At 41.6% G+C, this 72,089-nt stretch overlaps 2 protein-coding genes, 1 long non-coding RNA gene and 2 pseudogenes across 3 annotated transcripts in view; 1 reads left to right on the top strand and 4 right to left on the bottom strand.

Moving 5' to 3' along the window:
* Slc46a2 (solute carrier family 46 member 2) overlaps window positions 1–7,982 on the bottom strand; it is a 10,261-nt gene extending 2,279 nt beyond the window's left edge. The window contains exons 1-3 of the mRNA XM_004849562.3: window positions 6,533–7,982; window positions 4,750–4,833; window positions 4,207–4,363 (exon numbers count right to left, since the gene is read on the bottom strand). Of these exons, the coding sequence (XP_004849619.2) occupies window positions 4,207–4,363; window positions 4,750–4,833; window positions 6,533–7,649 (1,358 nt within the window). The 5' untranslated portion in view covers window positions 7,650–7,982. The remainder of the gene's footprint in view (window positions 1–4,206; window positions 4,364–4,749; window positions 4,834–6,532) is intronic.
* A 6,131-nt stretch (window positions 7,983–14,113) lies between these two features.
* LOC147826119 (uncharacterized) lies at window positions 14,114–48,766 on the top strand. Its single transcript, XR_015439879.1, has 3 exons — window positions 14,114–20,222; window positions 23,211–23,363; window positions 43,053–48,766. It is a non-coding gene; the product is annotated as an uncharacterized LOC147826119 (long non-coding RNA).
* Window positions 30,553–31,057, bottom strand: LOC106009767 (large ribosomal subunit protein uL23 pseudogene; annotated as a pseudogene).
* On the bottom strand, window positions 35,909–36,289 carry LOC106009762 (programmed cell death protein 5 pseudogene; annotated as a pseudogene).
* A 2,130-nt stretch (window positions 48,767–50,896) lies between the features above and the next one.
* LOC101711533 (major urinary protein 20-like) lies at window positions 50,897–56,581 on the bottom strand. The gene is made up of 6 exons (XM_087182881.1): window positions 55,079–56,581; window positions 54,587–54,723; window positions 53,527–53,597; window positions 52,733–52,843; window positions 52,295–52,396; window positions 50,897–52,127 (listed from the first exon to the last, which is right to left on the bottom strand). Exons 1-6 carry the CDS (start codon window positions 55,403–55,405, stop codon window positions 52,096–52,098), a joined length of 780 nt encoding a protein of 259 aa, XP_087039007.1. The 5' UTR covers window positions 55,406–56,581; the 3' UTR covers window positions 50,897–52,095.
* Between the last annotated feature and the right edge of the window lie 15,508 nt (window positions 56,582–72,089).

Genomic DNA, 72,089 nt, shown 5'->3' with positions numbered 1-72,089 from the left:
TAGGACTTCGTGAGCCATGGTAAGACATTTGGGTTTTATCCTGAGAGAAATGAAAGCCAAGTGCAGAGCTTTGAGAAGAGGACATGATCGGATTTATACTTTAAAGAAATTGCTCTGGCCACCAGGTGGAGAGAGAACAGGAAGGAAACAGGAATAGATGTGCAAAGAATGGTTCCAACGCCAACTTGGTCACCAGGGGCTTTGGACTAGGAATGGTTGCAGGAGAGATAAAAAGGAAAGCATGAATTTGAGGTCCATTCTAGAGGTAGAATTAATGAGGCCTGATGGTTTGGAGGTAGGAGGAGATGAAGAGGAAGGATATTGATGACTCAGATTTCTACCAGCTCAGGGGGGTGATGGTGCCATGTAATGGGAGCAGGTTTAGGAGGGAACCCAATTTTGGAAATGTATATGGCAATTTGAAGTTTGGAAGTACTTTAAATTGCTTAGAGAAAGAATGTCAAGTGAGAAGACAGCCCAGGGCAGAAACCCCACAGGATTCCTCCATTTGGAGGTTATAGAGAAGAAGTGATCAGAAAAATGGAGGAAAAAAACAGAAGAGGGAGGGGTTAGGAAGGCCAGGGATGAATACCTCCTGAGGAAAGTGCCTGAGAGTGCTGGGGCTGCTGAGAAATCATGGGAGGTAGGTTTGCAGCGTGTCCATTAATTAAGCTGCAAAGTCATCAGTGACCTTGTGAGAGAAGCTCTGGGGGAGTTGGGGAGAAGTCAGACTGGAGAAGGTGTGGAAGTGAATGGGAGGTGAGGACAGGAGACGCAGGTGCAGACCAGCCTTTGGAGCAACTGGCTCTGAAGAGGAGGAGGAGAGGGTGGTCAGTCAATTTTCAGACAAGCAGAAGAAGGAGGAAGAGGAGGAGGAGGAGGGAGGGAGGGAGAGAGAGAGAGAGTGTTAGGTGGGAGAGGTGCCACCCAGACATTGGGTGACTTTCCTGAGAACAGTGCCATGTAGTGGATAAGAGAGAAAGAGACTGCTAGGCTCAAGTCCCTCTCTGTAACTTACTAGCTGTGTATCCTTTGGCCAGTCCTGGTGAGACACGGCTTGGCCACGGTCAGACAAACATCCGTGGTCTCTGTTCTCAGGGAGCCTACAGTCTAGCAGGCAAGAATATTGAATAGACAATCTTTAAATGTTCACCAACTATCACGCTGGGAAAGAAAACTACAGGAAACTTTGGGAACCTATAATAGAAAGATTTTTTTTTTTGAGAAAGATCTAATTTTGATTGAGAAGGGTTTGAAAAACCCTCTGAGAAAATGGCAAGTTTGAGTTTCTGTTTCCTCATCAGCAAAATGGGGATAACAGTAATTACCTCAAAGGATTGTTTAGGAAGATTAAATTAGTTTAAATATATGAAATATTTAATACAATTGTTATCATTTATAAAAGGAAGAATGGGATGGGTGTGAATGAACATGGGGTTGTAGATTGGAAAAATGAGGTCATTCTCTTCTGGTGGCTTCTAGTTTTCTCTATGCAGCACAAAACTTTGGCTAAGTGAGGGGAGAGGACTAGGGCTGGGCAGAACCATACAGCGATTTCCTCAGCATCTCCCTAGTGCAGGTGAAAAAAGAGCTAGCAGGAGAGGGCAAGTCCTCACGGTGGCAGGAAGTTGGCTCACTTAGGTGCCAGGAAGGGGCAGAGCCACAGCCCCTTGGAGTTGCAAACAGGCTGTGGGCAGTTCTGGTCCAGAGACCTCTCCTAGCATCACGGAGGAGGACTGGGATTGGGACCAGTCCAGCCTTTTGAGTCCTCTCTGTCCGCTCTGACATGGCCCCTAGGTTTTCTGCCCTTGGAAAGTAGCTTTGTTTCTATGGCTAGAAAGCTCTATGGGCCTTTCCTGTTGCTCTCACTTCATGATTCATGGTACAGATTAGCCTCCTTTAGCTGGAAGAACTTCTAGGATCCAGGAAAGATAAAGGAAGCATTCCCTTTATTCCAGAATGTTTGATTTTGTGTACTTGTACATTCAAATTACCTGGAGAGCTTTAAATATAATCCCTGTGGTCAGGCTGTGGCCTAGATCAGATGAGTCACAATTTCTAGGGCCGGAATCCTGAGAGGAGAATTTTAAAATCTTTCCTAGTCACAGCAGTGTACAAAGCACTTGGCTTTGTTTGCACATTTCTGTGCTGCTAAATGTCTATGACAGAGAAATACTCAGCAATTACTTAAATGCCTTATTCACACGAGCACCCAATTGGTTGCTTATTTGCATGTTTCCAGATTCTGTCCCTGCCTCTGTGACATATGATCATGAAGACGCTGCATGGTTAATTAAGATCCTGTGCAGGAAGAAATGACGGAGGTCAAGTGCATTGGGGTGAGGTGTCAAGAGCAGCACACTTGCCTCATGTACCCTCAAGTCTCTTAATGCAGGCAAGACATCCTACTTAGTACGGCAAAAGCATATGGAAGGGCAGGAAGGAATAAATTATTGAATTTTCTCATTGCTTTTATTTTTGTGTTTATATCTTTATGATGCACATTAACTAGTAAGACTTGTCCTCTATTGCTTTTTGGTATTTGTTTAGGTTAAAAAAACTACAATTAACTGCCAATGAAATAGGACCGGATAATTTTCAACCAGGCAAAACTACCCATCCATTACTCACTTGGCCAGGGTCCTGGAACTCCTGAGAAATTTGCATTGCATGGTAGCTCTAGCTGAGTCAGTCCAACCCATTCAGCCAGGACTTACATGAAAAGGGCTAGACAGCCTGAGGACAGAGCCTTGGGACACGAGGCCTGATTATGGGCCTATGTTTGTACAAACCCTCTCAGGTATCTGAACTTTGTATCTTATTTTTCTCCACTTTTTTTTGATGGTACTAGGGATCAAACCTAAGGTCTACTGTATGCCACGTTTATTTTTCTCAACTAAGAAAGAAAGCCAGGAACCTTAATGATTGATGGCTTCTATTCCAGGAGACCTATATTATGATGTAATGTGAAAAAAAAAATTAAAGGACTTTATTACTGTCCTCTTTTAATTTACCTTCAATTATTTTCTGCTCTGCTGCTTATAATAATGTCATTGCCAATACATAGAGCTTTCATGTGCTACTAGGCATTTTCTTTAAAATGCAGATGTATATATAATCACTTGTATCTATTGTGGGCATATATATTTTCTCTTTCTTTCTTTCTTTCTTTCTTTCTTTCTTTCTTTCTTTCTTTCTCTCTTCTGTCTAGGCAGCACTGATACATGTGAGAACCTCACTTCAGAGGAGGGGTACAGGGCTCAACAGTCTAAAGGAGGACTGTCCATTAGCCACAAGTGGCAACTGAACTCAGAATGTAATTAGTCCAGGTCAAAATGTACTGTAAGTATAAACCACATAACCAGATCACAAAGTCTTAGTTTTAAAATAAGTAAAATATCTCCTCGATTAATTTTTTAAGTTGATTACATGTTGAAATGATATTTTGGATACCACCTACATTATTACAATTAGTTTCACCTGTCACTCCTTTACAGCGCAGCTCTGTAGCAAATGTAAAGCACACATGTGGCCAGGCTTTGTGACTCACACTCTGATTTCTTTTGGGAAGAGCTGGTTGAAGGCAGAACTATACTGCACTCTCTTTTGCTTCTGTTGATGATCTTGACTAGTGTTCTCACTAAGCTCCACGGACCAGCCATGCCTCTCCTTTGCTTCTCAGCCCTCTTCCTGCCTGTTACCTCCCAGAACTAAAGAGGGAATTGCCTAGGGCCCTACAGGGAAGTGCACATAGCCTAGTGGCCAGGAGATTTTGTACACTGAGCACAGGGCCCTTTCCGAATGCAGAGAAGAAATAGCTCTCAGAAAGGAGGCAGGATCACTCTCACCCAAAGGGAGCCAAACAAAAGAGGTCTGAATGGCTTGAGAGTTTCTAATTCCAGCCTCCAATTCTAAGGAAGTGTATGACATGCCTATAAATAAATTGTCGCTACAAAACTGCCAGGAAGCAAGCCAGCACATTTGGGTTCTGTTCATTATTTGTGTTTTGGGGTAATTTCCAGATGGCCAGATTATTGGCTTGAGGGAACAGGAGGGCTTTTTTTGGTGAGAGAACCTATTCTCCAGAAGTGGCTGCATAAATACTGAGAATAAATAATCCTGCGATGGTGGACTAGACATGGTCCTACAGCCCTTAACCTAAACACCAGGCCCTAGCCCATGTAGCAGATGCTGCTCCCATCTTACCCAATTGGGACAATGGCCAAGAAGGATATGAAGGAGGAGAGAGCAAAACTGGTGCCAATAAACTTGTCCATGGTGAGCTGATAGATCTTGTTATACATGGTGGATGTCACCACCCCAGTCAGAGCCAAGGACAGCTGCAGTATGACGAACACCTTTCCTGTGAAGGGGACAGAGGTTAATAGGAAATGTCCTGTTGTTTCTCTCCTTATTCTTCACAAGGGAGTCTCTGGAGAGCCCTGGGGGACCCTGTCCCTCTTCCAAGGACTCCTTGTCAGTCTTCATGGCTCAATTCGCCAGGAACCCTGCCTCCATCAACTGCATCTTCCTGAAGCCTGTGGATGATAAGTATCTTTCTGTGGCTTTTCAGTGACTGACTGTCTGAGTCTTTTTCGCTCTCCTATCTGCCCTGAATGGAAACCACTATGTTCCTAATGTACTTAAGGATGCTTCTGGAACTTTCTGTGTGTCTTCTGCAAATCTGTGCCCCAAGTTCAGCAGCTCTGAAACAGCCCAGGCAGAAGATCTTAGATTCCGTTCACTTACCGTAAGAGGAGTCCTTTATGAGTTTAGACATGGCTGACCGGATGGTTGTGATGGGGATGAGAGCGAACATCATGACAGCTCGTGCTGTAAAAGATCACACAAGAACATGCATCATTGTGGTCCAGCCTTGAAAGGAAATCAGAATAAAGCAAAAGCCTGGCTCACTTCTTCCAGCCTTTCTCCCCACGATCCCTAGATGTTTGACCTGGAAGAACTAACTTCTCTGCTGGCAGACAAGTGCCCTCCTCAACCAGACTCTGACTCTCTGAGGTCAGCCAGAGCTGTTCATGTTGGGTTCCACTCTGCAAGGTGGTGGGGCACAGCTGACAAGGAGACTGACAGAGCTAAGTGGTTCCTAGGGAAAGAGACGTGGTGCCACCAAAGTGACACAAGGTTCCTCTCCCAGCCTCTGAAGGAGAGAAGTACCTGTCCTCACTATTCATGAACACTCATGGGAGACAGTCCCAGTGCTTTGGTAACCCACTTCCAGAAGTGTGTCCCCCAGGACAGCTGCCACACATCCCTCAAGCCCTATCAGTTAGCCAAATGCAGTATTGTGGGGAGCAGAGGAGGGTTGAGGGGAGAAAGGGGGAGGAGGGAGGGAGAGGAGTGGCGGGAAGGGAAGGGGAGAGGGGTACTCTGTCCTTAGCACATAGCTAGTTCTTCCTACCAAGAACTGGCCAGAGGTTATTGTGCATTTTGTTAGGTGTTTTTCTGAGCTGTATAACAGCAGCCTCTGGTAACCTTTTAGAGTTGATCTTTCCAATATGTTAGCTGTTAGCCATGTGTGACCATTGAAATTAATTAAAATGAAATGAACTTTAAAATTCTATTCTTAGTTCCACTACCACACTTGATAACACATATGGCAAGTGGCTGCTGTATGAGATAAACTGAGTTCTGGTACAGGCCATTTCCACTGTTGTAGAAAGTTCTGTGGAGCATTCGTCTAGAGTTCTCTGCTTGTGGTTGTGATCCTGGTCCCCACATGGGAACTTCATTCAGCTTCCTTGAGGGGATTTATTCTATTGGTCATAGAAGTCATTTGTTGGGAATTTTAATGCATTGTTAAAAAGCCCATAGTTGGTTCCAAATGATTTTAGTTGAAGGACCCTTTCAGCTGGATTGCTTAATGTTTTATCCCTTTAGAATTGGGAGCTCAATGTGGTAGTGAATGCCTGTCAGCTAAGCACTCAGGAGGCTGAGGCAGGAGGACTACAATGAGTTCAAGGCCAGCAAGGGCCACATAATGAGTTCAGGCCCAAACTACATAGTGGGACTCATCTTTAAAAAAAAAATAGGGGAGAAGCTGCCACATGCCTGTAATCCCAGCAACTCAGGAGGCTGAGGCAGGGGGATTTACAAGTTTGTAGCCAGCCTGGGCAATTTAGCAAGACCTTGGCTCAAAATAAAAATTAAAAGGGCTGAGGGTATAGCTCAGTGCTCCTGGGTTGAATCCTCAGTACTGAAAAAAACTGAGGAGAAGAAATTCAACCCCATCCATCCTGAAGCCTCCCCTGCTGACTCCAGGTACCACTGACCACACCTCCAGGCCCCCTAGAACCATGGGCAACCTCCTGGTAGCACTGCAATCTGCAATACAGATAATACACAGTGTAAGAGCTAAATGCAAGTGCACACAGTCCTGTATCCCTTGGGCCTCCAGGCTGGCAGGTTCAATCCCTGGTACTGAGCTAGGACACCAGGACCACAGTACTCCTGGTGTCAGCCCCATGAGCAGAGGGCCAGCAATGTTCTGCTTCCCCAAGAACTCCACACTCACCAATATAGAACATGTATGTCTCTTTCACAAAGGCCAAGAGGAGGGCTCCTGATGCAAAGGAGACCATGCCAATCATGATCATGGTGGTGTCCTGGAAGTAGCGGGAGAAGACCAGGACACCCAGGAAGCTGGTGATGAAGATGGTGTACCCGGAAGCCATACCATAGCCCACCTGCACTTGGTTCCAACTCAGAGGCTCCCTCAGCACAAAAAGGGCCATCACGTCCACTGTTCCCACCACTGCCAGGTCATACATGATGGCACCCACAAAGAGCAGGGCAATGGTGGTTTTTGGGGGCTTTGCTTTTCTGGGAGATGAAAGGTGCCCCACTACACGCTGCTTGTCCAGCTGGTCAGGATCCAGGGTGCGATACGTGCCCACTGTGCCAGATACAGTATCCACGCTGGGGAACTCCTTGCTGGCCTTAGGGACCTTCAGCACCAAGAGGGCATAGAAAAAAGCGAAAGAGGCAAAGGATACACTGCAGCCCGTCAGCACCAGGCCCTGCCCAGAGTGCCCAGCCATCTTCTTGAAGAGATATCCGGAGGCCATGCTGCCGCAGAACCCTGCCAAGCCCATGATCAGGTCAATAAGGATGAGGCGCAAGGAGCGGCAGCCCTCGGAGGAGCCCAGGGATCCCAGCGCCATGACTCCGGACCAGTAGGCTGAGAAGCCGCCGCCCAGCCCGTTCAGCGCCGCAGCCCCGTACAGCACCTCCACCGGCCAATCCAGCAGCACTTTGAGGAGCAGTCCGAAGCGGGACAGCAGGAAGCCCAGCAGCGACATGGCGATGGAGATCTTGCGGTGGTACCTGTCGCTGAGCCAGCCCAGCCCATAGGCGGACAGCAAAGGCGTCAGGCCCACCACGAGGTTGTAGATGATGTAGAAATTGGAGATGGCCTTCTGCTCTTGGTCCTCTTCGGCTCCCCGGAGAGACAGGGTGGTGCTGTGGTTGGAGGAGTTCCTGGCCCGGAAGGATGCCTTCACCACCAGGAGTAGCCCCGTGTCATAGAGGGAGGCGGCCAGCTGGGTCGAGGCCACCACAGGCTCGATCCAAGTCCTCACCTGGAGGGGAAGCAGGTGGCCCCTCCACGGGCAGGTGACCTCGTGGCCCATGTGACCTCTCTGATGGGGGACAGAGGGCTTGCTGGCGGCAGCGACACGGAGATGTTGCCCCAAATTCGGCTGCTACAGAGAGGGTCGGGGCGGGCTCGAGTGCGCGATCGAGCACCGCGTCCAGGTGAGCTCGGCGCGCACAGCCCAGCCTGGTCTCAGAGCGCGTGTGACACCCGCCAAGCCAGCTATCAAAGACCTTCCCGCCTCAGCCACGCCTTCCCAGGCTGCGAAAGACTGTGCTCCGCCCCCGCTCCCGCCCCTTCGGCGAAATAGGCCTGGGGACCGCCCATGGAAGCCAACCGCGGGGAGCGGGAGCGGGAGCGCCGCGAATCTGGCTCCCAGGGCCCTCATCCGCTGGGCCCCGCGTCACGCGGCTCCTGGGAGCGCGGCCGCCTGACGAGAGCCGAGCTTCCCCCTCAGCCAGGCGTGCCCAGGCCTCGCGGTTCGCTGCGGGATTTCCCCACGGCGCAGGGCCTGAGTGGGAACTGACAGGGACCCCTGGGAGCGTTTCAGAGGTCCACTGTTCTGGGAAGGGAGGTTTGGGCCAGGGTGGAAGGTCTAGGGTTCTGCTCGGGATAAGTGCTGGGGTGAAGTCCTGTGTGTAGAGTTTAAGAGCAACAAGTACCCTGTGCTGTAGGGAGATAGTCGCACAGCCATGAGAGAAGTAAAAGCTCCCCAGGGCCTCCTCCAAGAGAAAGGACTCTTAGAAGAGCGTACTTGATGATCTGTGTTGATCTGTGGTGGTGGAGCCAGCATGGATCTTCCATCTATGAGGCTCCCGCCTCAAATCCCAGCCCTAGATGTCCCTCCAGATGATACAGTTGGTTTCTTTGGCAGAGTTGAGCACCATGGAGAGAGCAGGGTCACCTCCCCTGGAATTTAAGCCCTGGGACCCTTTCTGCTTCTTAGTGGTTGTTCTCTCTGTCTCATGGGCTTGTTCTCTGGCACTGGGCTGAAATCTCTGCTTCCTCTTTTTAGTACACACTTCTGCAAAGAAAGCCAGGGTGGTACCGGGGTCAAGTACACCAAGGACCAAGTCCTTTGTTGGTCCACCACAGGGACGAAGAGTCAAAACAAAACCCAAACTCTCTTCCTGTCCCTCCAGCTTCAAGCCTGACAGCTATGGCAGCATGGGTGTGCAGGAACCCAAAGTCGCAAGTGGGAGACTGAAGTCTGCAGGGAGAGTTAAACAAGCTAAATGGATAATGTACTCGGGTAGGGAGTAGGAGTTGGAGTCCAAATGAATTTTATGTAGATACGTGCCTTTGAGATAGTTTTTAGGTGTGCTGTGATCTCCTGTCCACCCCTCCCTGACACTGCCCAGCCCAGAGAGCTGTGCCTTCTGCAAAGAGAAAGACGCACCTAGGCTCCCCCTTCAAGATTGGCTTGTGGATCTGGTTCAGCAGCACCCTTCCTCTTTCTCCCTCTCTCCTTGGCCTGGTTTCACCCACTCTCCTACTCTGTTCCTGAGCTGTTTTTCCGGAGATTGCAGCAAACAGCCTAACCACTTACTCGCTTGAGCCACAGAGGCTCCAGAGGTGGGTGGATTATGGGTGAGGGTGGTATTCTGCAATCAAATATGGTCACAAGATCAACCTGTGGTTAAGCTTCGATGGTGGCCCCACCACGGGCCAGCATGGACCCTCCATCAGTGGGGCTCCTGCCCCAAATCCTGCCCTAGATGGACCAAAAGGACCATTTTAGCCACCTGATCAAGGAGCCTATGTGAGGAGCTTCAGACAGTACGGGGCAACCCTGCTGCTTCCTGGGAAGGCCTATGGTGTCTCTGTTCTTCTCATTTTGTGAAATTTCCAGGGCCTCTGAGAGATTCACATAAAGCCTAGGACAGACCTAGTGGGTACTAGGTCATCAGGGTTCTAGCCAGCCTGGGACCCTCCAGGCTTGAGACCTGAATCCTGTTAACCTGAAGTGAACTAGACTCAGGGCAGTTGTCTCTCCGTTTTAGCTACTCTGGGTTAGATTATTCTTGTTATGTTCCTACTCCCCCTCCATCTCTAATTGCAGGCCCCACCTGAGCTAGTCCTTGGCCATCCTCTGTGGCCCAGGCTACCAGCAAGACAGCGTAGGATCTGGTCCCTAGCTCAAGGCTTGCTTCATTAAAGTTAGAAGGTAAAATAAAGTTAGAAGGCAGAATCCTTAGGCCGAGTTTCAGCAGCAGAGTTCCAGAGAAGGGCGGAAACTCTGTGCATAAGGAACTTGTCTGACACCTTAGGGAGGGAAGGGGCAGCAAGAGAACAGAAGAGAGAGAAGGGAAGGAAGAGCAACAGAAGTGTGAGGAGGAAATGAGACTACTAAGAAGCAGCCCCTGGGCTCAGGATGGTCAGTAGGGAGGTTAGAACAACAGGAGTGTTTAGAGGAGACTGTTTACTTATTGCCCGTCTGAATTTCTTTTTAAATATTTTTACTAGTTTATGTTTGCACTGTATCATGATTACATTCAGTTTGGGTTACTGAAATGTGTCTATATCTCATCTTGATCTGTTTTACTCCCTCATCTCCCTACCATTCCCCTTTCCCTCTTTCCCCAGATCCTTCCACCTCTACAAAGATTACTTGCCTGTTTCTTAACCTGTCTCATTTTTCTCTTAAGATTATTTATATTTTGAATCTCTCATATTAAAGAAATCATGAAATATTTAACCTTCCATAACTGACTTATTTCATTTAGTGTTATGGTCTCAAGATCCATTCATTTCCCTACAAATGACTCAGATTTATCCTTCTTTATGTATATGCCACTCTTTCTTAATGAATAGGCACTTCTCAGAAGAAGTAAAAATAGCTAATAAATACATGAAAAAATGTTTAGCATCATTGGTTCTTAAAGAAATGCAGATCAAAACAACATTGAGATTCTACCCAACCCCACCAAGAATAGCTATTATAAAGGGCTCAAAAAATGATAAATGCTGGTGAGGTTGTGGGGGAAAAGGAATCCTTGTACATTACTGGTTAGAAGGCAAACTAGCACAACTTAGTGGAGACTTTGGACAGGCCACTCTCTCAGCTGCATGGGAATCCTTCCTGTAACCTTCCTTCTTCTTAGTTCTCTAGAAAAGTCTGCTCATCCATGCTTAGTGTGAGTGAGATTCTTTGTTTTCATTGTGGTGGAAACTGGTGAACAAGCTGTGATGCATATCTGGACTGACATAATGCTGAGCAGAGGTCACGGGGAAGCAAGAAGAGGCTGTGAGTACACAAATGTCCCAAGAGTCTGCTGAAGTCTGGGACAGGCTTCGGACTGTCACAGGCTTGGAGACTGGGGGGCAAGGCACCATCTGATCTAGATCCTGAGGGAAGAGACACCACTGATGTGCAGATGACACCAATGAGGACAGTGTTGTTCTCTTTGTTACTAGTATTTTAGGAGCTGAGGCAAGACTACCCCCCAAAAAACTCCTTCTCTCTCTCTCTCTCTCTCTCTCTCTCTCTCTCTCTCTCTGTCTCTCTCTCTCTCAGACAGGGTCTTGCTATGTAGTCCTGGCTGGCTTCCTCACAGCTGATACTTCTGCCTCAGCCTCTTGAGTGCTTGGATTACAGACCTGTGCCACCATACCCAAGAATCTGTTTCTTTCAAGTGTTTCCCAGTAGCTGGGCCATTGCTATTTGCAGGATGCAGCCCAAATCCCCTGACCTGATTACAAGAAATCATCTAATTCTGACTTTATTTCCCAAGTGTAGTTACAGCCAGGAAGATATCTCAAATGATTTCTCAAATGATTTGATATCTCAAATGATTTCTCCTGGTTAATCAACAAATTAACATTCTGGGGTATCTATCTGGTTTTCTAATTTGGTTAACGTGGTCTCTTATCTGGGAAATGACTTCCCTTTCTATGTGCTGATGAAATAAGGTTTTTTATTGTCAGGCTGAGAACTATAGCAAAGTCATTACTATAATGAATGTAGTTCATGGACCTTCATGGGAAATTATTTCACTGGCCTTCTAGTATATGTGCTGCCAAAGCAAGCACTATTTCACTGACCTTTTCCCAGAGGTGGCACCCTAATGTTGCCCAGTGTTATAGATGAAGAAAGTGAGACTAAATTGGTTGCATGAGGTCACACAGGTTCCTAGATTTGTGTGGCTTCAAAGTCTATGCCTATTTTCACAGTGCTCCATTTATGAAGTCTTAATAAAAGAGCTACATTTGGTTGTTGTATATTTTTTTTTGGTCAAATACAGTGAGCCTATTTCTAGCTAAGGTATTTTCAAAATCATTGGTTTATTTGTTCATTCAGATATCATCCATCCACCCATGCATCCATCCATTTGTCCATCTATGCATCCATCCATCTATCCATTTACAAGAATTTATTGAGTATCAGGCCCACCACTAGGTAGAAGGGATAAAAAATCCTTTGCTCTTAAGGATCCTTCAGTCTGAAGAGTTAACAAAAGATACTCATAGTTCAACACTACAAGTTTGGTTTTACATATGACATCATGCTATGCCGCCTCTTTCATCAAAGACTGGTGTATGGGATTCCTCTCCACTCCAAGGTCTGTTACCAACCAGATGACCTCATACACAGCCTTCCAACACAGTAAAAGAAGAAAAGTCTTGGTTGTTTCTATTGTTTGGCATACATTGATTCTGCTGGTAGCTACACCCCATGTTTTCTCTGATGAAAATCTTCAAACTCTCTCAGTTCATGTTTCCAGATAGGTCTGACTTTACCCTACCCCCCATGTATCACAAGCAGATGCAAGACTCAGATCTGCCCAAGCACAGGATCAAGTTTTGTTACCACTGAAGAGAAGCTTGCCTGAGATTGGAGCCAATATAGAGGAGAGAGGACAGAAGTGAAAAGTGGAGAGACCCTATAAGCTCATGGATTCAGACTGGACTCAGATCATGGATTCAGATTTTTTAATAACAAAAGCTACTATATTTCCTTTTTGTAATTCCAGTTTGATTTGAATTTTCTATAAATTGTAACTGCAAGAGACCTGATGGAGTCAAATCCATGGCCTCTCATCTCTAGTGAGCTTTGCTCCTCTTCAGCTACAAACTTCCTTGGATGTGATCATACACTGTAGCTATCCCATGTCCAACATCATTAACTCAAACCTCCCACTCTAACTACAGCCTCCTCCCCTTCTATGCTTATTCAGGAACTTCCACTTCAGTGATTCTTTTGATTTTATCAGGATCCTATGAACCCCTAGATTAATATATAATTTTCCAAACTAGTAACTTTTTCTGTCCTTTGCTTCCTTTATGATTTAACTTCACAGCACATCATGTTAACAATCCCCTTTTCATAGATCATACTCTCTGTTTCTAGCTTTTTAAAATGTGCTGGTCTTGGAGGAATCCAGTTTTCTGCAGAAATTCAAGTAGCTGGGAGCTGTTATGAGAAGTCTCCCAACAGAGCAGATTGCTATCACGATAAATTTACAGGCATGATCTCAAATAAGCCCTCAAAACTACCCCACAATTCTGCCAGATCTCTCCAGCCAACTTTTGCTCTCTCAGCCTCCAAAATTATTAGTTTAGAACTCAGAACTCTGCCATTCCCTTCAATCACTCAAACTCCTCTACCCTTGCCTTTCCCCCTCCTGACACTCGTGACTCATGAATACTTCTCAGTCTTTTTATTCCAAAGGAAACTTGGAAATAACTTTTAGGTCTCAGGTAACTTCTGCATAAAAATTTATTTAATCTATAGCCTGTGTTATTTTGGCATGATAATTAAATTGTAGATATTATAACTGTCAAATCATCAGTTCTCTTCTGAGAAGAGAATGATATTTGTCTTTGGAACTGTTTATTTTGTCCTGCAGTTGAGCCTATCCTGGTTCTCTGTACCTCTAATAGAAATGATAGAATAGGAATGGGACAGATGAAACTTCAGTTTTCTTTTCTTTTTGAATTTCCTACTTCAAAACAAATTATCTAAGTGGGCTTAGCTGTTATCAACATTTATACTCAAGGGAGTATGATATATGGTATCTGTAAGAGTAGTTTTCCTATTTTATCTGTGGGAGATTTGTCCAGATTTCACAGTTTAAAACAATTCTCAGGCAGGGCATGGTGGCACATGGCTGTAATCCTGGCATTCAGGAGGCTGAAGCAGGAGGATCCCTGAAAAGTTGAGGCTAGCCTAGGCTACACAGTGAGTTCAAGGCCTGAACTACATAACGAGACCCTCTCTCAGAAAACTAAGATAATAAAATAAAAATTCTCCAATGAACTGTAAAATTTAACTATTTTTTGTGGCACCATCTAAAATTTTAAAATTTTTATCTCCAAAAGTCTTGATTGCAGCCTCTCTCTCTCTCTCTTTTGGTACCGGGGATCAAACTTGGGTCATGGCGCTTGCGCAGCAGGCAGCGAACCCACTGAGCTAAATCCCCGGCTCCAAAATGTTTAAAAAGGAAAAAATAAAGTTTCTGAGTGCTTGAAACTTTGTCTCAAAAATTACCTTGAGTAATAGGCAGAGCACAGACGATGTTTAGGGCAGTGAAACTACTCTGAACGATGCTATAATGGTGGATATGGGTCCTGTGTTGTTACGCATTTGTCTAAACCCTTATTACGTACAACGCCGAGAGCTGACTCATTGTTTGCTTGTCTGAATTTTAATGTTATCTGTCAAAATTTGCTTTGGGAAACCAAAGCTATAGATCTGGGAGAGATGTGGCTGCCATATGCCTGGAAACACCTCTGTAGTAAGCTAAATAGAATGAGTAATATAATCACTATCTGATTTCAGAGGACGAAAGGATCGGGGGAAACACAAACCAGATCAAAAAGGCCGAAACTAGTCTAAAGGAATAAAGAAAACAGTGGGGCATTTCTCACATATAGATGTTGCCCAACTTGTAGAACTCCAGGGCAGAAGAGAAAGTCCAACACATTTGCTTCCCCTCTAGAGTCCAAGTTAATGTTTTGGAGGTATAAGCTGAATCATCATCTGCCAGGGCTGGTGTTGATACCACAAGGCTTCCGCATGAAACAGGAGCAGACGGGCCATCTCCTCTGCCAGCTTGTTCGGGATTCTCTGTTCCATGGGGTCTGCCTTCAGTCTGATTTTATCTTCTAGCGTCTTCTAGAAGTCACTGAGGGTCTTGGTCCATGATGGCATCTGCCTCATTTATCTTTGACTTGACGGTGTTGATCTTATTCATGCTTCCTTATATTGCCTCAGTATTAAACAATTTCTTAAGAGGAAGAAGAAGCAGTGTATACATCTGCCCATCATCTTGAGACAAAAACCATAGTCTATCCTGAGCATCTATAGACTCTTGTATTATAAAGACAGTTTGGGGCTTATGTGACATAATCTGAATTTGTGATTATAATAATCAACTTCTCTGTCCAGAAATTAATTTTTTTTTTTTGTACCGCTGATAGAACTTGGGTCCTTGCACTTTTGAGGCAGGTGGCGGAAACACTGAGCTAAATCCCTGGCCCAGTCAGAAATTAAATTTAAAAAACAGGAAATTAATGTAGTCTATTGCATTGATACTTAGTACACATTGTATTCTTCTGGCTCACTACTTAAAAAATATAAATATGTTCTGTTGGTTACAGGGTAAGAAATCTTGTGATGATTATATGTAATTTGGTAATTACATGATAAAACTATACATAAATGGAAGACATTTTTCATACTAAATTTTTTTCTAATAATAAATATTTGTGAATGCCTTTTCCCAGGTAGAAATCTGTTCTAAGTAAATGAGTCTCAGTAACACCACCAAGAAAGTAAAAAAACAATCCACAGAATGAAAGAAAATATTTGGAAGTAACATGTCTGATTAGGGCTTTTTATTTAGAATGCATAAAAGCTCAGCATTTTTGCAGAGGACAAACACAAATGGCCAGTTATGAAAAGATGCTCAATATCATTAGCTATTAGAGAAGCACAACACAAAACTGCCTCATACCTACTAGGGTGACTATAATAAAAAAGAAATGTATGTGCAAGCGCAGGGACCCGAGTTCCATCCCTGGTACCAAAAAAAAAGAAATGTAATGAGGAAAAACCTACAACCACCTTCTAGTGCCACTTGCTTTCATTGATTTTAAAAGTCACTAATACTGGAGGTCATATGGCGGAGCAATACATTATTAGCCTCCCACTAGCTTTACGGTAGATGTTGCTGTTGACTGCAGCCACTTAATGGGTTAAAACTGTTCTATGAAAAATTGCATTTTACTATCTTATCTGGTGATGGTTGCCTTTCAGTTCTTTTTCCTTGTTCTCCAGGGAATAGTGCCCCTTAATATCTTTTTTTTTGTTTTTTGGTACCGGGGATCAAACTTGGGTCCTTGCGCTTGCGAGGCTGGCACCGGAACCACTGAGCTAAATCCCCAGTCCAAATTATTCCTTGGAAATGGAACACAAGAATGTTAAATCACAAGGCTTTCTAATACATCTAATCTTAGATGTAGAGGACCCAGAACATCTAGTGACCTACTGATAATAGCAACCCATGTATCAGAAAAGCAGATCACCCTTGATTTGAAACTAACCTGGAATTTGTTAACTACCTTAATGTCCATCTATCCGGTACCTGTATCCCCGCCCAAAATGCCCTACCCTATGACTACAATCCTTAGGCACAATAGCCTTTGTCTTCTGTGGTTTGCTAGCTTTCCAAAACCCTTTTTCATTGCTCTAACAACTTGTGCTCAAGCCATTGGCCTTTTTAAGTGACAAACAATGAAACTGGATTTGAAGTTACAGAAAAACAATAACAAATGTTCCCTTTTACCTTGGTGATGAAATGTAAAATCATGCAGTCATTTTGGAAAACAGTTCCTCAAAAGGTTAAACATAGTCACCATATGACTCAGCAAGAAGGGCCTTAGGTGTGTATCTCTAAAGTTGAAAACTCATGTCTATACAAAAACTTGAACATGAATGTTCATAGAAGCATTATTCATAATAGCCAAAAAGTGGGGAAAAAACTCTATGGCCATCAACTGATGAATGGGTAAGCCAAATGTGGTATTATCCACACAATGGAATATTATTTCACCATAAAAAGGAGTAAAGTACTGACACGTGTTATAATATGGGTGAACCTTGAAAATATCCCACTAAGCGAAAATAGCCACGCTCCATATTCTGGAATTCCATTTTTATGAAACTGTCCAGAACAGAAAAATACAGAGATAGAAACTAGATTTGTTGTTATTAGGAGGAATGGGGAGGGAACAATAAGAAATGATTGCTAATGGGTCAAGAGTTACTTTTTAGGGTGATAAAAATGTAATGGAATTACAGTGGTGATGGTTGCACAACTTTATCTCTAATGAAATCCACTAAATTGTACACTTTAAAAGGATGAATTTTATGGTTATGTTTCTAAGTAATCATAGGTCATGATTCAGTTTATAATTATGTCCAGGTTGTGTGATTGTTGTATCAGTAATGACCTTTCCCACTGGAAATTTCCATGAGGGTAGGAACCCTCATGTTCAGCAGTCCACTGACTTTGTAGCATCTTGGTGTCTATGTGGCACACAGCAGGTTCTCAAAAAATATTTATGAAGAAGAAAGTGAATAATTAAAGAACCAGAACGCCAAAGCCTTTTCTAAAGTCACTTGACACTCCCTGGTTAATGATAAAAGGTACTAATATGAAAGTGAGGTGAATATTCAAACTTATAGAAGTAAAGGGCATAATGGTGGCTGACAGAGGGAGGAAGGAGGGAAATGAAGAGTTGCTAATCAACACATATAAAGTTCCAGTTAAGTTCAAGATGAATAAGCTCTACATTCCATAACAGTGTGTTTTATATATATATAAAATTTATGAAGAGAACAGATCTCATGCTACATGTTTTTATCCAGAAAGGAGGAGGAGATTAGGGGCAGGAGAGGAAGTAGGGGGAAGGAAGAGACTTAAAATGGAGAAAAATGAAAAGTACAGGGCCAGGAATTTAGCTCAGTGGTTTCACCGCCTGCTGCGCAAGCACAAGGACCGGAGTTCGATCCCCGATACCAAAAAAAAAAAAAAAGAAAAGAAAAGTACATCAGTTATTTGAAATTGATCCTTTCTCTGTTTTGAAAATTTGCCTTTATAATTTGTTGGGCATTTCTGGTTATCTTCCAATGTTTCTTACATAAGACTAGCTGTTATTTGGGGCTTATATCTAACTGTTTTTTCAATGTCTTAAAATATTTTTCATCTACACATTAGACTAGAAGAAATCAAACATTTTGGAGTTTTCTGGTTATCCTCTTTATTTGGGGGCTTTCATTCGTTTTCATGTTTATCTTCCTTTCGAAGCTTGAAGGATGTGTCCCTGCCCTTGACAGCAGTGGAGGGCTGTGGCTAAGAGGACAGGCTCTGAAATGAGACGAGTACCTGGGTCCTGACTCTGATACTTATCAGTTGGGCTGTTAACCTCTCATTGTAACTTTTTATCTCATCTGCAAAATTGGAATAATATTAAGACCACTGCCAAGAGTTTTCAGGACTGTGGAACCAGAAGAGACCTAGAATAGCGAAAGCAATTCTGGGCAACAAGGGCAAAACACGGGGCACACAATCCCTGATCTGAAGTTATACTTCAAGCCATTCCCTACTTATATCTACTCAGTGAATTAGAGCTACTCTTGGAATAAAGGTCCCAAATCTGAATTATGGCCTATAAGGTTTACCAAGACTCTGATCCTCTCTAGCCCTCCAGCCTCGTTGCACATGATAATCCCCCTTGTTCACAGTGTCCCAGCCAACTGCTCTCCATCATTTACTTCCTTAAACTCCCCTCAGGCCTTGGAACATATTTTTATGTCTTCTATTGTACCTAGTGAGTGCCTCCTCTCCCTTCAGATGTTAACTCAATCATCTCGTTCTCAAGGAGGACTTCCTTGAACTTCCTGTCTTATTTTATTAGATATTCCCTTAGCACCATGTACCTCTCGTTTCCACTGTGATAATTTAATGACATTTTGCGCAAACCGGAGCCTTCACACTGAGCTACATTCCCAACCCCCACCCCTTTTAAAGTTTTATATTTTGAGACAAGATTTCACTAAGTGGCTAAGTTGTCCAGGCTGGGCTCAAATTTGTGATTTTCACGCCTCAACCTTCCCAGAGTGCTAGAATTACAAGTGTGCAATATCATACCTGGTTTCACTGCAGTTGTTTTAGACAGATGCTATGCAAACTCAGAGCTTCTTTTAGAATCTGAGTGTATAATTCAAAGACACCCCCCCCCCTTTTTTTTTAACTTGACTAAGAAAATGATTAGCAACCTCACTGAATTGCTGCAGTCCACCTTGGAACCATTGCCACAGCCTGTAGCTGAAAAATGTGCGAACGCCACCTAGTGAGCAGAAGAAATGCTCTTTTCATTGTTCATCACTCATGGTGCTATGTGCAGCGCTCAACATGGTTTATACAGACTGCAATGTCAGTGTGCTCTGAAAATTGTAAACCCTGGGATCTCCCTCACTCAGGGAAGGTACAAGTTTTTGGTGAACACAGACGTGTGGACAGCAGCTTCTAGGTACATGTGAAGAGGTACAGGAGGTGTGATTTCAAGGGGAACACTGCTTAGTGTGTTATTGGAAAGGATTTTAGTCTTAGAGAAAAGAACTGGCAGAAAGGGTCTGATTGAAGAATTATAACAAATAAGAAGCAAGTGATAAATAGATCAAGATCCAGGCCGGGGAGTTAGCTCAGTGGTTCCACTGCCTGCCTCACAAGCGCAAGGTCCAGAGCTCGATCCCTGGTACCAAAAAAAAAAAAAAAAAAAAATCAAGATCCTATATGAAGAAGGATGCATGGAGCCACTGGCCTCCCTTTGAACTGGAGAAAGGTCAGGGAGGACAGTAAGGTGGGCCAGCTGCAGGTGAGACGAGAGATGTGATATGCGATGAGGATGCCCTCTTGTCCAAGCAGTGCCTTGTTTTCCAGACAGTTTTGAGTTTTTGAACTACTCAAAGATGAATACTTTTCTACTTAAGATGTCTTGGGAAAATATCACTCCAGGCAAGGTTCTCAAACTTATCACAAAAATAAGACCTGGTTTAATTGATATCTTTCTTTCTTTCAGTGCTAGGATCAGACCCAGGACCTTACACATGGTAGGCAAATGTTCTACCCATGAGCTGCACCACGGCCCTGAAATCAGAGATTCTTGACTCTTTTCTTCTGAAAAGGCCAACTGAGCCCAGGCCTAGAATATTTTTTCAGGATTTGGGCCCAGTGGAAAAATAATAGCTCATTATCACTCAGTGTGGCTAGTTCATCACTCTACTTGTAGATAGTCTCTCCTTTTCCAAAACCCTCCATATCCTGCCACCTTGTTTTGGTATTAGTCCTCAGCCCTTCTTAGCCCAGTTCTTCTTCAGAGGCAGGAGGACAGGGCTCACTCTCTTTGTCTCCCTACTTGTGAGGACAGAGACTCTGGAGGACTTTCACGTGCTGAGAGAACAGATCAGACCCCAGGGCTCCCCATTTGTGACTTTGCTACTGACCCCAATTTGAGCCAAAAATCTCTTCCATATCAAACATCAAGCCTTGCCTCAGAAGAGGAAGAGCCACCATTTCTGGGAAAGCTAAGGACAGCAGGCCAGGTAAGGTAACTGCATACCACTGTAGATGGAGGTCATAGAAAGAGCAGTAGTGTGTGTATGAGTGTGTGTGTGTGTCCATATGTGTGAGAGTGACAGATAGATCGAGTCTAAGATTGGAAAGTGAGTCTATATAAGTCTCAGAAGTTGAGGATCAGCACTCTTGGGCCCTGTAGACTGGGTCCTGAGAGGTAATTGGGACAGGTTGTATGTCCATGGACTGAAATCTACATGGTCATATTGCAGGGAGATGATTTGTATCACTGCCTTCAGAGCAGCTCCCCAAGATGAGACAAATCTAGACCTCAGAAAAAGCACGACTATAACCTTTTTGTTTACATCTTGTCCAGAGTTTGTTGCAAGTGCACTGTGGGGCTTGCCCACTGACACCTCCACGGGCCATTCACCCAGGGTATAGTAGTCTTAAAATCACCTGATTAGAGTTGACTACATTTATTAAGGACTGTTACATAAATCTTCCAGATCATGGGAAAATGCTGATAACTGGTCCAAGATCAGGAAGCCTATAGCTTGTTATTCAACCTCCTTCGCTACAAGTCACCCCCTGTGCTCAAAGTGTTTCCATTCCCTTCCCACTTGACTGTGGTGGTATCTTTGTTCTGCTACCTGATGTAGGTATCAAAGTAGTGTTGTCTGACTTGTTCTGCAGAAGATAAAAATGAAAAGTGGGCCCAGTAGTTCATGCCTTTAATCCCAGCACTCCAGAGACTGAGGTAGGAGGATCGCTGCAAGTTCAAGGCCAGCCTAGGCTCCACAGTGAGACCTTGTCTCAAATAAAACAAAACAAAACAAAAAAGGTTCCTAGGTTGGTTTCCCCAAGAAGAAGACTCTGTGGTAGAGATTTGTGGGCAGTTGCATAGCACTCTGGGGACCAACACTCACAGGAGAGCAAGAGAAGTGGGATAGTCAGGAGGAGTTGAATTACAATGTAGTTGCAATAAAGTCCTCAGCTGGTTTAATGGGGACCTGAGATGATACGTCAGTGTTGCCTCATCTGGAGGCAAGGGGCCAAGCCTCTATGCTCTGGGTCCTACAATACTGATCAACTATTGGATTCCGGCTGCCCTGGAGGGAGGTGTGGCTTGGGGCCAGGCAACTCTTTATTGGGTTTTTTTTTTTTTTTTGGTCCAGGCAACTCTTTACTGTGATGCTAGTTCACAGAGAGAAACCCAGCAAATAGCCATCAGCAATCCACACAGAGAATTAATTCTCCATCCCTGAAAGGGAGACTTGGGTGTCACAGCACCCACTACCATGGGGAAATAATTCCCCATGAAGAGACAGTTCACAGGAAGAAATTATTTTTACAGTAAGAATGTGAAACAAATGTTTCCCCTCATTAGTAATTAAAAGTGAAAAATTAAACAATGCATCACTCTTAGCTCATCAGATTCATGATTTTAAAAAAATACTTGCCATGGATAAAGAAATTATAACCAGGATACAGCATTTTTAGATTCTGGGGGTGGTGATGGGTTATTGAATTAAGTTTTGAAATACTTGTAGTTGAAGCCAAGGAGTAAATGTGAAAGGAAAAGTGTATGTAAAGAGTCAAGGAGGTCTGGGGAAGAGGAATAGGGATGGATTTATGAGAGATGCAAAGAACTTTGTTTCACATGTTAGCCCATGAAAGTGTCCATTATGGAAAAGACTTTATCCAACCACAACCACGGTAGATCAGGTGATTCAGCCAATTGACATAATTTGCATTCTTTTGTCAGATACCTGGGTGTTGGTACAATGAGTGCACCAAGAAAGTACCCATGGTAGTTGGAACGGAGGCTATGCTTGGGTCCAACAGCTGATTAAGCTACTGCTGCTGGTGAAAGTCCAGCCTATCAGCAGTATGGACCAACAGTGAGCCATGGATGTAGCATCATCCCTGAAGGAAATTAACCAGCCATTTGGTGGCAGTTTGATTACACTGGATCATTTGCAAAATAGAATGGGTAGCTCCCATCTTGACTGGGATCTACTCATATTCTGTACATGGGTTTATCTTTCCTAATTCGGGAACTCAGCCAGCACCACAATCTGAGACTTTGATATCAGCAAGGGATCAAAACTAAGGATCCTGCTTTACAGAAAAAAGAGACATGGTGGCTGATGTGATCAGGAGAGCCACTAAGTCCATCACATACTTCATCACTCAGAAGCCACCAGCCTGTTAGGGCAGTAGAATGACCTTTAGAAGAACAGCCATTGTCTCAGCTTTAGGGTTAACACCCTATAAGTATGGAGTACATCATCCAAGGCACCCTAAGTCAATGATCATTTTATGACCCTATTCCTTGTCCAAAAATGCAGACTATGTGGGTCTAGAAATTAAGGACTAGCAATAGTAGTGGTCCCACTTACTATCACTCTCAGTGTGTTCTTGAGGAACTTGTGTTTTACTTTCCTGTGCTATGTTAAGTCTATGGGTTTAGAAAGGGTCACTTCCACCAAGACACACAGTAAGTATTCCATTGAAATTTCATCTGTGGCCATTGATGGGACACTTCTGGTTCTATGTACCAACACAATAGCAGGTAAAACAGGAAACACAGAAATTATTAAGGCTGCTGCTATTCAGTGGGGGCAGGAAAGAATATGTTTGGAATCCAGGACAGTAGCAACATGGTGCACTTCTTGGAATTCTTCTTTAGCCCAGGCTGGCCTCAAACCCACAGCGATCCTCCTGCCTCACCCTCATGAGTGCTGACATTACAGGCCTGTACCACCGTACCTGGCTTCTTGGCATTCTTGTGTCTAGTTTTAATGGTAAAATAGACAAGTACCATGGCCACATAGTTAATTAAAGATCAGCTCTCTTACGGATGACAGTCTGTGTACCTCACCAGGTAAGTCATCTGGACCAGCAAAGGTACTAACCAAGACAAGGAGTATAGAATGGGAAGATGAGGAGGAATGATGAATATCATTATGGCCTGAAGATACCTACTAATTTTTCCCTTATATGTTTCCCAGAAAACCAAGCATTTCCTGGTGGATCTGAGAGGTGTGAGAAGTGAACTGCTATGGACATTGTGGTTTTTACACAGAGCATTTCTTCAGGGTCAACATACTCAGTCCCCAACTTCTGGGAATATCAGAAACCTCTGGCCCACAAATGCATCACAGGTCAGCAGCTCCTACTTGTCCAAACCTGCCTTTCTAATTTCTTTAATTTCCTACCTGCAGGAGCACTCCTCAATAAATGGTCTATATGCAATTCGGTTTCTGGGTCTGTCTACAGTAACCCAGTATAAGACAGCGTCCATCTCCATGGATGAGTGGTATGGAAGGAATAATCCTGTTTATTAAACCCAATGGTGCAACAATAGCTCTTTATGAAATGAAGAAAGCCACTTCAATAGTTTACCCCAGAATTTTGTTTTCTTTTCCTTCCTTCCTTCCTTCGTTCCTTCCCCCTTGCTTTTTTGAGATATAGTTTCTCTGTGTAGTTCAGACTGGCCTTCTTGAACTCACTATGTAGCTCAGGCTGGCCTTGAATTAGCAGAAATCCTCCTGTCTCAGTCTCCTGAGTGTTGGGATTACAAGCATTAGTCACCAGGCCAATCTATCCCAGAATTTCTTTCAGGGAAAGAGTTGTCTTTCAAGAAAATACCTTGATAAAGTGATAAAGAACAGGACACAAGAGCAAGTGGGTCCAAAGTAGGATGATTAGATTGTTCTCCCCCAATAAAGAATGAAATTTGTTTGGGAAGCTTACAGGGGAAGTGATGGAGAGAAGTGGTATGATTCCTGGGGTGTTTCACATGGGAGAATCAGCCAGTAGCTGGTGGTTAAAGATAAATATAAGAAATAAAAAGAAATATAAATTTAAGAATGGGGACATCTCAAGTTCAATGTGAGGTTGCTTCCATTCCATTTGCTCCAAAGTTGTGAGGAAATATTCTCAAATGACTAGTGCAAAATGGGATTTTCTGTAAAAATTGAGGAAGGAGCTGGAGGCCGCCCATAAGGAAGCTGGAAAATGGAAGCTGAGGGCCGGGGATTTAGCTCAGTGGTTCTGCCGCCTGCCTCGAAAGTGCAAGGTCCCGAGTTTGATCCCTGGTACAGAAAAAAAAAAAAAAAAAAAGATGGAAGCTGAGCAACCATGAGAACATACTCCTGGGGAACTTGTAGGAAATGTTGAGAAAGTTTCAGATTTCCATAGTTTGTAAAATTTAAATCATTATTGTCTAAAATTTTGAGATCTGGACTGGGAGAACTTAGCTAATAACTGGATTATATCAACACAGAATTGATCCAGCATGGGAATGTGAAAATGAAATTTGGTTTTAAATTTCTGATATTGGAAAGAGAACATAAATATCCAAGGCAAATTTCTGTATCACTTGAGGATATCTGATCAAAACTGTATCATTCTGTTGGGAACTGAAAAATTGAAAGGACAGTGATCCCTGGCCTGGATAGTGTAGCCAATGATCTTTGGTGCTTCCTGAGGTTAGAATTGCATCATGGGAGAAAATTCAGTTATGGATCAAGAAGCTGAAACGTATCAGGGATATGAAGTTCTTTCCAGTGCTTCTGGGCCTCATTGTGGTACTAACGCTTTGTTCTCTGCTAATGATTCTTCATTATTCTTCAGTTATTCTTCAGGTAATGGGGACATAACTGTCCCTGAGCCAAAGGTACAAAACGAAACAGAGATAAAACCTTTCTTGGGTTTTTTTAGTGGGAAGGTGGCCCCAAATCAAGTCCACAGGCTTTGCCCTTCTTTTGGATCATAAATAACATGATCTCATATACAGGAGACCTTATTTGGTCTGTGTGGCAGCAGTTTAGCGTATGCTCAGCCTCTAAGATTTATTGGAGTGATCATTCCCGAGTGTGTGAAGCTTTTGCCGACTATGGATAGAAGATTTGTCTCTTTTATGACCAACTACCTTCTTGGGGTCCACACTGGAGCAGCTGTAGAGAGAGCTCAGGCAACTAGACCTTCCTTCCAGGTCAAACCTCACCTATCCTCTGTAAAGAGCTTCATGATATTGCTATTATTCCTACCCTTTAGGCAAAAAAACCTGCTCGATGTATGAAATAGTCTACTTGTTGAAATATGTTTAAAATGTGACCTGAATGTGACCAGAAAAGTCCAAAGGGTAATTGGAAAAAGGTGACAGGAGTATAAAGTCTGATTTTGTCATGTAAACCATGTGAGCAGGAAACTTGATAATGCTCTATTTGAGGAAATGCTACCCTTAGTAACTGATACAGCTTCATCTGCTGCACATACAAATTCCCTCATTCATTCTTTCATTCAATGGGGACTTGCTGGACATCTGCTTGTTCAAAGTACTTGCAATGTTGGGGAGAAGTTTTTAGGCTGACTACTTTCACTTCTGACATAAATTGCAGTTTTGGGGGAAGTTCCCAAGACCATTCTCGGCTTTACTAATTCACTGGGAAGACTCGCTGCCCTCACTGGAAGTGAGTTATGCAGTTATGGTTTATTACAACAAAAGGATACACATGAAAGTCAGCCAAAGGGAGAGAGCGTAGGGAAGTGTCCAGGAAATTTCCAAGAGCAGAACTTGCAATGTCCTCTCCCAGTGGCATCATGGATCACACAGCTCTCTTGGCTACAGTGCATGAAGTGTCACCAAGTAAGGAGGCTCCCTAAGCTTGGTGTCGGGTTTTTATTGGGGTTCATCATGAGGACATGGCTGATAGCCTGTATGGCTGACCTTTAGTCTCCAGCCCCTCTGGAGGTCAACCCTGTACTGCATAGCTCAAAATGCCCATCCTGTCTGTTGTGGCCCAAGACCCTTAGGTCAACAAAGGCAGTGTGTGTCTGTGTGTGTGTGTGTGTGTGTGAAGGGATCACATCAATGACATGACATTTTATTTTATTTCAAAAAATTATATCAGTGCATGTTTGCTTTACATAATGATTGCATTCCTTGTCTTATCAGACAGGACATTCTAAGGGCCTGGAGATCAATCCCGTGACTGAGGGCAAAGGCTAGACTTCCCTTTACTACAGCGATATGCTCCGGGATCTGGTGATACAGCAGCCACCAAAACAGACACAAATCCTTGTCCTTCTGGAAACTCCTCTGTCACATCTAGAATAATTGCCCCATATTTGCCTACTCCAAGCCCCTCACTGACTTATTAGCCTGAAGTACATTATTTTCCCAAGAACACCTCTGTAAATAGCTCTAGACATTTCCAAGGACCCTTACAAATATAATGTAAATATTACTCATATTAGGACCACTTATTTTCTTGGGATCCTGAGCTTAAGGATAGAGATAAGCCAGGCATGGCAGTGCACACCTGTAATCTCAACACTCAGGGAGGCTGAGGCAGGAGGATGGCAAGTTTGAGTCCAGCCTGGGTAACTTGGTGACTCAGTGAGACTTTGTCTCAAAATAAAAAATTAAAAAGGGCTGGAGATGCAGCTCAGTGTGAAGGCCCTGGATTCAATCTCCAATACCACAAGAAAAAAGAAAGACAAAGGGTTGGGGGCAGGGGAAGAGAGGGAGAGAGAGAGGGAGGGAGAAAGGTGAAGGAAGGAAGGAAAGGGAAGAAAAGAGAGAGAGAAAGGAAGAACACAAAGGAAGGAAAAAAGAAACAAAGAAGAGAAAAAGAATAAAAGGAAAGAAAGAATACAGATTTTTTTGGATAGATGAACAGAGCACCTGCCAGATGTCCCTTCAGAAGGGATCCTCAGTGCTGAGGCGTTGGGTCCCTAGTGGCAGAATTCTTTGTTTTGCACTTTAGTTCCCTCATTTCCACTGTGGCTAAACTCCTGAGCCCGTCTCTCACGGTTGGAATGACTTCTCCCTCCAGCCCCCAGGCTTTGTGCTGCCTCTTGTCTGTTCTTCCAGTCTTTACCCATGGCTACTCTTTCCTTCCCCTTTGGAATCCATTCTTTCAGGTTCCTTCAGGGATCCAGCCCATCTTGTAGGTCCGAACACTTGCTCTCTGCCACAGACAACCCAGGTATCTGACCCACAGCTGGGAAATGCACAGTGGCTGCGCAACACAGCAGAGCTTGCTTTTAGAAAAGAAGTGCACGCTCTCAAAAGGCAGAGCAAAGCCCATGTTTCTCAGAAGTGGTAGCAGGAACGCCAGCCTGGAGTGACAAGGTCCAGGAGGATGGCCTGCCAGGAGGATGCTGTGGTGCATCACAGGAAGATGCTGGGCGAAAGGCATGCTCAGAGAAGCACTGCCTATGGGAGGGAGTGACAGTCAGGGGAATCTTTCAGGGATGCACATGAGAAAGGTCAGCTTTAAACACCCACTAAGGACCGGGGATTTAGCTCAGTGGCACCAAGCCTGCCTCGAAAGTGCAAGGTCCTGAGTTTGATCCCCGGTACCGGGAAAAAAATCAGAAAACAAACAAAATAACCCCGCTAAGGCCAGCATGCACAAAGCCACCCTGAGGCAGCAGCAGCTAAATATGAACATTTTTTGTTCCTCTTTGTTCCTGCTCTCTCCCTGCATTCACTCCAATCCCTGAGAGGGCAGAAGGTGCTATTAGGGATCTGAGAGGAGTCGTGGGGAAAAGAGAAAAAGACTTTGTGGAGGCCTACAGTAGCCTTAGCCCAAGGACAAAGGAAAATATATCCTGTGATGAACATGAAATGTTGGTTCATGGTGGAGATTTTAATTTCAGAATCAAGACTATGTATGTGACTTAAAGTCACCTCTGGTATATAAAGATGTTTTTATCAAATTATTAACAAGGGCATCATGCACAGAAAAAAAGACAGGGAGAGACTTATTTCTCCTCTTCCTCCTTGCCTGGTGTTCTGATCTTCTCTTCCTTGGGCTGCAGCTGCTCCCGTCACTAACATGCTTTTGAAGTTCTGGATGAGTGGGCCCAGCACGACCAGCCAGGCCAGTCCCACAGGCCTGTCTGCTTCCCGCCTGGATGATGTCCCATGAACGTTCACTTTATTTGGGGGAATTGGTGCTGTATGTGGAAAATATCTACTTATTAACATTTGTACTTCTTGTATACAAGGTTGTATAAAAAATTCTCAGCGCATTGATTGGCCCAGATATTGTCTGTATAGTTAAAAAGGCATAGAATTTAGCTTCTCACAATCCATTGTTACGTACCACAAATCCTGTTAAATGTAAGTGCTAATTTTCCAACCAAATATTTCAAAATAACAATTTTTCGATATGTACTTTTATAGGGTAACTAGGATAAAAGCTTCTTTTTATTTTTTAGGTTAGAATTTTTATTACTAAATTTTGCAGTACATAGTGATCACAGTCATTGGGGAGTTGGTACATATACGTAACAGCTTAGTTCTTTTTACTTCCCCTTCCTCCTCCCTTCCTCCAGCCTCTTTATTATAAAATATAATCTAATTTAAAAACATGACCAAGCTGTGAGTGGTAGTGTACACCTGTAATCCCAGCACACAGGAGGCTGAGACAGGAGGATCACAATGAGCTCAAGATGAGTCTGGCTACATAGTGAGTTCAAGACCAGCCTGAACTGCATAGTGAGACCCTGCCTCAGAACAAAACAAAGCAAAACAAAACAAAACACCAAACCAAAAAATATGATCAAGGTGCAGTTCAGAGGTAGAGTGTATGCTTAGCACGTGTGACGCCCTGAGTTTAATCCCTAGCACCGTCTAAGCATTCCTCCTCCAATCAAATCAACAACAAAACAGACAAAAACAAATAAGAAAGAAAGAAAGAAAGAAAGGAAGAAAGGAAGGAAGGAAGGATCTGAGGAGTAACAGAATAGGTATTCAAATTCTGCATCTTCTAGGCAAGAGTTCCTTATTTGCCTCATTGCTTCTGCCTAATCAAAACCTTTAAGCGTTATGGGGTTTGGTAAATAAAAGCCAGAGACCTCCTAGTTTAGCTGTTGAATCAAATTAATGCCGAACACTATAGTATAAGGAAAAACCCGCTTAAAACAATTACTGTCTAATCAGCACCACTCCAGCCTGTTTTGTTCAGTGCAAGGCTATTTGGTGATCAGGAGGGCAAAGAAGCCTGTGGAAGACACAGCCACGTGAGACCAACACTGAATGACTTACCTTTCTCACGCAGATAGTGGCAACTTGGAGAAATCTCGAAACAAATAGGAAGAGGAAATAACTTATCAAACCTCTCGTTTGCTACTGCTGCTGTACATCAATAATGCCATATGTGTGTGTGTGTGTGTGTATATATATATATATATATATATTTTTTTTTTTTTTTTAATACATAGGGCGTTGGCCCAGGTTGACAGGTAGCAGCAACACTGGTCCAATGTGTAAATCTATTTGCATATGTGGTCCAATTTGATTTGCAAGCTATCCTGAAAAAACTTTTAAAAACTACACTATATTTTATGCCAAAATGCTGTTAATTGTTTGAATTATGATGCCCTTATAATATTCCTTGTAAGTGAAATGAAATGTATTCTTCTATACAAATACCTGATAGAGAAACTATGTTGGTAAACTGATTAAATTGTAGAATTCTGTGATAAATTGTTTCTACAGCTATATCTAAAGGGGCTAGAAAGCAAATATGCCTAAATAAACATTTTAAAGTGGAGCATTCTGATTATATGGTTTTAAGCAGTCTTTCTGGCCATACTGTCTCCTAAGCTCATGGCTAGACCTTCAGCCATTGAAAATCGGTCTTCATCTTTTTTTTTCTTAAGCTTATCTTATTGCTATTTTACACAACGTGAGATCTACCCTCTTAACAAAATCTTATGTGTACAATAACTTATTGTCAACTACAGGTACAAGGACCATAGGTACAGCAGAGGACAAGCTCTAGAGGTCTGTCCTCATCCTAGACTCTTGCCTGAGGTTGCCTTAGACCCCCTGACTCAGATGTTGTCCTGTCCCAGTTCCGCTGCAGTTCAGGCAGAATGTCTATCCTAGGCAGAGTTCTGATTGTGTTACACCTTTGCCTAAAACTCTTCTGTAACTCCGTTTTCTGCAGGAAAAAGTCTCCATATCACTCAGCATTAATACTTCCCATGGTTTAGCCTCTGTACTAGTCCATTTTATGTTACCATAATGAAATACCCAAGGCTGGACACTTTATAAAGAAAAGACTTTTATTTAGCTCACAGTTTTGGAGGCTGAAAGTTCAAACAGTGTAGCAGTGTAATTAATGTAAACCTTTTGGAGGACCAAATTGTGCATTTCTGCGTGTGGTTATGTGTATACACAAGTTTTTTTTTGGTACCGGGGGTTGAACTCGACCTTGTGCTTGTGAGGCAGGCGAGGGAACCACTGAGCTAAATCCCTGGCCCTGTACACAAGGGGTTTTTTTTGGTTTTTTTTTTATGGTGAAAATAATGTGTATGTGGAATTAGCCAGCTGGACTCAGTTTAGATGATCCCAATTTTGTTGACAACATCCAAAAGCATCGTAATCAGGAGCCAGTCGAACATATGCCTTCTTCTCTCCATCAGGCCTGAGTAGGGTATGGACCTTGGCCACATCCATGTCCTAGAGCTTCTTCACAGCTTGTTTGATCTGGTGCTTGTTGGCCTTGACATCCGCAATGAATACGAGTGTGTTGTTGTCCTCTATCTTCTTCATGGCTGATTCTGTGGTCAGGGGGAACTTGATGATGGCATAGTGGTCAAGCTTGTTTCTCCTGGGGGCGCTTTTCCAAGGGTATTTCGGCTGCTGCCCAAGCCGCAGTGTCTTGGGACGGCGGAAGGTGGGTGATGTGCGGATTTTCTTCTTTTTGTGGCTGTGGATGCCTTTCAGCACTGCTTTCTTGGCTTTCAAAGCTTTTGCTTTGGCTTCAGCTTTGGGAGGGGCAGGAGCTTCCTTCTTCGCCTTTGGCGCCATCTTGGTAAAAAGGGCCTCCTTGTACACAAGTTTTGAAAAAGTTCATGCTCTTTAGCACCTAGTTCTACTCCAAGGAATATATTCTATAGAACCATTCACTTGAGTGTATAAGTCCACAAGCCCAGGGGGTTTCCTCTTTGCCACCCAGAGCAGCACTGATCAGACCCAAAGCTCAGCTTCTTCTCAAAGTCTTACTTTTTCTACCTTTCCTGTATAAGTCAATTTGCCTTGTGCTGTTGTAGCTCACAGGAGACTAGGACTTACTGCAGAGGTCCTAATAACGTCCCCTTTCCCTATTCCCTACAAGTCCTGCTTTCAAGTATACTACAACTACTATAAAACTGTTAGTAATATGTTTTCCTCATCTCTTCATTTTTTTGAGAAGTCTTATTATGGTAAAATATATATAACATAAAAATTTCCTTGAATCAATTTTAAGCGCACAATTCATTGGCATTAATTACGTTCACAATATTGTACAACCATCACTTGTTTCCCAAGCTTTTTAATCACCTCAATTAGAAACTGTATAAGCATTAAACAATGACCCCCCAATTTGTTCCCTGATCTCTAGTCTCTGTAACCTCAGCTTTCAATTCCTATCTCTGTGATTTTGCCTGTTTAGATATTTCATATAAGTAGAATCATGCAACATTTGTCCTTTTGTTTCTGGCTCATTTCAGGTAGCACAAAGTTTATAAAGTTCATCCATATTGTAGTATGCATCACTACTTCATTCCTTTTTAGGACTGAATAATATTTCATTGGATATATATGCTACATTTTGTTTATCCATTTATCGTTTGCAGACACTGGGGTTGTTTCCATATTTTGGCTGTCATGAACCAACATTAGCCCACAAGTATCTGTATGAATTCCTGCCTTCAATTCTGGGGTACATATACCTAGGAGTGGAATTGTTGGTTCATATGGAAATTCTATGCTGAGACTTTTGGGGAATTGCCAAATTGTTTTCCATCTTCGTTTCATCATTTCATATCCCCACCAACAATGTACAAGAGTTTCCATTTCTCTACCTTCTCACCAACACTTAATATTTTCTGTTGTTTTTAATTATTACAATCATTCTGGTAGGTGTAAAATCATGCTTTCTTTTAAGTCAAATTTTTAAAACATCATATTTCAAAAGAAGATATAATGATGTATGTCACCAGAGATTATGTATTACCAGAGATGAAATTTGTGGGTCCTCCTTTCAATCTTCTAGTGCAATAAGGGACCAATAATTCTACTCCTTGGATTTATTAAAGATACACCTCCAGAAGGAGGTAGATTCCTTAGAATAATTACTTAGGGAAGCCTTGCTTAGGTGGTTACACAGGTGCTCCCTTGGAGTCCCTGAGAATAGTCTCCCTTTGTGTAGGTGTGCATGCGTGGGTGTCTGCGGGTGTGCGTGCATGCATAATGGGTGGTGGGTGGGTAGTTCCATTGCCTGGGAAAATAAAAAACAATCTGTCTCTGTGTTTTGAGGGCTTAAGAGGAACAGTGAAGTGGATCAGGGAGGGAAGAAAGCCTATTGTTTTAAATGTGTAAAATGAGGGACACTTGAACCAGGTCTGACTGCCTCATGGGACATGCTAGGGTGTTGAAGGTTGGCTGGGGTGGACCTTTGGAACTATACCACCTGAAGCACTAAGCTGCAATTGCAGTCAGCTCTTCTCAGTCTTTTCCAAATCTTGGGGCTAATGAACTTATCTAATGAATGAAGGTACTCCAGAACTTGGGAGGCTGAGGCAGGAGGACCACTGTGAGTTCAAGGCCAGGCTGGACTACATAGGGAAACCCTGTCTCCAAAAAAAAAAAAAAAAGGAAGTATTAAAGAGACATTGATTTTCTTTTTAACCTTGGAGAGGCTGCTTTCTAGCTGAAGTAGCTGCCAGAAGCAATGAAAGGAAGAGCGCCTCTCAGTTCACCTCATCTACCAAAAAATGCAACCCCTTTGGCCACAGTAAATCTTTACTGAAACTTCAAGTAACAGATCAGTGGTCAACAGTACCCTGATAACGGTCTTCCCAAATGGTCTTCCCACATTTCTTTCCTGTATCACTGATTTTTGTTTCCCTCCATGATACTGACTTTTTGAAGAGACAGTTGCTTTTTCAAATGGCCCACCTTCTGGTTTTGTCTGTTTAGTTCACGACATTGCTATCCAGACTTTCTGAATCTTTTAAATTTCCTGTTGACTGGAGACTGGGATAAAGGTCTGGATTAAGTTCAGCTTAAACATGTTTAGCAAGAATTTGTCATAGGTGATGCAAGGTGCTTCATACTTCATCTCATATGGAGACAGATGTCAAATTGTCCTACTGTTGGTGATGCTCATTTTAATTACTTGGTTAAGACGGTGACCACCAGGTGGCACCATTGTAAAATATGTCTTTCCTTCTGCAATTACCAAACCACCTGTGAAGTTGCTTAAAAAATATTTTTGTTGACAAACATTATTGTTTAGAGTTTTGAAGTACCCCCCCCCGCTTTTATGAACTTGGGATTGTCTTAGTCAATTTGATGCAGTGTTCTGTAATTCATCCTTAAGTGACTCAAAATATGGAAATCCAAATACAGTATTAGGCTAAACACCTAACTTCATAGTGCTCTCCTATTTGATGGAGGATCATCTTAGTTACATGAGAACTAACCATATGGTACAGGGGGAAATGGCACATTATAGACTCTCATCACCTGAGGAGTGTAGAAGTAAGGCCAAATATGAAAGGGAAAGATATTCTCTTCTTCTTTTTTCACATTTATATTTTAAAAGGCTCTGATTCTTAGACATAAAACGCTTCCCAAATATCAGTTCTCCCTGGGCTATGCATTGTAAAGATGCTGTCTAATCTTCCTGGAATGTAACCCTCAATCTCAGAATGTAAATTTGGTTCATGAATGTTTTATTCAGTTAATGAATCTGTAGCAATGCTGTCCAACATTTTCTAGATTATGAGCATTCTCAAAAGTGGTAATATTGGGATGATGCCCTGAAGTGTACTGGGGGTATTTAGGGGCTTGATGAAAAGCAGTCATTACTTATTTTATTGTATGATATGGTGAAATATAAAATACAAATATATTAAATACTCAGTTTATATAAAAACTTCAAAGACAATCTTTTACTTTAAAAAAAATGAAACTTCAGCTTTTTACTATCAGTTTTTGTTCTTGAAATGTCCATGTGAAATTCATGATTAAGATGCTTAGGTAAAAATCCTTTCAGATTCTTTTTTTTGGTACCGGGGATCGAACTCAGGTCCTTGCACTTGCGAGGCAGGTGGTGGAACCACTGAGTTAAATCTCCGGCCCCCTTCAGATTCTTGATACTTCCAATCAGTGAAACACTACATCAATAGATGGTTAGATGTTTGATTGTTTTTCTTTATAATCATTCAAAATTTACCAAAAGTTGAAATTATATTTAACGTCTCTTCTTTTCTCTGATTGACAAGTGTATTATTGGAATTTTATGGCAAATCAATTTCAAATACAATGGAGCTTCTTTATATCTAGTACTTCAAAGTAATGATGAAGTTCTTATTAGCAATCATCTAGGTGTGGTCAGAACAGCCATCCTGGAGCTCACTGGCCACACCTAAAGTTCATGTCACCTGCAAACGCAACTCAGGTGAAGCTGGGTGTGAGGTTCCTGTCTGGAGCTGCAAATAAAAACAGGGGAAATGGCTTATCAAACTTCTCATTTGCCAATCCTATTTTATCTCTTCCTGCCCTATGTTTTTAAGTATTTACCACCTAGTGTAAAGAGCATCTCAGATACTGTATCATTTTAAACATCATGTCATTATAACTACTGGCAAAAGCCAGCACAATTCCTTTATTTAGTTAATATTCTAATGTCTGTTCTTATCTCAAGAGAAGAATTCTATTCAGCAGAATTATTTGAATCCAGGGTTTATCCATAGGACTGACTTTATATCAGTGGTATCATACTATACTTTTCCTCCTGTGACAGCTTTTCCCCATTTAAATAATTAGAATCATTTGTCCAGTTTCTTCTTCTTCTTCTTTTTTTTTTTTTTGGTACCGGGGATCGAACTCGAGTCCTTGCGCTTGCGAGGCAGGCGACAGAACCACTGAGCTAAATCCCTGGCCCCTAATTTCTTCTTTTTTTAACACAGTAGAACAGGGCTCAGCAAACCAAAGCAGGACCAAATCATGCTCTTGTTTTTTAAATAAAGCTTTATTGGAACACCACCAGTTGTTGCATTTTCATCCTACATTGTCCAACATGACATTCTGAATTTGCTGCCTGCTTCCTCCACATTTCTTGACATGGTAGTTAGACTTATAGGCTTGATTAGATTTAGACTCAATTCTTTTTTATGCATCTCATCAAGAAACAGTGTCTGGTTGTCCAACCTTGGTTGGTACTAAGACTAATTAGTAGGCTCCAAGGGTCATGGTCTGATCCATCCACTCTAAAGTTCCTGTCAAATTTTCTTCTAGTGGCTTTGGCATCTATTGATGATTGTTGACTAGATGCATTATTTAACAGGAGTTACACAAACTGTCAATTTTCTGATTCTATCATTCCTTCATCATTTATTGGCTGGAACGTTTCTGTAAATAGAAATTTTTCTTCCTCAGCTCTGAAACACAGATTATAGAGAAAGGGAAGGTCAATGTTTGATTATTTAGAGTTATTTATTGTTTTTCATGGCACTGAGCTGTTGTCCTGGCACCCTCCAGTGCTGACCAATTAGTTATTTAAAAAAATATATATTTTTAGCTGTGATACTAAAACAACTTTATTTTGCATAACAAGTTTATTTTTTTAAAGGCATATAGACAAAACAAAGTAAACATTTAAACAAATTTTAACTTCTGCCCTAAAACTGTTCTATTAAATGTCAGACTCTAAACATTTTTAGTTCAGTAATCATCATCTTCATCAGAGTCCATTACTTTTCTTCTGTTGAATTTAACTGTTGTTTTCTTTTCCGTTTGTTGGCTTACTTTTTCAAGGATTTCTATTAAACCTTGTTCTGAGACCTTCCCACTTAGCTGTCCATACTTTGCCATCTGTATAAGGTAATTCTCTACTGCTTTTGTTTTTTCAGGCTTTACAAGTGCTAAGTTACTTAACCTGGCCCGGGCTGATTGATCCAGAACTTGCGCCAAGATACTGTTTCTCATTTCTGCTTCCCTGCGCTTTGCTTCCTGTTAGGCTGGATCATTAGGATCCCCGTGTTTCGCCTCCAGCTCCTCATCCGCCATGGCGCGAGCGCCGCGGAGTAGCAGCAGTAGCCACTCTATCCAAAAAAATTTAAAGTATCATTCTGAGCTCATGTTTATGTGCTTCCGTCTGCTGCAGTCAGTATCTCTTGTTCAAAAGACATCAGTGCCCTTTGTCTCTTGTTCAGGAAAAAACCAGCTTTGAGTGATTACTACATCTAAACCTTAAATTGTACTGGGGAACTTGTATTAGTAAAAAAGTCCCTTCTACCTAAAATGTACCAATAAACTTCATTAATTTTAAAAAATCACTTCTTTTTCTCCTGAACTCTCCCGGGTGGCTTCTAACTCTTGTCTTCTACCACAATTTCAATCCCCAGGGGGGTTCTTCAGGAAAGTGGGTGAAACACGGGCTTAAGCTTAGACTCTGATGAAAATATCAAAGATTCTTTTCATATTATGAACCACTCTGCCGGCAAAAATGCCAAGCCTTGCATACTTTTGTTTCTTTTACTTTCACCAAAGCAGATTTTCCTGACAGATCCTAGACTTTGAAGGCCTCAAGTCTGAATTTGGAGGAAATCGATACCTGTGGAGACCGAGACCCTGAAGAAGACTGAGGTCGAATCTTCTCGATGAAGGGATTGGAAAAGAATCATGTCCGGTCCCGGCAGGACACCTTGGTATTGAAAGCTGGGGAAGGAGAACATCTCCTAGGATCAGAGAAGGAGTATTCTGACTCTACTTGTTATAGAAAACTTGGTTCCACACACAGTCGAAGCCAGGACATCAGAGTGAAAATGTAATTCCTTACACACAAAGGCACTCCTGTCAGAACCACATGACACAGCTGCTAGAGATCACAGAGAGCTCTGGATTTCAGCTGTCAGCCCGAGTGTTGGTGTCCAGGAATACAGAGATAGTGGTGGTAGAACAGTAGGGTCTGGGTTACAGTGGACCTTTTATGTGGAAACTACTCATGTGATCAAAACTCAACTCATTTTTATGTCACTGAAAACTAGGTTTACATCTGAATATTCTTGAGGGAAACTATTTTGATAAGTAGCCCAAATCAGACATTGTTCTAGAAGCTGCTTTAAGCAATTGGAATTTCCTAATATTGAGGTTGCTCAGCTATGATGGAGCTAGTCTGCAGCATCTACCTAAGCCGGCTCCCCACTGCTGCATGGGACTTGGGGTGGGGAGGAAATGATGCAAACAGGAAGCTCATGATATCTGCTGGGCAGTACTTAACTGTCTTTGGTCTCTGACCCAGGACTCTCCTGTCTTCTGCCCTCAGAGCTGAGAGTGGATGTGGTCTCCCCACTTTGTGGGCAGAATTCAGACTAGTGGGCTGCTGCCAATGGCCCTTTTGTTCCGTCACTTGGAAAAGTACAGGTTGGCAGATCAAAAATGCCCCTCAAACTGGAAACAAATTGTGCTTGCTGATTGGACAGTCTGGGTCACTCTCTCAGAAACCCATTGCAAAGGCTGGTTCTGTGGTGGACTGGAATCAAACTGCTGACTGAACCTGTTTTGGTTTTTTTGGTACCGGGGATCGAACTCGGATCCTTGTGCTTGCACAGCAGGTGACGAAACCACTGAGCTAAATCCCTGGCCCGACTGAACCTGTTTTTATGCAGAGGTTACAGCTGCATGCCAGGCTGCTAATTCTTGCCCAGTGTTGCCCAGTGTCTCACAGAGAGGGAGGTCACATCGCAAAGGGTGTCTCTCTTTCTGCTTCCTGGTCAGTTGATTTTATTAGCTCTTCAACCTCCTCTGAGGTTATTGGAGCTTGATGAACTTGGACTACACAGAGGGAGAGCCCTAGAGGGATTCAAACTTGGTAAATTTTAAATAAATACCCTTGTCTCTTTCACCTGACCCTTCTAGACGGTAGGCCTGGGTGCCAGTAGGGACTGACTGGATACAAAGTGAGGTTGTAGCTACAGAAATGGGAAACCAGCCTCTGTGGAGGCGAAGGGAGAGCCACACACCAGCACCTGTGCATGCCTTGGAGCCTAGGAAGTCGGAGAAGGAGGGACATTGAACAGTCCTGGAGTCTGCCACAGAACAAAAACACGTGGAGTGTCCCTCAAAGTATCACTAAAAGCTTGACAGCTCCACCTGCCATCCTTGGCCAGCTTCCACCCATTCAGAGAAGTGGATAAATGCAGAACAGCTGGTGTTATGGACAATTTGAATTGACCATCCTCAGGCACACCCTCCAAATGGAGGGAACTGGGAATTTTAAGGCTTACAGGCCAGAGAGCCATGTTGGAATCACTCAACTGGTGTAGAGCCCACTTTGGGAAGAGGCAAAATTCTATATGCTCTATTTCCAAAGGCTCTATGTTCTCTGTAATTGTGCAGTTTATGTAGGAGCTACACCAGCTTGCCTCATTCCTAGAACATGGTGACTTACATCCTCAGGGGTGGCCGTAAAACTTGGATTACTTAGGAAAACACTACATTGGTTTTGACAGGGACCTAGGTGAGCCTTAATTCATTGGCCAGGCTTGTTAGGGATGGAAGAATCATTCTACGTCTTCTCCTTATTCAAAACCACGGTAGAGTCTGTGGAATTGCTAATACACCCAGTTCCACCTGTGTTAATGCATTGGGTTAATTCAGAAGCTTAAAGCCAAGTTGTTCAGCTTTCTAAAGTAGATACTAATGGCTTATGATATTTGTTCAGATGGAACCCTGGGGATATAGTTGAGGTCAATATCACAGATTGGCTTCTTCTGGTGCTTAGAGCAGATATTAAATGAATTTGGTCTTAGCTAACATTGGCCATATTAATCACAGTGGCTTACTGAGTGACATCTTCATGTGGAAATTTGTCAGAAGCCAAGACAATATAGAAATGAGGGTTAGACATTGTTGTGGGCAAGGACAATTCTGCCATTTCTATACATTCTATTTTCTGGGCCATCTTTTCAAAGATCCTTGTATTGCAGACAACCCGGGAGGATAGAAAAAGATGTCTGTCTGGGGCAGAGGACAGATTTGTTTCCTAACCAAGATAGCAAAGATACTGGCCTACTATTGTCACTTGTCAAATAGTCTTTTCAAACTTAATTTCTAAATCTGAACTCTTGATCTCTCCAAAAACTACAACCCTGGCATTTTCTTTTTAACTATGTCAACCGATTTTTTATTTTTTTCCTCTTCCCTAGGCCAGAGATCTAAGACGTCATTCTTTCTTCTCTTCCTCTCACATTGTACATCCTACCCATTATGAAATCCTCTTGCCTTTCTTCCAAAATATATGCAGAAACTTGCCACTTCTCACCATCCATCTTTCCACCACTCTGGAGTCAGACTGCACAGTCTCCTGTTGGCTGTAGAGGTGGTGCTGATGTCCCTTTCTGACCCAATGTCCCAGAGGTCCCTTTTGCCTCCCTCTTTGCCGGATTGGAACCTTTGCCCTGAGGATCTTGCTCTTCTTGACTGTCCCTTCCCGTGCAGATGCCACACTCCCAGCTTCCAGCTTAGCCAACCCAGTCCCAGGTCACCTACTTGCCAACTTCTGAGATTACAACCATCCTCCTTTGCTAGTATTTCCTCTTTCATTCTTTCCATGCTTCTGCTACCACCTCCCTTGTTTTTCCCACAAAGCTTTTAATTTATGTGTTTTTCATAGGGTTTCAGGAAGACAATCATGTGCCCAATGTACCATGTTTAACTGGGAGTCCTTGTGGTAATTTCTTTTTGTGGGGATCAGTTTTTTTTTCCCATACAGGGGATCAAACTCAGGACCTTGTGCTTGCAAGGCAGGCATGGTGCCACTGAGCTAAATTCCCCAGGAGGATCAGTTTTTATTTCCTTATTAGTACATGTTTCTAATACATCATGATTATATTCCTTATGGGGTACATGTACATCACATTGTAGTAATTTCCTAAGTATAACCACCCTTATAGACTACGTTGCTAATTGTGCTATCCCCTTAATGTTACTTCTAAATATTTTAGGTACAGATGTATTATTTCATAAGCCATGTTTCAAAAACGCTAGAAACACTGCTAAGATTTTAAGCTTAAAACTAATATTAAATACATTCAGAGAGGGCCCGAGAAATCTTGAAGATGAAGGTGGTGGTTGTAACGTATCTAACAATAATTTAGATGCAGAACTGTTTTTCAGTAAACTTGTCCTTTGTCCCATTTGTATCTGTGCAGCCTGATAATATTAGTCAGCAATAAAAAGTGGACTACTAATACACATAACAAAAATGAATCTCAAAATAATTATGCAAAATGAAAGTTGCCTCCCCACCTCAGAATACACACTCATGATTGCATTTGCATAAATCTAGAAAATACAAACTATAGTAACAAAAAGTAGATCACTTATCATGTGGAATTTGGGTGGCACTGCAGGAGGAAGAGCTAACAAAAGGATATGAGAAAAAATGTTGAGAGTGGCAGATCTTGACTCTGGTGATGGTCTCAAGGGTCTAAGTTAAAACTTATCCAATTTTACACCTTCATTATATGCATTTGATTGTGTATCAATTACATTTCGGTAAAGCTATTTCAAAGTATAGCTAATAGTCTTCCAATGAGCATTTTCACATAGTACCTCTGATTTTCCTGAACAAATTTCTTTCTTTTTTTTTTTTGATTGCACATTGTAGCCCTTGGAGTTTATGGTGTGGGTATAAATACACACTGGCTTCCCCTTCAAAGATTCTGCATTACCTATGAGAGTTAGAGACAAGCAAAAGTGGTGTGACCTATTTGTAATAGCACAGAGACTGAAAGGCAGGAGGAGATTTAAACACCTGAGCACTGCAAGAGCAGGTGACATTGAGAAGCACCTTGCAGGTGACATAGATGCTCACCAGGATGAGGCACGAAGCCAAGGATGGAGAGGATCATAAGCGATGATGTGGAGATGTGATGGAATGAGGCATGTTCAGAGGGTCAGGAAGGAGAGAACTGGGACCAATATGGTGGACTGAGACCATTCCAGAGTCCCGAGAGGAATGTGTGGGAGCTGGATCACTACCACAGATGTGCTATTTATTCATTCTTTGAGTCATGCAAAATTACTGAGAACACCATTTAAACACCTGTATTTTAGGAAAACGTATTAGGTGATACATTCCAAGCTCTGCAGGAAACTACCATGCTATACTCTCATCTGAAGGCATGTCTTCATGAAGTTTACAGTCAACCCTTGCTTATAGCTAAATCTGAGAAACTAAAATGCCCTTTAGGAGATCTTCATTGGCATGATTTCTAATGTGCCCACATAGCCAGCTAGAGATGGTCACAGACTGCACCAGAGGGGAAGCAGCTAGTCCAGGTAGCCAACTCTTGAGTCCATGAAAATTGAGAATTTCTTCCCAGTGTCCAATTTCTCCCAACCAAAATACTTTTCTCCTTTGCTCCTGGGACCTCAGAATCGGAGGAGAACTCAGAAATTATTACCCTGTGGTAAATCTGAGTAGAGAAATACTGAACACAGCTAGTGTCCTTCAATTTTTTTTTTGCCAATATAGAGTTGAAGCTGCTAACTGGTTCTTTTGGAGGCTGTAGGTATGTTAGATGGAGGCTTTTTTCAGATTAGGTCATCAAAACCCGTCAAGCTGGGAATGAAGGCAAGCTTTCATAGTTTCTAATAGGGCCACATCCCTCCAGAGTTATATAAAAACATACATTGCTGTAGTTTTTATATTTTTATCACTGAATATTTGCCAGTTCTAAGAAAATGGCTGTAAGATTCCACACTGTACATTGAAAACAGTCAGTGACACTGTTCTCTGGAAAATAAGCAAGCAAGCAAAGATTTTTGTTTTGCTCTATTTTGTTCTCTCTCTTTTTAAAAAATATTTGTTGATTTCTATTACTCAGATGTATTTAAGCTTCTGACTTGGGTGGGCTGCACTGATGACAGAGGAATTGTCTTGGGTCACATGTAAAATATATACTGTTGTTAATGTGTATAAGTAACGAAACTTCCTTTTAAAATATTAGTTACTATGAGTTATTTATTTATTTATTTATTTGGTTATTATGAGTTTTTTAAAAAGAAGGCAAGGGGCCCGGGGATTTAGCTCAGTGGTTTTGCCACCTGCTGCGCAAGCACAAGGACCTGAGTTAGATCCCCAGTGCCAAAAAAAAAAAGAAGGCAAGGGGCGTGTGGGCTGCAGGTTGAACACACCTGGATAAATCTTTCATCACGGCTGATTTCAAGATCTGGGGCACCAAAAGTTAACAACCAGCTGGCAAAATGCCTGAGTATTTAACCTGCCTCTTCAATTGTGACAAACTGGCTCTTGCATTCTTCTGAGCTGCCCGCCTCCCGTCTGTGGCTTGGCTTTGGAGACACGTGTGCCTCTCATCTTCTATGAACAGCAGCCTGTAACTCAAGGTGGATTTACTATTCTTGCGGGACAGAAATGGAATCCAGCCAAACGTCACTGCATCAGCAGTTTCAGGTTTTGAATGCTCGAACCTTAATCAGTATAAAACAACAATTAACGTCCCACGATTCACTCAAACTGATGCTGGGTGGAGGGCCAAGGAAAAATGTCTTGATCCCAAATAAATCTCTCTTCCCTTAAGTTGTAGGTGTCAGGTATTTTGTCTCAGCGACAAAGAAAGTGACCAAGATATCCATGGAGTGCTCAAAGTTCAGAATTCTGCTTGGGGACCAATTCTTTTCTCATCTCCTGTGGCCCCCAATTTTTATTAAATGTAATGAGAATAAATTAGTAGAAAAAAGAAGTGAAAAGATACATGCAACAATACATAGCCCTTGCTTCATGTTGGTCTGCTTGTTTTCCCAGGTTTTGTGTTTTTAGATGGACAGCCACAAACGACACAGCAAGTTATTGCTCGATTCTCTAAGCACCCACTCTCGGTTCTTGTATGCGTCTCATTGCGGTTTGGTCAGGAAGCGTTCTGGTGCCGCAGAAGTCAGAATCCTCCTGTCTGGACCCTTCTGGAAACAGATTCCTTGGAGTGAGCGCCTTGGGCCCTGCAGCCTCAGACAATTCCTGCCGGCCCCTCTACACAGACACTGCCCAGGGGCTGTTGACCCACAGGGGAGAAGGCTGCTCAGGAGCCAGATGTCAGGGATCCTGTTTCATGCACCGGCCTTTCCTAACAAGTGCCCAACATCCCCTGTCACTCCTGTTTGTCTTCTGCTTCCTGACCTGTGGACATCGGTGATGACGATCAGCTTCTCATCAATAAATCCCGAACAGTCAAAACACTACATATCATGTTTTCTTGTCACAATGGGACACAGCCTGGAATTTCTCGGTGTAGTCAAGATGCTGATGGTCGGTGAGTCCTTGAAGTCATTAGAATGACTTCCGGTGAGCACAGAAATTCAGACTTCCTTGACCTTTTCTTTAAAAGACAAGTTCTTCTGAATAGCGGGTGAGCTAGAAAACTACTAGTTGCTATGACAGGAGAACGGCTTGTCCTGAACAAATTTCTGATGTGAAGCAGGAACTGCCTATATTCCGAAGACAGAACTAACGACATCACCACACTGCATTGACTCATAGGCTGAGAAACAGAGGCTGAGAGGAGGCCCTGAACTACTACACAGGATGTTCCCTTAGTTCCTGAGGCATCAGGTCAAACTGAAGAGTCTAAAATAATTCTGAAGTCCTAGACCTTGGGCTCTAGCAGGCAAAGGCCCCTGGTTCCCAGACACAAACTAGCCGGCAGCTGAGAGCAGACCACCCATTGGCCACAGGTTCTCCCAACACAGAGCCCTTGCAAGCCCGAATTGCAAGGCCTGCAGTTGTTCCAGGAGCCTGGATAAGGCCCAAGAGGTCTGGGGGCTCCTGCACACCCAGGCTCTTAAGAAGCATCTGTAGCTGCCTCCTCTTTAGTGGCGCCGGCTGTGGCCTCATCCTTCTCCGTCTCCCCCCAGTCCCCTTGGACTGCCTTTCCCTCCGTGCTACGCGCGACCTGGCTTCTTAGATCTGTATAAAATCCAAGAAAGCCGGCGTGAGACCTGGGCCTTCAGAGAGAGGCTTGGCTCCGGGACGCCGGGCTCCTTCAGAGCAGCGCACAGGCTGCAGCGGCGGGCGAGCCTTCATGCGGGCAGGCTGCCACCAGAGAGCGCCAGGCTCCGCGTGGAAGTCCCTTGGAACCGTGGGCTAATCTGCGATCCTGTCCCACTCGGCACCTTCTCGCATCTCCAAACTCTTTCAAAGAAAGGCTAGGTAGCATAGGGGAAAGGAAGGAAGGAGAAAGGAAAGAGAGGAAAAGGGCAAGAAAGTGGCCAGGAAGGGAAAGGAATGGAGCCCTAAGAGTGGGAGACCCCTTCCTCGGTGGCCAAAAGCATTGCTGGAGGTCACTCGGGTATCCCCTGCACTTGGGCACGTCAGCTGGGCTACAGGTCTAGAGATTCTAGTTTGGAGCTACGCTGTGTTTTCAACTTTGGCTACGCTTTTGAATCACCTGGGAAGTTTTAAAAACTCCTCATGTCCACATTAGTAGCTTCTCTCAGTCTTCACTGATTAAAGCAAGTCACCTGGCTGCTCCAACTTCCGTGTGCCTCAGAGAAACAACTCTTTGATGGACAACACCGAGACCAGTCCAAGAGAAACAGGGAACCAGTTACCAAAGACGACGGCTCCGTGGTTTTGTAGATAAATTTTCCGTAACAATTTGAATGACAATCTCTAGAGAATAGATCACCCTAAAGCTACTTGAATTATTTGCAGGTGGAAATCTTCTCTCTTTTATACATTTTATGAAGTTAACATTACCTTAAAATAAAAATTTGATGACAAGAATACTCGAAGATGGATCTCAATTGTGAAGATAGGTACAAAAATTATAATTACAGAACTAGCAAACTGAATGATGATATAAATGTATTTTTAAAAATAACAGCAAAAACTTTAGATAGTGTTTTCTGTGAGTCAGGCACAATTCTAAGATAAGGGAGAAAGAGAATGGGTTTTCTAATCCTTCCAGGGCAGGACATGGAAATCCACTCACTAACACATGCCTGTGTCATGCTGGACACAATTTCAGGTGAACAGAACAAACTCGATGATGTTATTGCATTTACATTCTAGAGGGAGAGGGTAGGAATAAGTGCAAAGGGAGTGGGGAGCCAGGTTGTCTTACATTTGGAGCTGAAAGAGTCCAGGGGCCAGAAGGCTGTCATGCAAATGTTCGGGAGGTGAGTATTTCAAAGGTGTCAGCCAAATCAAAGGTCCAGCAGTAGGATTTTTCATGAGTGTCTGAGGAAAATCATGTGCATGATTAGTTCAGGTTTAATGGAAACCTGGAAAAATGAAGAGACAGTAGTTTTCCTTCACCATTTGTTTTACTTTCCTTGGTTTCAGTTACCTGTGCTCAACAGCAGTCTGAAAATGTTAAATGGGAAGTTCCAGGAAGAAACAATTTATACGTTTCATATAACATCTATTGCAGTATTTTGTTACAATTATGTAATTTTATTACTTATTGTTGATCTTTACTGTGCTGATTTACAAATTAAACTTTATCATAGGTATGTGCACAGAGGGAAAACATAGGGTACTATGGGTGGTTTCTGGCATGCACCAGGTCTTGGAAGGTAACTCTTGTTGATAAGAAAGGACTAATGTTATTGTGCTGGTGTGTGGGACTTGTGGGAGCTGGGTAATGGCTCTCAAAGCTGTTGGCCAGGTCTGATGAGCAGGACCAGGTCCTTTATGCAACTTGACACACCAATTCTCTCTTGACCAAGAGGTTAGCGAACAATTGTCTATTATTCTCACAATCAAAATCAAATCCACTATAAACTTTTGGAAACCCATGTAACAGTGTTTCTGCAATGCTAATTTTTTACAAACATCAGCTAGTATTTTGGTGGGCCTGTTTCCAGGGACAGACATTTCAACTAAAGTTTTGTCTTGGGATAAGAGATTCAAATGACAAAGTCTGCTAACCCAAGAATAGATTTGGAGTATTTACTATGGTCCTCGAAAGTCTAAAATAACCTTAAGCTGTCCTGGTTTGATATTTATTCTGGAAGTTCAGCTGATATTTATTTAATTTTCTTCCACTCAGGCTAAAGTTATTTATGATATTTAAAGGGGAACAGTAATAATGCTACTTAAAAATAACTCTTAATGACACAATCATGTAATGTAATGCTCATTTTATTCAAGACACTCTAAAGGTTAGTTTGTCAGATTTGTTTATTTGGGGTAAAATGCATCACAGAGAGCTACAGTGATGAGAAGATGGGAAACAAGAGGAATATTACTTTGTAGAAAATAGTAGAGGAGCACCTGAATTAAAAGAGAGATGGAAACAAAGCAAATAATAAATACACAGAGGCTGGGCTGGAATTTGGAGCTGGTGACATGGAGCAGGGCATAGAAATTCCCAAGAAGATCCATGGAAAGTGGACTAATGCCCTCCCAAAGATGTCCATGTTTTAACTCCTGGAACCTGTGACTATGGCAGATTATGTAGCAAAAGGGAATTAAGTTGCTGATCAACTCCTCTTGAAATGAGGAGGTCATCTTAAGTCATCTGGTTGGGCCCAGTGTAATCACAAAGGTCTATAAGTAGAAGAGTGAGGCAGAGAAAAGAACCAGGAGGTGGTCATTTGAGAAGGAGTTGGCCTGGTGTTGATGGCTCTGAAGATGGAGGAAGAGGCCACAAGCCAAGGAATGCTGTAGTCCGTAGATGCTGTGAAAAGAGTGCTCCAAAATGAATACAGTTCAAAACTCAATATTCGTTATCTATTTTTCCTTTTCTTTTTTCCTTCTTCCTCTCTCTTTTTTTGAGAAATTTGAAAAATGCAGAAAACTAATAAGCAGAAATTAATCCTCACTGCTGTAGTTTGGTCTGTAATGTTCCCCTAAAGGCATGTGTGAAAGGCGTGGTCCTAAGCATTGTTCTATGTGTTGTATAAAATGTATATATGGTATCATACACATATCGCTCAACAATATCTTTTTGAGATCTAACAATACTAACATAGATCTACCTTCTTGAAGAAATTCACTTTTTCATTGCTGATCATAAAATATGTTATTAAATCAATATGTTAGTGGCCCTGATTTATTGCAATTCAGTACAAATACTCTCTATTTTAAAAAAAAATGCATCTGTTTACTTTCTGGGAGCATCAAAGTGACAAGGGAGCACACTGCCCAAAGAAAAACAATTACTCTTAATGGCCATAAGACTAATTTTTACATATCCAGGGGAAAAATATGAGTTTATAAAGCCAGGATGTCTCTGTATCATGGGAATGTTCAAGGCAAATTAAACCAGCAATGATGCTGTTACATTAACAGGGCAAATGTAAAGAATACGAAGGAGCATTGACTCCAAAGATGATTGAGATTCATGTTATTGATATCTTTAAGGAAACTAGCCAACAAACATCTCCAAGTTTTCTCTTTTTAAGATAAAAATTGCTCCATTTTAGTGGTCTTCTTCTCACCTAGATCTTCATTTAAAAGTTCAGTGTCTGGCTCTTTCTTAGCCAAGGTTAGCACAAAGGATGTGCAATATGGTGGAGACCCACAGTTGAGGCAATTAACATGTGGCCAGTTAACTGGAGCAAGGTGGTCATTAGGTATCAGGAACTCAGATGTCACAGCCTGGAAAGCTGGCACCTCTAATTAGGTGCTGGCAAAACATTTGGTCAAACAGTTGTTTGCTGTACCTTGGAGGACAGACTGCATGGTGACAAAGAATGTAGACCTAGAGGACCAGACAAAAAAGATTCAGGGTAGTGAAATACTCATTTTGCGTTGGCCACTTTTGTGCTTTCAGCAAAACTTACAAGAAGAAGAGGTGCAGGTTAAAGCCCACCAAGCTGCAAGTAGGAAGGGAAAGCACCGAGCGTTACAAAAGGAGGCCCTCCCTGCCTCAGCCTCACACTAAGTTGAGAGTCACTGCTCTGTACTCAGAGTGAAGCAGTTATAAGCAGTCACTGTGGAGTGGGAGCCTGGGCTTAGAAAGAGATAATGATGCTGCCATGAAAGGTTGGGCACCTGCTGGCAAAGAAGGGGTTAAGGCTCTACCTCATTGGAATCTGCTATTTCAGATGGTCTCCAAGTAGCCACCATTCAATTAAGGGGAAAAGGATGAGATGGGTAGGTCATAGGGGTCAGTCCAGAAAATACCAGTTTATAGGCTTAAATTTGTGTCTAGATAGGATGTTAGGAGTATGGCTATTTGTGCATGGAGAAGCCAAGAGCCAAATACAACAGAAGTCTATGAAGTTTCTGAGGAATTTGTATTGCCAAAAGAAACAGCCCTGGCCTATAGCAAAAGCACATGACTCTTTAATCCTCAAGGTAATCTCTCCAAGGCTGCACCAGCAGGAAGTAGGTAATGGCCACAGAGGGTAATGAGTAAAGAACTTCCCAGAGCCAGGGGTCGGGGGAGAGTGGACAGAAGACACTTCTTCTGCCATGGTTTCTTTTCACTTACCTCTTGCAACTCAGCTTAAATCTTGTAGACGAGGACATTATGCCAGGAAACCTTACATAGAAAGAACAAGGAACATTCACTTCAGATTGCTCATAGGAGAGAGAAATTAACTCCATCTTCATTAGACCATATTGGATTATGATCACATCTTTTTTTTTTTTTAGCAGCCTAGCGTAGCTAGCTGGACTAATGAAATGGTGGAAACTGAGATATTGATCCTCTTCCATTAAATCCATTTGTTCTTCCAACAGACTGGATTAAATTGCAATTCCAGCCATCCAGTTGTTCAGACCCTGGAACATTCTGTATTCTAGCCCCTACCTGGTGCACAGCATCAAACCAAGCCTTGCATTTGTGATTTAGCCAGGTGCTTCCCATGCACGGAGCAGGCCTGCATGGTTTATGGTTGCAGTTAGGAAGAACAGTCACCAAGGGGAGCCTGCGCATGTCAGAAACAGTGACAGAACTTGCTAGAGAAACCATCCCCAGCCTTTGTGGTGTGCCAGAGACCAGTTTCATGGCAGACAATTTTTCCACAGACTGGGGGGTGCTTGGGGGAGTTTACAGACAGTTCACGCACATTACATTTACTGTGCACTTTATTTGTGTTATTGTTACGTTGTAACATACAATGAAATAATTATATAGCTCACCATCAAGCAGAATCAGCTGGAGCCTGGGATTATTTCCCTGCAGCTAACTGGACCCATTAGGAGGTGATGAGAGATAGCGACAGCAAAGTGTGTTATTGGGCCAGAGATTTAGCTGGGCTGAGGATTTAGCTCAGTGGTGCCACCGCCTACCTCACAGGCACAAGGTCCTGAGTTCAATCCCTGGTATGAAAACAAACAAACAAACAAAAAAAGACAAAGTGTGTTATGTCCAGTCTACTACCTCATCTTTGAGTGTCCTTAGTATTTTATGTCTCATTTGCACAATATTTAGAACTAAAAGTATAGGTTTCTGTGTGAGCTTAAGCTGCCATCTTGATCTGGGAATAGGCATGTCTTTTTGTGCCTTTCTGTAGGCTGTAGTTTTCTGACATATGATACTGCCTAGCCATTTCCCATCATCTTGATTGTCATTGTTACTTATTTTCTTTTTTCTTTTGGTACTGGAGATCGAACTCAGGACCTTGCGCTTGTGAGGCAGGCCCCGGAACCACTGAGCTAAATCCTCAGCCTGTTATTTATTTTCTAAGAATTCCCATGGGTGGGCTAGGCTGAGTATCTCTGGGTATCAGCTTTTCTATCCCTTAAATGCCAACACTTCTAAAAAATGAGAAGCCAAGCTGAAAACAGTGGTGCACACTTTAATCCCAGCACTCTGGGAGGCTGAGGCAGGAGGATCACAAGTTCCAGCACAGCCTGGGCAATTTAGTGACTTAGTGAGAACCCATCTCAAAATAAAAAATGAGAAAGGGCTGGAAATGTAGTTTAATGTGAAGGCCTTAGTTTCAATCCCCAGTAACACACACACACACACACACACACACACACACACACACATAGACACACACGCGCGCGCGCGCACACCGGTGCCAAATACGGCATGGATCTAGAGTCCCCGCTTCTAAGGAGCCTGAGGTAGGAGGATCACTTGAGCCTAGGAGTTTAAGACCAGCTTGGGCAGCATAATAAGACCTTGTTTCATGGGGAAAAAAGAAGAAAAAACAAGGTTCTAGCATGATTGTTGGCTTTCTAAATAGTCTTTTGCCGTATTTTGGCAAAGTAGTCCAACTACTTGATTCAGGAGTAATACTCCTGAACCTAGTTTAGTATTCTGATCTGGGCAGAGTGAGATATGGAGAGCTTCAAATACCCAAATAACCTTCTTTTATTAACCTTTATGCTCATGACTGAGGCATTCTTTTTTGCACGAGGCCTGTCCTGAACCACATTGAGCTGGTATCAGCCCCAGAAGCATCTATGTCTCAGTGCCCCATTGGAAAAGAGAATTCTAGGAGGGAGAAATTGTGGAGCAAGTCTTGTATTTGTATGGTATATATCATAGTGTCATCAGGTCACTAAAGAATAGGCAGATCAAAAGGCATGTGGGACTCACGGGAACATGGGATAACAGAGATTACTGGAGAGGAGGAGACTCTTGAAACTCAGAGTCGATCCTGAGACATTAGGGGAGGATTATAGGTGCAGGGCCCAGGACGTGCCTTTATTCACTTACTGTCAGCCCGACTTTCTCCCAGATACAAAGACAAATCACAACACTGCAAGGCTAATTATTTATTGAATAGGTAGGGGAAGATCTTATTTGTATACAGTTGCCCTAGGTATAGCAATCAGAGAAATTCAGAGAACACCTTTGCTTGATGGTGAATCGATAAACATTTCCAGGCAATTAGGGAAGATCTGGAGATGTAGGGTGAAGGTCTGGAGATGCAGGTTCATATGTGAGAGTGGTGGTAATCAGGTCACAGAATGTGTCACGATATGGCACAGAGATGAGGAAGAGATGATGTTGGAGTCCAGGTAGGGAAGCATTCACTCAGCACTAAATAAGCAGAGGACAAAGAGAACATAGGAACCACAGTGAACTGTTCTGGGATTGAATTGAGGACAAGGAGGAATTTTGCTACAAAGAAAAACGGTGAAGAGCTCATCTTGCATTCTAACTTCTGTTATTTATCAGAATAGGGGAGGAAGTTAATCACTTTTCTTCTGTTGCTAATGTCATCTGAACCTTCCCTCAACTGAATCCATGGAAAATAGAAAGGAAGTAATGAAGAGTCCTCGGATTGTTTCTGCCATCTTCAGCATAAGAAGTTTTTGAAGAATTTTTGACAAATTGAGGAAGAATGACAAAAACCATAGCTACTTTTTATTAAATGCTTATTCTATGCAAGTTTCTAAAACTTTCATACGTATTATCTGAATGAAGCCCCACAATAAATCTGATGTAGGAGACAGATGAGAAAACTTGGTGGACAAAGGGAAGGTTGACAGCTCCATTCCCAGATAAGAATTCATGGATGTTCACAGTTGAAAGGAAGAATTTTTATCATCAATTAAACAGAGACATATCCTACTCCTGGGCCTGGAAAATGAACAACAATACAGATTCACATATATTTCAGTTTCATATACAGTGCTCTATTGCTCTCTTTCCATTTCAAACTAAGTCTTAATGATTTTTAACATGTTATCAACCACTGAGGCATTTTCATGTACATTACATCCACACAATAACTCTGAAGTACACATCATGGTAGGACTGGGTCTTGAACCTAGCTCCTCCAACTCTGAACTTCAAACTCAACCCAAAATCTTCCTTACCAAACTATTTCTATTGTGATCTTTGGGCACAAACCCCTAATGCATTTAGAAGGCAGTGACACGTGGCCCATTCCCTCCTCACCAGGGTCAGAGGCCACACACCCGGAGGCTTAGGCTACTTTTCATCTCGGGCCTGGAGACAGCGATCTGCAGAGGAAGAAGAGAACACATTCAGACAGCAGCTCCAGTTTCTTTATCCAAGAGAAATCAGATAGGTCTTCAGCTTGGGACAAAGGGGACTGATTACCCTCCCTTAGATTTCTCCCTTCTGTGACATGGAACACAGGAAAAGAAAGCCAGATAGCTAAACTTACCAACACTGGTCAGGTCCAATATGTTTTCCGGAACAACTCCATTTTCTTGACTAAATTCTCGAAACTTTTCCTTGAGTTCTGGACCCACATCTGGTTTTCGGCCTGTGGGAAGAGTGACAGTGACTGCTGTGTCTTGTGTATTAGTTGTCAAAGTGAATGAAGGGACAGGGCTCCTCAAGGGCATGGAAAGCATGGGAACAGTTGGGTGCTCAGATAGAAGTCTTGTGGGTAGGATACAGCCTATCCTGAATTTGACATCAGTGAGTTATCAGTGAGAGATTTCATCATTTTCTCATCACTGAGCCTAGGGATTATCAAAGGTATGTGTCTATCTTCAGTGAGAGAGAGATAGTCTAGGAAAAGATTGGAAAGACCATTTTGGAAGAAGAGTTCCTTTCTTCCCACCAGAAGATGAATGTGAGCAGAAAAATACTCTACCATAGAGCTCCAGCAGTTGAAAGGTTTCCCCACTGTTGACATTCTTGAGGTGAAATATAATATAGTTATCATAGTCTGTCTCAACTATGTGGAATTTATTGTGTCCATCATCTGTGGAGCAAACAGAATTCAGCTCAGAACTTCTTTTGTCCATAGGAAGCAATAGAAACCCTTTACCTGTTTTATCCCACAAAACAAATTCAAATGCATCTGGAAGAGAAGGAGAGGAAAGACAGCAAATGCCTTCCATTTGCACCCCTCTGGACTTTGTGAGGTGATGTCTAAGGGAGCCTGAGAGATTGACCACTAGTATAAAAAACTGCCACAGTAGCAATCCACCTTCTATCATCTTCTGTGAGACCTAGCCACCTCCCTCAGCCTCTCTTTTAGTGATGCATCTCTGTCCTCTCTAAAAGTCTACTGGCCTCACATATCTGGTGCTACATCCTGAGGAATGTGCTTGTGGCAATGGACTCCAGACGTAATCACACAGATGACAGGAAATGAGAAGCTATCTCACCAATTTGTTTTCTTCCCCCTGCTTTTTTCTTTTGTTGCAGAAGGTACATATGACCAAACAGCATTCTTTATCTGATGGTACTATGTGCTGGATATTAGCTTTTGCAAATACATGTGTCTCCCAAATTCAGGATGTTGGTTATTAAATGACCCCCATTTTATTACCAAAATAAATTTTCATCAGGAATTGATCAAGGTCCTGAAAACATTGGGGGGTTTAGTAAGTTCTTTGCAGATGGGAATATAATTTAGAAAACATTTTTTAGTATACTTACAGTCAACAGCATATACACCATCACCCTTTTTGTCTGCAACCAAAGGCAATTCAGTACATTCTCCATTTACACTGTAAAAGAGAATGAACTGATGTCAAGGAGGTATCACTGAGGCTGACTCCCTCACCCTTTACTTTACCCATAACTTCAGTTTCTGATTCTACTCAGCTTTCAAACTTTTTTTTGAGACAAGGTCTTGCTATGTAGTTCAAGCTGGCCTTGAACTCAGTACATAGTCGGCGTCCTCAAACTCACAGCAATTCTCCTGCCTCAGCCTCCCAAATAATAGGATTACATGTGTGCACTACCATCCCTGGCTTTGAACTTCTATTTGCACAATTACCAAACAGCTTTTACTTACAATTATTTCCCTTAATTTGATACTTTAAGAATGACTTAAGCAATTGCTCCCTGTCATTACTTCTATCAGTTCTTCCCATCATTGCTGTTATTCTACTACAGCCATTTGTCTAGGTCAGTGGTGGTGAACCTGTGGCACAAATCTTATTTGTTTTAGACAAAGTTGTTAATGTATGGGTTGTATTTTCTAAACTAAAACCTCAGTATTCAGGTTGAATTGCAGTGTTGGCACTTTGCAATAAATAAGTGGGTTTTGGATTGCTGTTTGGGCACTCATCTCTAAAAGGTTCGCCATCCCTGGCTAGGTCATTTGCTGAGTGTGCACCATTTGTTAGGTTCTCAAATAAATGCTTTACATGCATTACCCCATTTGCTCTTCACTAAAACCATGAAGGAAAATTATTATCACCTTTTTTATCCAAAGAAAAGTGAAGGTAGAAGGCAATGAGTTTTCTTGGCAAATTAGTAAGAGATAGGTTCAACGTCAGGTGGTTGATTCCAAATTCCATGCCTTAGCCTATGCTACATTGTCACATTAGTAATGATTCTGGCATTCCTTGCTTCCCCTCACTCCCAATAAATTTATTCCTGTAAGCAGTTCTTGTCTCTGAATCTTGAAAATCCCCGTCTATCAAATCTTGGATTAGTACAGAAGAGGGACACAGCATATGTGCATATACATGCACATGGCCACACTTACTGTATATGGAATTTAAAGAAAATGGAAGAGTTCTTCAAGGCATAGATGAATTCCACAAAAACCCTCATGCTACCATCTTCTTCTATTTTTTCCTTTTTGTCAGAGGCCAAGAGAACAGAATACCACTTTCCTGAAATCTGCAATAAATAAATAAAATGACGATTAAGTCAGAAGAGAGGAGGGAGGGCACCACACTGAGAGCTTCTCTGTGAACTCTGGCCTGTGGGCAGCACTCATAATGGTGCCAAGTTGAAGTTAGAACTGGGGTTAATTGGTACAACATCTGGGACCCTTCCCGCTGTCCCTGCAGTGAGAATGGAGGTCCCCAAGCGCTGTCATCTTTTAACATGGTACAGTTAGTTCTCTTAGTTCAAGATTTGAAACCACTCCTTTTGTCTGTTGAAGAACTCCTGCCCTCTATTAGGACCCACCTGGCTTCAGACTCTCCAAACCACCCTCAAAATCAGCAGTTGTTGTGCTTCATGACTCTACCTTTTCCAGGTCAAAGTTGCTTCTCACGACAGCACTCCCTTCCCCATGGGTGCAGAATAGGGTCAGGCCCAGGCACAGAAGCAGCAGCTTCATCTTGCTAGGGGATAAACTGTCTCTCCCACAGCTGCCAGAGGTGAGCCTTTCCCCAACAACGGCTCCCTCCCCAGCTCTTCTGGCTTTATATCCATTCTGGGTCCAGGTTTTTGGTCTACGGATTTTTACCGTTCCTCCTCCCTCTCTGCGAAATATATTTTCATTCATCGGTATGAGGCCAAGGACTGTTTGTGCCCTTTTGAAACTTGGCAATCTCACCTCTTTTGGATGCATTTACTGACCTTATATTTCTCAAAGCACATTCACAAAATAAATAGTGAGTGCTCTAAAGCACTGCCATTTGGAAACAGATTAGACTGTGCATCTGATTTGGAACTGGAAAGCCAATTATGTGTGGCAGAAATAGGGTATAACTATAGAAGGTGTGGGGGAATCTGTTTTACCACTTATCTGGGGTAGAGAATTAGTTCAGTTATTCAGTTTCTATAATCATAAGAAACAAAGTATCTGTACCGAGGCTGCTGTGTAGGACCTATCACAAAGCATTGAAATAGCGTTGAATAAAATAATGTCTTTAAAGTAAGGTGTCTGATAGTCAGTACATTTTAATTCCTTTCCCTTATTTTCTGAACTCAGTCACTAAAGCTTTCCCTCTCCAATAATAAATGAACAAGTAGGATAGAAGGGAATGGGATTAATATGAGAAAATGGAAAAATAGGAACAAAATCTTTGTAAATAGGGAGGGCTGGAGGGGTTGAAGGGAGGGCTGGGCAAGGGTGAAAAACAACCAAGAGAGACTATGTAAAGGTGCAAATTTCCAATGATGAATGTCATTATATTGTATATCTAAAATGTACCAATTATTAGAATGAATAATCGATAATGTAAAATAGGAAGAAAAGGTCCAAAGGGGTAGGGGTAGTGGGAGGCACAGGGGAAAGGGAAGAAGGGAAAGGAAAAAATGATGAGAAATGGAAAAAATGTAAATAAAGTCTTTGTAAATAGGGAAGGGTGGAGGGGGTGAAGGGAGGGCTAGGAATGGGGAAAAAATAAGAACCAAGATGCATTATATAAAGGTACAATTCCCAATGAGAAATGTAATTGTGTTGTATACCTACAATGTACCAATAAAAGAATTTAATACAAAAAAAAAATAAATGAACAAGTACTTAATCATACATAATTCTATTCCAGGGGCTCATAAGAGAACAGGAGAACAAGGTGTCATTCCCTTCCTTAAATAACCTTCAGTGAGTTGGAGAAATACTTTATATGCTTAATTCTATAAGGATATAAAATGACCCAACTGAGTTGGTACCAAGTTCAGACTACAATAAAGTGGGCAATGCATGGCATCGTGTAGAAAGTGCTTAAGGCCACAGGCTTTGGAGTCATGCAGAACTGGGCTTCATCCTCATATCTGTCATTTTGAAGCCATGTGGACAGGTTTTAACCTCTTAATGAGAATAATTATACCTGCCTAATAGATGGCTGTAGAAATTTAGTGGGACAATGCCTATAAAAACCTTAGCATAGCTAGGTGGGCTCAGAGAATGCTTTCTGGACAAAGGGGAACTTGAGGTAGGGTCTTGAATGTCAGGGAGGGTGTGGAGATGTGGAAAGCATGAGGAAACAGCCTTGCAGGTGTGAGCAATATTGCGCCTTGGGATCCTGTGGTGCCGGCTGGGTTGTTAGAAGCTATGACTCATTCCTGCCTTAGACTAATGGATGCCCCAAACCAGAAAAAGGCTGATGTTGAGGGAGGAGGTGGGGGAAAGGCAATGAACCTAGGAGCTGCAGCTTATTTAAAAAGTCATCCCATCCCCCTATGTGATCGTTCCTAGTTCTCCCTCAACCAATTATCTAGTCACTGGTATTTTCACGCTGTTTTATCTTCAGCTATCATAGGTAGATAAGTAAGTTGGTAAGGGGTTTACGGAGTCCATATACAATAACAGTCTATTTATAACCACGTAATTTGACTAATTGGAAATGTACTTAGTGACCTTGTCCTCAATCACACTGTCACTTAATTAAACATGTCACTCATGGAAAAATCCAGTGGGATAATCTAGTCATATTACATAATACCAAAGCATACTCAGTGCCAAGAAGAATAACAAGAAACATAGACTTATTTGATTCATGTGCCAAAGTGAAAATATTCCTGATCCCCTAGCAGCTACAGTGATTATACATTCTTCTGGTACTGGCACAAAGCAGTTCTAAAATACCTGTTTGCTTCCATAATAGAAGGATGCTTGGAGTGACCAACACACACCTGATTGAGCTAGGTCCTCTGCAAAATAGATGCTGATACAGACTTAGGAGGGCACAATATTTATTGGAGGGTGTGTGAAAGGAGCAGGGAGAAGAGAGAATTCAGGAAAGGGAGTTGCCAGATCATGAGGTAGATCTGACAATGTCTGTCAGCCCAAGGGACTCTGAAGCATGTTGGAGAAGAAATGTTAGGTCCTTGTGCTAGAGTTTTGCTCAGTCATTAGCTTGGGCTACCCCAAGAAGACTAGTACTGTGCCTTGGCTCAAACACTTTTTTCCCCCATTAAGTTTATTGGTACATTTTAGGTATAAAATACAGTTTACATTCATCATTGGGATCTTGTACCATTACATGAGTATCTTGGTTCTTATTTTTTTCCCCTTCCCCTGCCCTCCTTTCACCCCCTCCACCCTTTCCTATTTGCAAAGACTTTGTTTCCATTTTTTTCCTTTTCTCATATTTTTTCTTTTCCCTTCTTTCCTTTCCCCTACCCCTCCCACTTCCCCTGCGCCTTTAGACCTTTTCTTCCTATTACACAATATCAACTATACATTTTTAAAACTACAATATCAAGATCTAGGAGACATTACCACAGATTTTACAGAATTTAAAAGGATATAAAAAGCATGTTACAAAAATCTGTTTTGAAATAAATTTGACAACTTCTAAGAAGTACGTTGGAAGACAAATTAATGAAACTAACTCTGGAGGAAATATAAAATTTGAATAGCACCTATTAAAGAAAGTATATTCCTAGCTTGAAAACCTACCTACATGACAAAAACAGGCTCATATACATTTTAACTGATAAATTATATCAAACATTTAAAGCAGAAAAAAGAAGGAACGCTTCTCCCCTCATTTTAGGAACTCAACATTGTGCTAATCCTAAAACTGGATAAAGATAATAGAAGAAAAAAGTATGAACATAGATAGAAATTTGTTTAACAAAACAAACTATTAGAAGTCACATCTGGCAGGATGTAGAAAGTGGTTTTATTATAGGGATGGCAGTGTTGGTTCAGCATTGGAAGATCCACCCCCAAAAGTCATCATTTAAACAGAGGAAAGGAAAAAGCCATATGATCCTGTCACTAGTTGGAGAAATAGTATTGGACTAAATTCTACAGCTGTTCATGGTAAAAGCTATCAGGAGACTGGAAGTAGAACAGAACCTTCTCAATGGATCAAAGGCATATACTCCATACTTCCAGCAAAAGCACCTTTTATCAATGGAAAAGATACAATGCTTTCTCCTTAAGGTGGGGAACAAGGGCAGATATGCCTACTCTTCATCTGTCCATTAAATTTTGAAACATAGGCCTAAACCAAAATAGTCTGGCAATAAAATAACACAATTAGGATAGGACTGGCAAGGTAGAAGCAAAATCTTTATATGTAGATGAAATGATCATCTACAGACAAAATACTAGGAAATCTCTAGGAGTCCTTAGAACTTGTATTTGAATTTAGCAGGATTAGAAAACACAAGGTATATAAAAAAATTCAGGTCTGTGTATACTTGCTATAAATGAAGAATTGGATATTGAAATTTAAAAGTTATGTAGGAGTACAAAGGACCTAGAAAAGTTAAAAAAAAAAAAAAAGAAGACAAAAAACAGTGTTGGAAGACATTAAGTACCTAATTTTAAGACTTCCTCTAAAGCTACAGTAATCAAGGCAGTGTTGCTGTGAGGAAAGACATATAGATCATTGGAATAAAACAGAGAATCTAGAAATAGAACCACTCACATATGGTTCACTGAGTTTTGAAAGATTATTTAACATTAACATTTTGTAGAATATAAACTCAATTCAAGAAGTGAGGAAAAGATAGTGTTTTCAGCAAATGGCACTAGAACACCTGGTATCCATATATAAAAAATTAACCTCAACCCTTTATTTCCATACATAAAAATAACTTGAAAGGATCTAGGAACCTAAATATGAAAGACTAAAACTATAAAACTTTAAGAAGAAATTATAAGGGAAAATGTTTGTGAATTTAGGGTAGGCAAGAACTTCCTAGGATGCAAAACATGATGTATAAAAGAAAAAAATTGGTAAATGAGATTCCATCAAAATTTAGAACTTTAAATGACATTGTTAAAATGAAAAGTAGTCCTTAAACAGACCATATTTACAATACGTATAACCTATGACCAGAATATATAAAGAACTCTTACAGCTCATTATTAGACAACCCAATTAAAAAGTAGACACAAGAAGATGATAAATAGCCAGTACAGCACAAGGAAAGGTGTGCAACTCTAGAATCAGAAAAACAATAATCAGCACAATAACAAGATTGAATTATATACTCATTAGGGAGATGAAGTTAAAAGTTTTAAAAGCCTTGTCATAACTTTTTCTTTTTGTTGGATTCTCCCCCTTTGCGTTTAATTTGTCAAGCCCAATGGATTCATTCTGCTGGGCTTCTTGGGGTTGTGATCCTCATTGTCTTTTCCTAGGGTATTGTCTAAAATTTTTTGAAGTGCTGGTTTGGTATTCATAAAGTTCCTAAGGTGCTCTTTATCATGAAAGTATCTTATTTCTCCATCAATTTTGATAGTTATTTTTGCAGGGTACATCAACCTGGGTTGGAGGCTGTTTTCCCTTAGGGTTTGATATACCTCACTCCAAGCTCTTCTTGCCTTGAAGGTTTGCACTGAGAAGTCTGATTCTGATGGGCTTTCCATTGTGTGTGATTTGTTTCTTTTCTCTCACTGCTTGCAGAATTTTGTTCTTCTGTTGGGTTTCTGGAATCCTAACTATTATATGCCTATGTGTAGATATTTTTTGATCAAGGCTAGTTGGAGTCCTATATGCCTCACTTATCTGTATGTCAAGTCCTTTTCCCCTGCTTGGGAAGTTTTCTGCCATCACTTCTGTGAACCGTTTTTTTATGTCATCTGCACCCTCTCCTGTTTCTTCATTGACTCCGATCAGTCTTATGTTATTCCTCTTTGCATCGTCTAGCAGCTACTGGATTGATTTCTCATGGTCCCTTACAATTTTAAAGCAATTTTTCTTTTCCTGGTCGCTAATTACAGTCTTATCTTCTATATCTGAAATTCTGTCCTCACATGCACTCTTTCTGCTGCGTAAACTTTCAATGGAGTTTTTAATCTCCTGGAAATCTGTTTGCATCTGTTTTATGGATTCCAATTGTTTCCTATGTTGGGATTCCATCATGTTCCTCAGATCCTCTATTTTTTTTTATCTGTGTCCTCTCTAGATTTATTAATCATGTCTTGCACTATGGCCACAATCTCTGCTGTTGTCTGAGAAATTATTTCTGGTTTCATTTTTTCCAGATGCTCTTTTGTTGCCAGTTCAGGGAGTCCAGATGGTTGAGTATCAGATTGCTCCATCTCATTTCCCTTTGGGGTTGTTATAGGTGATCTGGAAGTCTGTTTTTGAGGCTTGTTTACATGTCTTCTCATTTTGATGGGGTGGGGGTAGGGTGTTGCTGGCACTGGTGCTGCTCACCTCCTCTGCCCTGGGAGTGGTGGAAAGGCGGCCCAGGAGCCTCCCTTGGCTCAAACATTGAGGTGGATCTAAATGAGTGAACAGGTGAGGAGCAGAGGCCAGCACCACCTCCAGAGCCATCACTGTACAGGCTATGCCCCACACTACCCCTGGAGCATGCCCATGGGCTGTACCCACAGAGCATATTGCATGGGCTGTGCCAGTATCTGAATCTGCACTGCAGAGGCACTGTAGGGACCCTAAAGGCCATGGTTATGAGCTCCAGAAGATGGAGCAGAAGTGAACAACAGAGAGAGGGTCTCTCTGAGGCTCCTGAATGAAAATTGAAGCCTACTGGGAAAGTGAAGAAAATCTCTGCAATAAAGGCACACTGGACCACTGTGGTTGATAAGTTGGTGGGATCAGCACCTCTCATAGGAACCCAGACTTGCTTCAGGGGAAGGGCAGCTGGAACTTGCAGTAGAACCATGCAGAGTTCAATCCAGCAGGAGGTCAGGGATCTCAACATGGTCTTGCAGCCAGAAATTAGCCTGAATCTCAGTGGACTACAGCTGGCTTGCTGAGACTAACTGACTTATATCTGCACACTGCTGCCCATGTTATCTACCATGACAGCAGAGACATACCCTGAAGGATGCCTTTAAAAAACAAAACAAAACAATATATATATATATATATTTTTTTTCTTTTCTTTTTCTCTCTCTCCCTTCTTATTATGCATTTGTCTTCCTCTTTGTTCCTGTTCCTGTCCTATTTCAGATTGTTTTCCTCTCTCTTTCCTTCTCTTGATTGTCATTATTCTTATAGGAAGATGAATACAGTTTCTAGCTCCCCTATTGCTGTTAGTTTGTCCTGTTCTTGTCTTTGTTGAATTTGCTCTGTCTTCAACAGTTCCTTCAAATTTGCAGGATCTTCCTATCTCCTGTAGCCTCACTTTTAAACTCTTCCTCTCCTTCTATCTCTCTATCCCTCCCTCCTCAATTCCTTCTAAGTCCTTATCCTGAAGTGTAAATTTGCTATATTGAAGGATTTATTCACTACAAACATATTTTGGACTGGTCCTCAATTTTGATCTAGCTCATGCAGTTAAAGGTGACAGATTATTTGCTACCACAAGTTGTCATTTTCTAAGCTGTGTTTGATACTATTGTTGATGCTGATTGTATCACTTGGGCTAAGGTGTCATGATTGATCTAGTCAGTTATTTTCCCTGGTATAATGAAAATGAGATTGGTTAAGAGTCATTAGAGACCCAAAGCCTAAAGACCAGCTATACCTGGAAGACACCTCTGAGAAGCAATCATTCCATAAGGGTTCTAAATACAAGCAATAAAGATACTCACAATAAGTAATACAGAAGTATCAGCCCAGGAATTAACCCAAAAAACAGCACCACCAACAAAAATAGAAATGAGAAGACACCTAAACAAGGTGCAAACCCAGACTTAACCCTCACCAAAGGCAAATTCTGGGGACAACGAAGTGAAAAACTTTGATAATCAACCACCTGGACACCCTGAACTGATAGCACAGGAAGTAACAAAACAGATGAATGAGGACTAGAAAAATTCAAAACAGAAATAATTTCCCAGATAACTACAGAGATAGTGAGCAGAATCAAAGACATGATTAGAGACTCTAGAACAGAAACAGATTAAAAAAAAAAAAAAAAGATGAGCTCAGGACCATGATGGAAGCCATGAATGCCCAGCATAGGAAAGAAATGGAAACCATCAATGTCCAACATATGAAAGAAATGGAATACATAAAACAGTTTCAAACAGATATCCAGGAGATTAAAAATGCCATTGTTAGTATTCACAGGAGAATGAACCAATGTGAAGGTAGAATATCAGATGTAGAAGACAAGATTGCAGTTAGTGACCAAAACAAGAGAGATTTCTTTTTTTTCTTTTTTTCTTTTTTTGTTTTTTGGTACCAGGGATTGAACTTGGGACCTTGTGCTTTCGAGGCAGGTGGTGGAACCACTGAGCTAAATCCCCGGCCCTTGAGATTTCTTAAAAATAGTAAGGAACCATGAGAAATTGATCCAGCAGCTCCTACATGACACAAAGAAAAATAACATAAGTTTGATAGGAGTCCACAAAAAAGTAGAATGTACAAATGACATTAAAAAACTGTTCACAGAAGTAATGGCAGAAAACTTCCTAAGCAGAGGAAAAGAATTTGACATACAGGTAAGTAAGGCATATAGGACTCCAACTAGCCATGATTAAAAAAAAAAATCTACATGTAGACGTATAATAGTCAAGATCCAAGAAACCCAACAGAAGAACAGAATTCTACAAGGAGTTAGAGAAAAGAAATAATATCCAAAGGAAAGCCCATCAGAAATACAGAAGATGCTTCAACACAAACCCTCAAGTCAAGGAGAGCCTGGAGTGAGGTATTTCAAGTCCTAAAAGAAAATAACCTCCAACCTAGATTGTTATATCTTGCAAAATTATTTTTCAAAATTGATGGGAAAATTAGATACTTCTACGACAAAGAACACCTGAGAAACTTCATGAATACCAAACCAGGACTCCAGACAATTCTAAGCAATATCCTAGAAAAAGACAATGAAGGTCACAGCTCCATGAGGCCCAATGGAACAAAGCCATCAGGCAAAGCAAGAAATTAAAGGGAAAGGGGGAAAAGTAAAAAATAAAAGTGGCAACAACAGGAAAATATCATGACAATGTTAAGTCAATACCTATAAATTATAACAACCAATGTTAATGGCCTCAACTAACCAATCAAAAGAAATAGACTGGCAGAATGGATTAAGAAGCAAAATTTAACAACATGCTGTATACAAGAAACACATTTAATTCAAAAAGAAACTCATAGTCTGAAAGTTAAAGGGTGGAAAATAATATGCCATATGACAGGAACCATAAAAAAAGCAGGAGTAGCTATCCTCTTTGAAGATCAAGTGGATTTCAAACCAACACTGATTAAGAGAGACAAAGAGGGCTAGGATTTAGCTCAGTGGTGCTGCTGCCTGCCTCGCAGCACAAGGTCCTGAGTTCGATCCCCGGTACCAAGAAAAAAAAAAAAAGAAGAGAGACAAAGAAGGACGCTATAGCCTTGTACAGGGAACAATGCAAGAGGAAGAGATGACAATCATAAATATATATGCACCAAATAATAGTGCTCCAAACTATATAAAACAAATATTAATGGATATGAAAAACCAAATAAGCACTAATACAATTATAGTGGGGGACCTCAATACCCCACTGTCACAAATAGACAGATTATCTAGACAGAAAATCAACAACGAAATAATACAACTGAACCAAACTTTTGAACAAATGGACTTAATAGATGTCTACAGAGTGCTCCACCTCACAAAATCAGAATACACAGTCTTTTCACCTGCACATGGGTCATTCTCCAAAACAGACCACATGCTAGCTCATAGAACATGTTTAACTAAATACAAAGGAATTGAAGTTATCCCCTGTAAATAATCAGACTATAGTGCAATTAAGTTGGAGATCAATAGCATAAGAAACCACAAGAACTTCACAAATACATGGAAATTGAATAACACTCTCCTGAACAACCAATGGTCACAGAAGAAATTAAAGAAGAAATCAGACAAATTCTATAATAAATGAAAATGCCAATACAACATACAGGAACCTATGGGACACAATGAAAGCAGTTCTACAAGGGAAATTCGTAATAGTAAATGCCCATAATAGGAAGACAGAGTGAGCTCAAATAAACAATCTAATGCTGAGCCTCAAGCTCCTAGAAAAAGAAGAGCAAGACAAACCCAAAAATCGTACAAGGGAGGAAATTATAAAGATCAGAGCAGAAATCAATGCAATGGAGACTAAGAGAATGATACAAAAAATCAATGAAGCAAAGAGTTGGTTCTTTGAAAGAATAAACAAAATTGACAAACCCTTAGACAATCTTTTTTTTTTTTTTTTTGGTACCGGGGATCGAACTCAGGACTTTGTGCATGGGAGGCAGTCACTGGAACCACTGAGCTAAATCCCTGGCCCTCCTTAGCCAATCTTATCAAAAAAAGGAAAGAAAAGGCTCAACTCCATGTAATTAGGAATGAAAAGGGTGAAATCACAACAGATCCAGCAGAAATCCAGAGGATCCTCAATACCTTCTTTGAGAAACTATTCTCCAATAAAATGGAAAACAGAAGAAATGGACAGATTCCTAGATATATATGAATTACCAAAACTGAATCAAGATATAAAAATTCTAAACACTCCAATTTCAATCAGTGAAATTGAAAACATAATTAAAAATTTACCAACAAAAAAAAGCCCAGGTCCTGATGGCTTCACTGCTGAATTCTACAAGACATTTAGGGAAGAGCTAATGCCACTACTTCTCAAACTCTTAAATGAAATTGAAAGGGAAGCAATACTCTCAAATTCATACCTGGCAGCAAGCATTATTTTGATTCTGAAAGCAGAGAAAGACTCAACCAAAAAAAGAGAACTACAGACTAATGTCCCTAATGAACAGAGATGCAAAAATCCTCAATAAGATACTGGCAAACAAAATACAGAGGATCATCAAGAAGATCATACACCCTGACCAAGTGGGATTCATTCCAGGGATGCAAGGATGGTTCAACATACATAAACCAATAAATGTAATACTCTATATTCACAGACTCGAGGACAAAAACCATATGATCATCTCAATAGATGCAGAAAAAGCATTCGACAAAATCCAACACCCATTCATGATAAAAACTCTACAGAAAATTGGAATAGATGGTCTTTACCTCAATCTGATAAAGGGTATCTATGAAAAACCAACAGCCAACATCATACTAAATGGTCAAAAACTGAAAACTTTCACACTAAAATCAGGAACAAGACAAGAATGTCCACTATCATCACTCCTGTTCAATATAGTTTTGGAAACATTAGCCACAGCAATTAGGCAAGAGAAAGAAATAAAAGGAATAAAGATAGGAAAGGAAGAATTTAAACTCTCATTACTTGCTGATGACATGATACTGTACACAGAAAACCAAAAAAAAAAAACTGCTAAAAATCTTCTCGACTTAATTGACAGGTTCAGTAGAGTAGCTGGATCAATAATCAATAGTCTTCTTATACACAAATGACAGACTCACTGAGAGAGAAATTGGGGAAACAATTCTTTTCACAATAGCATCCAAAAAATGAAATATCTAGGAATCCATCTAATGAAGAAAGTAAAAGACCTCTACCTTGAAAACTGCAGCATCCTGAAAAGAGTGATTGAAGAGGATATCAGAAAATGGAAAGACATCCCTTGTTCCTGGGTAGGAAGAACCAATATAGTAAAAATGGCCATACTTCCAAAACTGCTGTATAGATTCAATGCAATCCTGATTGAAATCCCAACAGTATATTTCACAAAATCAGAGAAAACAATCCAAAAACTTCATTTGGAACCAGAAGAGACCTAGAATAGCAAAAGTAATTCTAGGCAATAAAGACATGACAGGGGGTGTCACAATCCCCAACATGAAACTATATTACAAAGCCACTGTGATAAAAACAGCATGGTACTAGGAAAGAAACAGGCCTGAGGATCAGTGGAATAGATTAGAAGATGCAGAAACAACTCCAGACATACTCAGCCACCTCATCTTTGTCAAAGGAGCCAACCACCCTCACTGGAGGAAAGATGACCTCTTTAATAAATAGTGCTGAAAAAACTGGATTTCAACCTGCCACAGATTAAAACTAGACCCATATCTTTCACCATGCACTAAACTAAAATTGAAGTGGATCAAAGATCTAACTATTAAAACAGAAACACTAAACTTGCTTAAAGATAGGTTAGGTAGAACTCTTGAAGATATTGGCATAGGAAAGGACTTTATAAACAAAACCTCAGTAGCATGGAAACTAGCACAAACAATCAACAACTGGGATCTCATCCTATTAAAAAGCTTCTGCACTGCAAGAGAAACCACCAACAGACCTAAGAGACAACCTATAATGTGGGAAAAAGTTTTCACTAGCTGTTCCCCAAAGGACGACTATCTAGAATATATAAAGAACTTAAAAATTCATACCTCCCATATTTAAAGACCCAATTAAAAAATGGGCATCTGAAATAAATAGACATTTCTCAAAGAAGTAAAAGTAGCAAATAAACATATGAAAAAATGTTCAACTGGCCATTTGAGAGATGCAGATGAAAACAACACTGAAATTCCACCTCACTCCAGAAAGAATGGCTTCTATCAAGAAATCAGCCAATAACAAATGCTGGTGAGGTTGTGGGGAGAAAGGAACCCTTTTCCATTTTTGGTGGGTGCGCAGACTGGTGCACCCACTGTGGCAATCAATATGGAGATACCTCAAAGAACTAGCATTAGAGGTCCCATTTGACCCAGCTATTCCCCTGCTGGCTATCTTCCCAAAAGAATTAAAAGAATCATACCATAGTGATATATGCACACCCATATTTATAGTGGCACAGTTTGTAATAGCTAAAACTTGGAAACAACCCATTTGTCCATCAACTGAATAAAGATGTGTGTTTTTAAAACTACTCAGCCATAAAGAATGAAAAACTAGAGTAATTTACAGCTAAATGGATGCACATTGAGGTCATAGTCTTCAGTGAAATAAATAGGACACACATGTGTAAATACCAAATAGTTTCTCTGGTGTGAGAAACTGAAAGTGTAAATAAGAATCAAAATGTATGATAGATAATGTGAAACAGGAAGAAAAGGTCTCAAGAGGGGAGGGTGTGGGGAGGAGTAGGGGAAAGGAAATAAATAGGGAGAGGCGGAAAGGTTGAAAGGAGGGCAGGGGAATGGGGAAAAAAAAATAAGAACCAAGATATATCAAGTAAAGGTACAAATTCCCAATGATGAATGTCACCATATTGTATACTTAAAATGTACCAATAAACGTAATAAAAAAGAATGACAAAAAATTTAAAATAAATGTACTTTCTAAGTCATTGGTGGCAAACCTATGGCGTGCGTGCTGCAGCTGATTATTTATTGTCAATAAAAGCTCTAAAAGTTTGCCATCACCGTTCTAGGCAATATAAGATAATTCTGTGGTCATTTGCTCTATTCTCCATTTCTGGAATGTCTCACACTAACAAGTTTTCATAAATGATCAAAGTGTGATATATTTATGTGCCAATAACCAAATGAGTATAAATGTTATGTGTTGCAGACACAATCCAATTAAAATAAAAGAATATAGGAAAAAAATAAATGAGTTAACAGTGAAGGCTGCCATCTAACCACACAGTTACAACTAGGTAATGGGTCTTTTCTTGAAGAAGGACTTTAAGCAACATATCTCTGTTACACCCAGTGAGAGAGAACCAACCAGAGATGGATATTAAATCCACACAGGAGTTTATTACCTGCCGGGACCTGAGCCGAGCATCAGACTCGAGCATCGACTCGGGGGAGATTAACATATTTTATACACCTTTGAGGCCAGCAGTTTCTAGGCCCCCCTATGGGATAGAACTAGTAAAGCAAGCAAAAGGTACAGAAGGGGAACATCTTGCTGTTAGAACATTTGTAAAACAATAGTTGATTAATTGTTGTTTCTAAGAGACTCTAAGGGGAGGAGGTTTCTAAGCTTCCTCCTTTTGAGTTCATCTAAAAGGTAGGCAGGTGGGTCATTCAGCAGCAATATGGAGTCTGTCTTGCTAACTAGGGTCCTTCAATCTCTGTGCTTGGTTCAGAGCCAGCTGAGTATTGGTGGTTCCATATGGTGCAGCTGAAGAGTGGTGATACTCTTATTGACATTAATTCTTTTTTTATTCTGAAGTGTGAATAATAATTATTACTGGGATGCGGAGGCTGGAAGATTGCAGGTTTGAGGCCAGCCTGGGCATATTAGTGAGATTCTGTGTCAAAAAATAAAAATAAAAAGGACTGGGGATGTAGCTCAGTGTTCGGGCACTTATCCAGCATGCGTGGGGCCCTAGGTTGGAGCCCCAGCACCCAGTATATAAAAACATGAAAGAGAGAAGGGGGCAGGTCAAACGCTGCTGAAAAGTCAAAGTAAGGGCTGAAAAAATTGTCCATTTGATTTAGTATTCTGGATATAACAGGATAGACTTGTTCCAATGGGGCGACAGACTCAGTAGCCTCTCCAAGATTTCTGTAAATGTGTAGATCTTTCAGCACAGACAGATGAAGAGGAAGAGTCCGTAACTACAGTTTCCCATTCACAGCTCAGCACAGGTGAAGCTGATTGATCTGCATCTGGGTAACAGAACCTGAGCTGCAAATGCTGCAAGGTGCAGAGTCGCCCCCTACTGGCCACCCTAGGGTTGAGCTATGGGGGCGGGGTGCATCTCTGAGTTCCTTTCTTTCTCTGCATTGTGACAAAGTTCTGAGGTCAGAAGTCTTGAATGGTTATTTTAGTTACCTCTCTCTATATATCACCTGTCTCAAATGCGCACTTGTAAATATGATTTGTGACTATTATCTGGAGAGTCTCAGCAGAGAACACAGAACTGGCACACATTTTAGTTTCTTTTAAAAGTAGGAAGCTGTTATATTGACAAATTTGAGAAATGTAGCACTGGCTATTGGTTTTAATCTTTCTGTCAATAGGTAGGCATGTTTTATCTTGAGATATGTGACTAATTTATGTAGATATCACCTCCTTGAAAATCCTTCTGTGATCCTGCTGTCTAGGTAGGTATGCTGACATCTGTGGTGATTTTGGAGCATCCTGTTTGTTTTCTTTCTGACAGTAATATAATATGGAAGATTTTGTGTTTATTTACTTTTGTATTTTCTATCTTTCCTGTGAAGGCAGAATCTCTCATTATGCTCAGGCTAAGACAGTGCCTGGCTTAGCAGACACTAAACAAAGATCTGCTGTGTGGATAATTGCTCTCCATAAATCAACCACAATTTATTCCTTCAGCAACGATGTACGCAAAACTGGTTTCTCAACCAAAATGGATATTGCTATTCTTTGGGGGGAGTAAATTTAAATGATATGTTAATGTTTATTTACATTTTTAAATTAAAACTATCAGATATTTCTACACACTGACCAGAATGGCAAAAGCAGATAATTTCATTGACAACATGAAATGTTGGAAGAATGTGAAGCAGCCAGACTCTTCATGCGTTGTTGGTGGAATATAAAAATGATAGAACCACAAGTCTGGTGCAATGGCATATTGCTGTAATTCCAGCTACTTGGGAGGCCAAAGCAGGAAGATCTTAAATTCACAGTCAGCCTGCAGAAAGACACTATCACAAAATAAAAAATAAAAAAGGCAAAGGACTGGGGATGTATCTCAGTGGTAAAAGCACTTGCCTACAATGACCAAGGCCCTGGATTCAGTTCCTATTATTGAAAAAAAAAAAAAAGATACAATTACTGAATTATATGGCAGTGAATAGAAAAGCAAAGGCTATCACATTTAAATTTGAGAACCCCAAATTTAAGAGAAAAAGAAAACAGCCAAAGAGTTACAAAGAAAAAATAGGATACTTTTAAATGAGAATAATATTCTTTTTTTGGTACTGGGGATTGAATTCAGGTCCTTGCGGTTGCAAGGCAGGCGGCAGCAGAACCACTGAGCTAAATCCCCTGCCCGAGAATAATATTCTTAACAGGAACACTAGCGGGAAGAAAATACACAAATGCCTTCAGAATTCTAAAAGAAAGATTTCTAACCTAGAGTTCTGTGCCCATGTAAATGTAAAGATAAATTCACGTATGAAAAGTTAATTGGCTAATTAATGGCTATGTGTTTATTTTTTCCCCAAAATGAAGATTTTGATTTCTACATTAGTTCTACTGGTTTTCTGTTTTATACATCACCAATTTCTGCTTTTTATTTTTATTTCCTTCTGTTGTATTGATATTTCTATTAGTTTTAAAATTTGTGATCTTAATTAATTTCTTAATTTTCTTCCATTTTAATGGAAATTCCACACATTCTAAATGCTGACTCCCTCATCCATCTATCCATATGATTATTTTTATACAGAAAAAACATTAGTAGTAATTAAACGTGAACATTCTCTCCAAACTAGAGGTGGAAATTTCTCAGCAAACTTAATCTGATAAATGGCACCTATTCATCAGTATTTTTTTTCCGTAGTCTGTTTGTTTGTTTGTTTGTTTTGAGACAGGGTCTCTCTACGCAGTTCAGGCTGGCCTTGAACTCACTGTGTACCCCAGGCTGGCCTTGAATTCCTGGCAATCCTCCTGCCTCAACCTCCTGAGTGCTGGGATTACAGGTATGTGCCACCACACCTGGCTTCCTGTAAATCTCTTGACATGAAGGACCCAAAGACCAGACAGTAGCCGTCGCTCTTGTCCTCTTGTCCCAGGAAAAAGGACTTTCAACCTAGCATAATCCTATGAAAGGATAAGTGGGACTATGAAAGAGATGAGAGAAGAACCAATTCTACTTGAACCCTTGGTCCTTGGACCTGTGTATAACAGCTACTGGGGATAAAGAACAATTCGTTAGGCATAGCTTCAATGTTTGTACCACAACTTGGACAACAGCACCCTAAACCTGAAAGGTGTCTTTCCTAAACTGATGCCTTGGCTGAGTCTTAGAGAGCCCATTTCAAAATTCTATTAGGATAGTAGCTTCTAGGTGATATGATATACAGTAGTGTAGGGGCAGAGGGACATAGAAAAAACACAGGACAAAACCCAATGACTAACAATGTAAAATCATCACATGCTTATCTGTGGCTGACGATTGTAAGATTATCACATGCTTATCTGTGTAACATGTACTTGAAAAAATATACTCTACTGTATCCTTATGAAAGTGTTACTCACATTCTCTATGCTGACCTTGTCCCCTTCCCAGAAACAAAGGCTAAGACACTGATTGGCCTAGACCACCAATCAGTGAAACAGGTATTTTTAGAAACAAGCTTACCCTTATAAGTATGCAGTACCACTCATACTCACTTGGCCATCATGAGTGGGGCGCCCCCTATCTTGCAGCACCACTCTCCTAAGATAGCTCTTCTTACTCTGCATTTGCCACACTTTAAATAAACGTTTGCTTCCCACTATACCATACACCTGTGCTAACAGGGGCTCCTTCGGCTGGATTACAGTCAGTGACCATGGATACAGGGAGATAGGATCAGGAGTCCTGGCACATCTCCAGATGTTCTCCTTTCCCAGAAACCTTGAGCTATCCCTG

This window comes from Heterocephalus glaber, unplaced genomic scaffold (genome assembly GCF_053883595.1).
Source record: "Heterocephalus glaber isolate CG9 unplaced genomic scaffold, H.glaber_assembly_v1.0 deba00001479, whole genome shotgun sequence".
In the NCBI taxonomy this organism is placed as follows: Eukaryota; Metazoa; Chordata; class Mammalia; order Rodentia; family Bathyergidae; genus Heterocephalus; species Heterocephalus glaber.
This window is presented reverse-complemented; position numbering and strand designations above follow the sequence as displayed.

Bases quoted from the DNA above. Each gene is read 5' to 3' on its own strand.
- LOC101711533 (XM_087182881.1), bottom strand. From the start codon at position 55,405: ATGCATCCAAAAGAGGTGAGATTGCCAAGTTTCAAAAGGGCACAAACA. The intron at 54,724-55,078 runs GTAGAGTCATGA...TATTTATTGCAG, and splicing joins GCAACTTTGACCTGGAAAAG to ATTTCAGGAAAGTGGTATTC. The intron at 52,844-53,526 runs GTAAGTATACTA...TTTGCTCCACAG, and splicing joins TGGTGTATATGCTGTTGACT to ATGATGGACACAATAAATTC.